This window comes from Brachypodium distachyon, chromosome 3, assembly GCF_000005505.3.
Source record: "Brachypodium distachyon strain Bd21 chromosome 3, Brachypodium_distachyon_v3.0, whole genome shotgun sequence".
Taxonomy (NCBI): Eukaryota; Viridiplantae; Streptophyta; class Magnoliopsida; order Poales; family Poaceae; genus Brachypodium; species Brachypodium distachyon.
Genome location: NC_016133.3, coordinates 46,616,824 through 46,673,121, shown reverse-complemented (window position 1 = coordinate 46,673,121; position 56,298 = coordinate 46,616,824). Strand labels below are relative to the sequence as shown.

The 56,298-nt window shown below is 44.7% G+C and overlaps 9 protein-coding genes and 1 non-coding gene across 11 annotated transcripts; 4 read left to right on the top strand and 6 right to left on the bottom strand.

Annotated features, from left to right (window-relative positions):
* Window positions 1-1,456: 1,456 nt before the first annotated feature.
* LOC100821731 (beta-fructofuranosidase, insoluble isoenzyme 1) lies at window positions 1,457-5,463 on the bottom strand. The gene is made up of 7 exons (XM_003575030.4): window positions 5,174-5,463; window positions 4,522-4,530; window positions 3,198-4,051; window positions 2,953-3,111; window positions 2,252-2,496; window positions 1,973-2,063; window positions 1,457-1,888 (listed from the first exon to the last, which is right to left on the bottom strand). Exons 1-7 carry the CDS (start codon window positions 5,358-5,360, stop codon window positions 1,703-1,705), a joined length of 1,731 nt encoding a protein of 576 aa, XP_003575078.1. The 5' UTR covers window positions 5,361-5,463; the 3' UTR covers window positions 1,457-1,702.
* Window positions 5,464-21,608: 16,145 nt separating this feature from the next.
* Window positions 21,609-22,856, top strand: LOC100840438 (protein FAF-like, chloroplastic). Its single transcript, XM_003572533.4, has one exon. The coding sequence runs from the start codon at window positions 21,947-21,949 to the stop codon at window positions 22,625-22,627; it is 681 nt and encodes a 226-aa protein (XP_003572581.3). The 5' UTR covers window positions 21,609-21,946; the 3' UTR covers window positions 22,628-22,856.
* A 363-nt stretch (window positions 22,857-23,219) lies between these two features.
* LOC100821425 (N-carbamoylputrescine amidase) lies at window positions 23,220-26,695 on the bottom strand. The gene is made up of 9 exons (XM_003575029.4): window positions 26,517-26,695; window positions 25,039-25,087; window positions 24,777-24,868; window positions 24,523-24,674; window positions 24,394-24,440; window positions 24,238-24,271; window positions 23,934-24,100; window positions 23,756-23,852; window positions 23,220-23,683 (listed from the first exon to the last, which is right to left on the bottom strand). Exons 1-9 carry the CDS (start codon window positions 26,612-26,614, stop codon window positions 23,511-23,513), a joined length of 909 nt encoding a protein of 302 aa, XP_003575077.1. The 5' UTR covers window positions 26,615-26,695; the 3' UTR covers window positions 23,220-23,510.
* A 3,245-nt stretch (window positions 26,696-29,940) lies between these two features.
* LOC100821127 (uncharacterized protein At2g27730, mitochondrial) lies at window positions 29,941-31,053 on the top strand. Its single transcript, XM_003575028.4, has 3 exons — window positions 29,941-30,304; window positions 30,397-30,492; window positions 30,651-31,053. Exons 1-3 carry the CDS (start codon window positions 30,134-30,136, stop codon window positions 30,675-30,677), a joined length of 294 nt encoding a protein of 97 aa, XP_003575076.1. The 5' UTR covers window positions 29,941-30,133; the 3' UTR covers window positions 30,678-31,053.
* Window positions 31,054-32,748: 1,695 nt separating this feature from the next.
* On the bottom strand, window positions 32,749-33,953 carry LOC104584271. The gene has a single exon (XM_010238500.3). It carries the CDS (start codon window positions 33,814-33,816, stop codon window positions 33,283-33,285), a length of 534 nt encoding a protein of 177 aa, XP_010236802.1. The 5' UTR covers window positions 33,817-33,953; the 3' UTR covers window positions 32,749-33,282.
* Window positions 33,954-34,650: 697 nt separating this feature from the next.
* On the top strand, window positions 34,651-34,722 carry TRNAC-GCA. Its single transcript has one exon. It is a non-coding gene; the product is annotated as a tRNA-Cys (tRNA).
* Window positions 34,723-34,763: 41 nt separating this feature from the next.
* On the bottom strand, window positions 34,764-39,669 carry LOC100840131 (alpha carbonic anhydrase 1, chloroplastic). The gene is made up of 6 exons (XM_010238499.3): window positions 37,911-39,669; window positions 36,791-37,002; window positions 36,455-36,561; window positions 36,266-36,368; window positions 35,469-35,651; window positions 34,764-35,369 (listed from the first exon to the last, which is right to left on the bottom strand). The coding sequence occupies exons 1-6, from the start codon at window positions 37,987-37,989 to the stop codon at window positions 35,223-35,225; spliced, it is 831 nt and encodes a 276-aa protein (XP_010236801.1). The 5' UTR covers window positions 37,990-39,669; the 3' UTR covers window positions 34,764-35,222.
* A 1,369-nt stretch (window positions 39,670-41,038) lies between these two features.
* Window positions 41,039-43,517, bottom strand: LOC100846940 (heme-binding-like protein At3g10130, chloroplastic). The gene is made up of 7 exons (XM_003575027.4): window positions 43,115-43,517; window positions 42,965-43,035; window positions 42,720-42,821; window positions 42,501-42,605; window positions 42,278-42,413; window positions 41,388-41,497; window positions 41,039-41,281 (listed from the first exon to the last, which is right to left on the bottom strand). The coding sequence occupies exons 1-7, from the start codon at window positions 43,386-43,388 to the stop codon at window positions 41,183-41,185; spliced, it is 897 nt and encodes a 298-aa protein (XP_003575075.1). The 5' UTR covers window positions 43,389-43,517; the 3' UTR covers window positions 41,039-41,182.
* Window positions 43,518-45,159: 1,642 nt separating this feature from the next.
* Window positions 45,160-51,326, top strand: LOC100846431 (uncharacterized protein At5g03900, chloroplastic). 2 transcript variants are annotated; one of them, XM_003575025.4, is made up of 13 exons: window positions 45,160-45,676; window positions 45,767-45,874; window positions 45,953-46,053; window positions 46,427-46,501; window positions 47,719-47,788; window positions 47,888-47,953; window positions 48,078-48,170; window positions 48,632-48,697; window positions 48,866-49,008; window positions 49,615-49,701; window positions 49,781-49,844; window positions 50,032-50,175; window positions 50,731-51,326. In XM_003575025.4, the coding sequence occupies exons 1-13, from the start codon at window positions 45,266-45,268 to the stop codon at window positions 50,869-50,871; spliced, it is 1,569 nt and encodes a 522-aa protein (XP_003575073.2). In that variant the 5' UTR covers window positions 45,160-45,265; the 3' UTR covers window positions 50,872-51,326. The 2 variants fall into 2 exon arrangements, with proteins under 2 accessions (XP_003575073.2, XP_010235494.1); XM_010237192.3 differs by having other exon boundaries at window positions 45,161-45,676; window positions 46,430-46,501.
* Window positions 51,327-51,615: 289 nt separating this feature from the next.
* On the bottom strand, window positions 51,616-55,171 carry LOC100846124 (glucan endo-1,3-beta-glucosidase 14). The gene is made up of 3 exons (XM_003575024.4): window positions 54,662-55,171; window positions 52,308-53,347; window positions 51,616-52,070 (listed from the first exon to the last, which is right to left on the bottom strand). Exons 1-3 carry the CDS (start codon window positions 54,750-54,752, stop codon window positions 52,011-52,013), a joined length of 1,191 nt encoding a protein of 396 aa, XP_003575072.1. The 5' UTR covers window positions 54,753-55,171; the 3' UTR covers window positions 51,616-52,010.
* Between the last annotated feature and the right edge of the window lie 1,127 nt (window positions 55,172-56,298).

The window sequence follows — 56,298 nt, the reverse complement described above, 5'->3', positions numbered from 1 at the left end:
TCTTTTACCTGCAGTGAAAAAATATCACAATGAATAGTGTTCCTTCACTACTTGACACTATTCACTTGTAAAGGAGGTTTTCATCTGATATTTTGCCTTGTTGGTATTGATAATTTCTTTTTTTTTCCTGGAAAATGCCACCTAGTTCCAGTGTTTCGATAAGGGAAAAGATAATTAAGTACACCTGACTATCGTGGTAAAAAAATGTAACAAAAGGTAGATCAACTGATCAAGGTCACCAAATTTAACAGCTGGCAAAATTACAAGGCTCATGCAAATTAAGTCACAAAGTCCATGTTGACACATTTATCTTCTCCTTGACCAGATCAGAGGTTGGTAGCAGGCATATTTTCCTTTTAGCAAATCCATATTTTTTTTCAACTGGATTGCAGAGGCTACCAATGATTTATGGCGGTGCCATATCCACGCGGTGGCAATCGCACATGCCATTGATTGCCAACGAATTGTTATTAGTCATAGGCCACACCCCCTCGACCTGGCTACATATGACTTCTTTTTTCTGATGATCAAGGTTCATTACGAAAAGGGAACCATCGCCCGCACAAGTGTGCATTTTTCTTCGCTGGTTTAAACACGATTACGCTGTTTATCCCATTATTAGTACATGCCTACCACGAACTTGTCTAGAAGATATATTCCGAGAATAATGATACTTTTCTTATAGATTCACGAGGAATATATTTGCATCGCTGCTAGTGTGAGCAGAGGCTTGTGGTACCGTGCGTCGTATCTTTTTTCTCTCACTGTTTATAAACACAAACAAATGCCAAAAGAAGCACCAAGTTTCTGTTTTCCAACGTAATGGACAAAGAAAAAGAGGTTGGTGAATCATTATTATTTTCCCATGAAGAGTCCTGTTACAACAATGATCTCCACGTCAGCCTGGAGATTTATGATTAAGCAAGACCTTGATATGGTTATCCAGATTGAAAAGAAAAAAGAATAGTCAATATCTTTTTTTCTTGAAAAAGGGCCCCTCTGTCTCTGAAATAGTCAATCTCTAAATGTCCGGATAAACAACCACTTGTTATCGGCCTTTTATTTTGTTTTGTACATGACCTTCGTAACAGGTCGTTGTCATGTAAAAATTGCTCTTTACTAATATAAAATCCACAATGCTTGGGCCTCCCAACAATATTTCGATGAAAATAAAGGATGATTTTTCTTCACTGGCTGAGGTCTTTACCTTAGCTCTCTAATTATCCCTTTGTACATAACTTTTGTTGATGAAATAGACTTACTGTCGAAACCTCCCCTACAGTTTTCGATCAAAAAAATAAAGGATGATCTTCGTGTCATCGCTGCACTCCGAAAATATTGGAAATAATGATAAAAGGTTCATATATACAATGCTCAATTAACTCCTCGGAGGTAAGTAGTCGGGATAGCATTATCTCATCCAGTGACAGGGTAACAAAGAGAAGTTCTTGGGAAATTGTAGTATAAAAAACATTGGAAGCTCTTTATTATCTTTGACAGCGTACAAAATCAGCGCTGTATTCATACAACAAGTGACCCATACCACTATCATCGTACCAGAAGAACCGTAATACATTCTCTAATAACTTAGATTAATCAAATGGGACCTCATTGAGCAATCAATTTTGTGGAATAAATCGATGTCAAATATACATTAGGGGTCATTTAAAATGGAAACCCGAAAATGGATTACTTGATACACTTAGGCACCATTCATCAACGGTTTCTTCATCTCCCATGCAGTCAGGTGTGATACCTTGATATCTGTCTCCCCATTATTGAACACGTAAAGATGTGCGTTTTGCCCTATCGCCATAGATGGGTACACTCTTGATAAGATACATGTCTTTCCTCCAGCACCAAAGCTCTCGACCACTGACCGGTCAATCTAAAAAATAAAATAAATGTTAGCGAACACAATTTCTATTGTGAAATATACTAGTCAAAATGATGTTGTAAACGGATTTTGTACCAAGCTTCTCAAAGAAATCTTCCCAGATGAAATATCAGTCTCAACAAATCCAGCGAAAGTCGGTTTGTACAGATCAGAGGTAAGAGACGACCTGGTTGGCACAATATGAAACAAAGACGAGTTAGCTGAATGCTACGAAACTATCTACTCCAATATTTAGCACTTTCTCTCGTATAAGAATTATGTATGTGCATGTGTGTGATGGGGGGTTAGCCCCCTCCATGCTTTGTAGTAGTTGAGATGATGCACGAGTGACATGAGAGGGATATTTGTTCATACTTGGTAGGATCACTGCACATAAGGACCACAGGCTTGCCGTATCCATCCTTGAATACTCTGAAGAACACTGCAGTCTTCTCCGCCAGATTGGCAGAAGCCAGCACCCACAGGCCAAAAGGCCCCACCCCACCCTTCACATCCGCGCCCTTCATTCCGCAAAGCTTTTGCGCGTCGTTGCTGAACGCTGGATCAAACGGCTCAGCTTTCTCCAGGCTAGATACCTCGAAGCTCACCTCCACGTCAGACTGCGAAAGCAACGTAAAACACCTTGACGGATTAGCTTGCACTTGCATTTGCAGTTGTCACGACTCAAGAGTCACACCACACGCAAAGAAAAACAAAAGACGAAAGTAAAGAGCAGCTTCTTTGGAAATTAAACTTAGGATCGGTGCACGGTAAAATTCCTGGCCAACCAGCATGCACCCCACGGCGTTGCGTGATAATATATAGGTGATTAAAGACCATTCAAATCTATCGGCATGATGCAAATGTCTGAAAACGAAAGTTGCAGCAGCGACGGCAAGCGAGAGAAACCCGTGGACTTGTGACTTTGCGAATCCAAAACAGAGAAGGACAAGCAGGAATTGGGCACGTAATAAGAATCGTCGCCCATAAGACATGGACCAGATTTCAGAGTGACACTGCTCATGGGGCCCGTGATGGCAAAAACGCTGGCAATACTATTTTTTGTATGCACTAACCTGATAAGACTGCAGGCCTGTGACCTCAAAATTCTGGCCAGGCTTGACGACCTTGTTAGCCACGCTGACAGGCTTGGCCCTGAGCTTCTCGACCTCCTCAACTGGCCACTGCACCAGCTGCTTGCCGCTGGGGTCGAGCCATATCTTCCTCGGAATCGCCTGCAGTTTTACATGCACAATTCAAACAATCAGTTGCCAATTTAAAATTTCAACGACTTGAATGATGAAATGAGTACAGTACATACTTGGATCCCGGCCCAGCCCTTGGCCTTGTCATGCGGCACGCTGTCGGACTCGTTGGCCCACCCGAAGAGGACACGGCGTTGCTTGGCCGGGTCGTAAAACGTCTTGGAGGCGTAGAAGTTGCCGTAGTCGTACTGGAGGCGGCGGTAGTCGCCGTTGGCGTCGTCGGGCACGTACCGGTCGGTCTTGTTGTTATAAGTCCCGACGGTGTAGTAGTCATACCGGGTGAGGTCGAGGCTGTTCTTCAGCACGTACTTGGCAGCAAACTGGGATGTTTCCAGCCCGTTCTGCACCCCGGCTTCGTGCACGGGGAAGAAGTCCGGGCACTCCCACATCCCCGTGAGCGCCGAGTGGAGCGGGTGCTTGGCCCGCTTCCAGGTCTTGAAGTCCCTGCTCCTGTACACGTGCGCCACGCCGCGCCGGCCGTCCTTGAGCCCGCCGACGAGCATCCGCCAGTGCCCGTCGATGTACCAGGCGGTGGTCGGGTCCCTGAACTGCGTCGCGTTCATGCCGGGCTCCGGCACGGCGATCGGGTTGTAGCCCGGCTTCACCCACTCGCGCAGCAGCGGGTCCGACTTGTTCTTCGCCAAGGCGATGTTTTGTATCTGGTAGTTGATGTTGGGCCGGTCGATCCCCGTGTACAGCATCGCCGGCGTGCCGTCCGGGAGGATCGTCGCCGACCCGGACCAGACGCCATACATATCGGTAGGGATGCTTGGCTTGATGGCCGGCTCTAGGGCGATCCAGTTGATGAGGTCGCGTGACACCGAGTGAGCCCAGATAATGTTGCCCCACACGGCGCCCTTGGGGTTGTATTGGTAGAACAGATGGTACCATCCCATGTAGTACAACGGTCCTGTTCCGGAAATTTTTCAAACATGTGAGCTCAAAACATTTTTGGGCTTACAAGATAATCTATTTTAGCACAGTTGCGTTGTTCTTGATTTTGTTTATCTTGTGATCGAATTAGTAAATATTTCTTAGTCAAATGTTCGCTTGCAGTTGCAAATTAGTATATTGCTTGCAAGCTGGAGCTGTTGTCGATTATTGCAGAACGCCAACACCCTATGCATTTGCGGCATGTGGAGTTGGACCATGTACAATTTGAATAGTAACTCTCCTTTCTCTCTTAGAGTCTTCTACAGAAATATATGCATGGTCTTTTTTCTCTTTGATACTCCGGTAAACCTACACTTCTACACAGGCCTGCTTCTACACAACTTGCAACGTGCGTCACAGTTTTTTTTTCCTCTGAGAAACACAGATCTTGTAAGTATGCAAGACAGGGACAAGACAACTACAAGAAATGGATTGAAGAAGTCATACCATTAGGATCTGGAATCGATGAGTTTTGCCGTCCCAGCAATCAGAAGCGGACATAAGAACAGAGAAAAAAAGTGTTGTTAGAACTTAGAACCAAGCATCACTAAACGAGCAAACACGAAACATTATCTTAATGAATAAATACAGATATGCTATACATATTATTATTATACTGGGCTTGGTGAACTGGAAGACTTCATCGTTGTCGGCTACGTACCGAGAAAACTGGACCCTGCAGCTTGACTTTTCTCAAGGAGAGAAAAACAGCTACAAGAACTCCCTAACTAACACTTCCGGCCAGCTGAAAAAAATCCATTCATTTGATACGCCCTTGTCAAGCCGCAATCTTTTGCTCTCCAAACTAACGCACTTGGCTACAAATCAACCAGAACTAAACAGCTTGTATTACCTATATATCTACTCCCTCTTAAATACTCATGTCCTTACGAGGACGAAAACACACATCTCAAATTAGCATGGGCATTGCAGATATATTCTTCCGTCCCATTTATGGCTAATGGTCTGACATGTATACTTGTAAGCTGCCTGCTTGTAGCTTTATACGTGTACATATAAGCTATAGCTAGCTTGAATTGAAGACCGAGAAGAGCTTGAGCAGGCGAAGATTCAGAAAAGTTCAGCAGCAGTATCTTACCGTTGATCCAATTCATGGGAGGCTGGAAGTGATAGCCCGTCCTGAGCAGGGGGCTGACAATGGAGGGCGGAATCGACGGCGACGCCGCCTCGGCCTCGAGACTCCGGTGGATGACATGGGACGCGCTGGCGAGCTGAAGGAGGAGCAGCACCGCGCATGGCGCGAGGACCCATTTCTGAGCCCCCATCGTGTGCAGTTAAGAGGGAGAAGACGAGCTGTGAGAGACAGGGATGGATGGCGAGAAGACCAATGGGGAGTCCAGGTCTATATATAATACTTCATGCCTCCACGGGTTAGCGCGTAGTATGAGCAATCGGATGAATTTTCTAACGAGTTTTTGTGGTTGGGGCTCCCTGCTCAGAATTTTGTACCCGGCGGCCAGTCGGCGATAATACATAACTTCAAATGCATGATGCATGGCAGATTAGTCGGGAATTTTTTTTGTGCGGAATATTAGTCGGACTTACCGAGACTTGAGAGTGTAATTAAGTGGTTTATTTACAAAAGAGATTGTTTGTTGAAGCATTAAATACGGAAATTGCTTGCATAGAGCTTGGAGCCAAAAAACCAGTTTTATTTTTCTTAAACGAAGGAAAGTCTCCGGCCTCCGCATTCTTGAATTTCTCGAATTTACACACCCAGCTTTCCATAATAAAAACTTAAAACCAAACAAAACACCTTACAAAAAATCATTGGATGCAATCTGTTTTAAACTGGCCCCACGATGGCCATCTTCTCCATAATCTACCAAAAACCAACTAGCGGGACCAAATCCAAAGGGGGGAACCATGGGATCAATACAAAGCTTTGTATTCCAAAGACAAGGCCTTCAAAGAAAGATAGTGGTCCGTATGCCGTTGTTGCCAAGTTTCAAACAAACACCTTCAACAAGGACAATAAGCATGTACATCGACAATGTTTGATGTAGCCAAGAGGATGAGATCATGGGTTTTCACCCAAAAAAAAGTGGACTTGTTGTCAAATCCTCCGTGACGCCACCCACCATCTCTAAGTGTAACCAATGCCTGCACCCAAACTTGCGTACTCGTGACACACAGGGCACATGATGTGGAGATACCCAGTCGGGCAGCCTCAAGGCGAGGATATAAGTTCATCAAGGCCGAGCCATGACCAGGCCAAGTCTTGATGTGAGTCAAGTCTAGTGGCTCGGAGGATCTCGGGTAAGCTAACCCAAGATCAGATATGGAATGAGATCTCTTTTGTTAGTAACGAATCAATCTAGGTTATGGCAACATTGTAACCAATTTAAGGTAGGTCGGTTGTCTTTATAAAACCGTCTACATAGGACCCTCGAGAGGTCGAGATCACTGTAACTCAAACCCTAACTATCGACCTCATGTGCTTGTTTGTCATTGCTAGACTCCCGATCGCACAAAGCTCCACCCTACGTGAGCCACCTACGATGACATCTGCCGTGACTTTCCCACAACAGCACCCTTGGTCAATTCGTGTCATGGGAGAAAATGTTGGAATGGAGCAATGCTATGGATGGTTGCATCCTGGTCTGAAGCACTTGTCCTCAGATCCATGCAAAGAAGAGGACATCCGCTAATGCAGTCGTCGCTCGCCTTCGGGCTGTACCCTTGTGCGGCTCCGCCAGGAAAGAGCAGTTGTCCCAACCCATGGCGTTGTCACTCAGCCAATGCTGCACCACCCACCACCCGCTCATCCGAGAAAATTGCGGCCCAGATCATGCACCAAGGCCTACCAACGCCAATTGATTGGGCATCACGAATTCGCGCCTCCATCTCTGAGGCATACCCATGAGTACCATGCCGATGACTGCGCCATCTCCCCACAAGATCATCGACAATGAGTCATCTCCTTGCGAGAAAACCACTCGATGAAATATCTTGCGGTCCCCTTGATCACCATTGGCCACACGGGCTTTGCCCAATATCCTTCTCAAGCGGCGAGGTGAAAGGAGATGGGAAGAGGGTGGCGGTGCCCGCTAGGGTTTGACTCTTCTAGGTCGCCCCTCCGGGACTACATGAGAGTCAACGTTCTCTTTCCGATCATCCGACTCATAAAAATACCGAAAATAGTAAAGGAAAAAAATCATAAGTTTACATCCACACAATGTATGCAAAGAAAAAAAATCATAAGTTCACATCTACAACCTTTTGTATCGGTATCTCATTAGCATTAAATGTGATGTTGTACAATGATAAAAATGTCAACTCTTAGCTAACTCTAAGCCAATTGCTTTAAGAGTCGAGTAAATTTCACGGAACCACACTTTTTGTGACAGTTTTCTCACAAAACCACGGTTGTTTATAATAGTCTCACAAAACTGCAACTTTTAGAACAACTGGTTTCAGAAAACCCTAATCTCAATAATTAAGCTGGTTGATGGCATTTCCGATAACCCGGGGCCACTAGTTAGATGCCATGACATCTTCCCCAATACGTTTTCGACGCAAATTTCAAAAGTCAGCCTTTGCGGATGGCCTGAAAACTTACTCTTTAATTAATCAAAGGACACCCTGCTATTGTCTGCGGTAAAATAAAATGACTACTTGTGTCCTTTGCGGATGAAGACGACACAATACATTATGTTTTCTTGTGAAATTCCGTAGCTAGGTTTGTCGTGTCACACAATTTTTTTTCATTGCTTCTGATTATGTTATACTTTTTAGAAATATATCAGAGTATGGTCCTCAGTATGACGCCATTGTAATTGGTGTGCAAAATTCACACTATGGAAGGACAATAATGTCTAGTCTATTTTTCTTTCGAGTAATTTCTAGTCTACTTGACCTCTAAAGCTGTACATTGAATTTAGAAGGGTAGGTTTAAAAAGTATAAGTGAAAAGTATGAGTGGACGTCGTTACAAATCCACACTATATGAAAGAGGAACAATATTACCTGACCGTATGATTTCAGTCTTTTTTTTGTGGGGATACGATTTCAGTCTTTTTAAACCGAGGAAATGTAGCGCAGAGAATCCGTGAAGGAAAAAGTCTTCCGTTCATTCCAAACAACCTCAAGAAAAGAAAGAAAACGTGCAGATCCAATCGTTCAAATGTATATCTTCTTTGGCCTTTTTATCGGTCAAACGTGAAGCACTTGATTTTGTTGACTTACTCATTAGATAGTAGAGGGAAAAGTGGGAAACTCGGGGTACACCAATCCTGCAATCGGAAAATAGCTTTGCAGGGTCAGTAATCGGCCCCGGTTAATTGCTCAAAATAAGGTCACGTTTTGCACGATCAACAACACCGGGCCAATTGACAGGGCATCATTGCACGCACGGGTAGGAGTACTAGGAAACCGACGAATCGAAATTCGACAGTGACTCTCGATCGTAAGTAAACAAACACTTGATTTCAAACACATGATGCTGCCTATGACGAAAAAACGGAGCGCGTTGAATTTTCTCGCCGTACCGTGTACAGTTCAATTGCGGACAGTACGCATGATTCGTAAGTCAAAGTCGTGCAGTTCAGATAAATGGCAGCTTCAATTTCAAAAGAAAAGAAAACGAAGAAGATAAACGTCAATCGTGGAGAAAAAAAGAGAGCAGCTGATGCGTGGAGCTCTTTCCGTGCGTTAACACAGAAATTTCACGAAACAGCTCCACTTTGGAAAACGGGAGGTCGTCATCCCTCGTGCTCGAATATTGCTGGCTCGTGCTGGTGCCGCGCGTGGGGGGGCGTGCTGTCAGGTGGGACGTCGTCGCGGAGACCGGGATCGATTTGCTGTTACAGAGCTAGCACAATCTCTGTTTTGTATTGTCTTCCGGTTATGGCAGTAATCGAGCCAGCAGCGCGCCCCATGCCGGGGAGATCTGTATACATCGGCCGGCCGTGCGCGCGTTGACCCGGCGGCTAAGAACAAGATCAAGATGCCGCGAAAGACGATTTGCATAATATATAATTATATAGATATTGGGAAGCAAACTCAGAGCTCGCTTTTGGCTTATGAAAATCAATGGAGGGTGTACTATCCATGTCGGCAACAACGAATGCCGTGTCAGCATATCTTACAAACCAGGACCGATTGCGAACCGAGCGCCAGTTTCGATCTTTCCATTATCAATCCCCAAAAAACCAACTTTCTCTTGAGTAGCATGCTGTAAAAAAAAAAGTCACAAGAGTAGCACCTAACTTTTGGATTTAAAATCACAACTTAGGTTTTATTGGTAGAACCAACTTAGATTCAAGACCTAATTTTAGCATGGGTGAACGTACTTATTTGAATTTATTCAGGTTTTAACAGATGATAGGTCTTTCAATGCCAGTGATATATCTATCAACAGCGACAGTTCTTCAGCCAGTTTGGGTGGTGAACTGGTGGCTAGAACGTTGGTGTTCTGTTCTATCTAATTTTTCACTTTGGGTCAGATGATTGAACTTAAAATAATATAATGGTGTGCAGAGGCCAGGCATGTTTCCTACTTTTTGAAAAATCGATCAACCGCGAGTGTACGTGTGGTGATTTCTTCAACGTCAAAATCTCCAAAAAATGGTACATGTGTTTATAAAGGTGAGTATACACACGTGTTTATGAACATCTCCGTCCGCATTGTCTTTTAAGAAAAATGGTGTAGCTATATTTTAGTTGCCTAATTTTTAAGAATAAGTCTTTAATTTCAGTTGCCGCATCAGAACCGTTAGATTAAGATTTGAGAGTCATCTCCACTCTCTCATTTCTCACGGTTACCGTTGGATTAAAATCCAACGACCACGCACATCAACTTATGTCTAATTAAAAATCAGACAACTTCTAAATAAGAAACCCGTTAAAAATAATACTGTCAGGAAGATCATCCGGCACGACCGACCGCGCCTCGGCTGGAATTGTAGATCTATTCGCCTTTTTTATTTTGAGAAAGAGTAGAATTATGACGAGCAACGGAAGCAAAGAAACACGCATCATCTGCTGAGACGTCAAAATTCACATATCACGACCGATTCGATATGCGATGCATATCGTTATCCGATCAATTACTCATCGTGTATATCGATCGTCTCATAAACTTTTTTCTAGTCTTCCTCTCTCTCCGATCAATGCGTGGCTGTTATCGCATCCAGCAGCGCATGTGACGAACGTATTTTTCTAACCGTGCGTGGCTGGCGGCTATAATAGGCTGGCACGTCGCGACGACTTGTACTGGCACGTTACACATCTCTCGAGAAGCCTAAATAGCGTGACCGTTTACGCTAGAGTCCACTCGGAGAGGGGTTTCTAACTTTCTCTAAGAACAGGGCATGAATAATAATGTATAAAAACAAAATGAACGATTAGGGAGTAGAAAACCCAAGGCGCTACGCCGGGAGGCATGACCGGAAGGCGGAAGCTTCCCAGACAGAGGCTCCCACGAGCCGATGGGTTCTTTACTTATTTTTTCCAGATATATATAAATTCGAACTACTACAGGTTTGGAACTAAATTATGAGTGGTTTCTATTGGTAGATTTCTTGCAACGAAAACTTGAGAGTTAGACCCATGTTTTAGTGAAAAAATCGTTCTTGATTACTATTATTGCACTGTCTTGTTACTCAGACATGTCATGCCTTGATCTTAGTATAGAAGTAAGAAGACACAAGTCAAGACAATACGTCAAGGATAAACTCGGCAATACTCTATCGTCTTATACTAAGTGACTCAAATTTGTCCAAATATGTATGTATCTATATCCAAAAAACATTTCGATGCATTTAATATTTTGTAACTTAATATGGGACGGATCTAGACAAGACAATTATGTACTCGCAAAAAAAAAGACAAGAAACTTATAAGATTCTTCGGATAAGATATATGCCCTGTTTGGTTGGGTTTAAAACTGTTTTTTCACTTTTGGCTTATAAGCCAAAAAACACATATTTAGGTGATTTTGGTTTTTTGCTTACACCATCATCTAACAATATCAAGTATAAAACTAAAAGGCAAAAACGAAAGCACCTAAATATGTGTCTGTGTGCCTTATAAACCAAAAGTTAAAATTGAGGTCCCAAAACGCGCCCACTTACTGGTATAAGATACAAAGACAAGACACCAGTGGCAGTGCGAAACATCACGAGATACACACGGCCGGCACCACTTGCAGGCTGCCAAGGAACTTGGTTATAAAAGCTATGAGCCCATGATAAAAAGGGCCACTGACGTTACATTTTTATTTGAGGTCGCGTCTTAGTCTTCGGAGAAGCCCAGAACGGACAATGCTAAGTTGCTAACCCTGGGCAACTTACATCAAGTTTATCTTGCGTCATAGCCCAAGAAGACTAGAAAAGGCCGGGCCCAAAAACGTGCGTGATCCTAGAGTAAGTTTGCACGAGCAAAATGTTTTTTTTCTGCGGGTAGCAACAATGCATTTTATTTAAACTAGTCCTCCGTTTCATACGATGAAATATTACATGTATCTAAACGTTTTTTGGATATAGATACATTCATGTTCTGGGACGGACCTAGCGGTATGGCAAGCCACGGAGGCCGCCACACCTAAAATTCTGTTCAGCTGTTCCATATATAAAGTATATAGTCCGTCTAACTAACTTATTGGGCATTATGGATATGTTTGGTTCATGCCAATTTGTGCCCTACCAATTTTTACTAACAATTTGCTAGCCAAACAATTGGTTAGATATTTTTTGACTCCAAGTTTGTCAAAAATTTTGCAAAAAGTTGTAAATGAAATGTAAGGCAGGTGGGCAATATTTCATGGGCAACCAATTTTATTTTATTTTGCAACAAACCAGATGGAGACCTTCGATCTTCCGCCTTTTCCATGTTTTTAATTTTAAGGTATTTTGAATGCATGTATCTTACTTTTGGATTTTTACTATGCTTGTTGAACATAGAGTAATACATATCTAGTATTTCAGTGAGCTTTTCTACAGTTGCATTGCACCACTCTATCCAAAATAAGTGTCACAATTTTGAACTTAGCCCACTACAACTTTGTACTAAACCAACAAAACTTATTATGGATCGAAGGAAGTACATTATTTTTTGTTGTGTAAATTCCGTCATAGCTTGAAATTTATCCTAAGTCCGCCACTGTTCATATTTGAGCAAATGTGAGTCACTTAATATGGGACGAAGAGAATATCATATTTCGCCTCTTTTTTTTGCTGTCGATGCTGAAGATTTGGCAGCGGAAGGTTTATGGTTGCGTCACCGTGTAATTTGCGGTATAATTTGGCCGAAATTCATATTCCCTCCGTCTAACAAATTAAGGATGTCTTAACTTTGACTAAATTTGAATGCATCTATACACTAAGTCACGTCTAGATACATTTAAATTTTGACAAACCTAAGACATCTTTTGTTGGACGGAGGGAGTATGAAAAATTGTTTGCGATTCTCGTGAATAATATGGATTTTTGGCTCCCGAGATCCAGTGCTCCCTATAGTTCAAACATCATGAAAATCATGTTTTGAAGTTTCGAAAAAATCTGAATTTTGTTTGTAGTGTTAGTACAGATTTATACTACACATCTATACATTTTTGTGTAAGATTCATTAATTTGTGGTCTGTGTAAAAATATTTTCTTCTCTCCTTTCCGCCTGGCTCCGAACAACACTCGGCGTTTTCGATATTGTCAGAGATTTCACCGTTGGATCGTCACGAAATTTCATGAGATACTAGTAGACACAATTGCACACAATCCCACCGAAGGGATCCTTCAAACATTTCTTGAGCCAGCGGGAAGCATGCGAACAAGTCAGATGTTCGTGCTGTGTCGCACAGGCGCGAGAAATCGAAACAACATTCGGTGTTTTGAAGTTTTTTAGAGATCCCACCGTTGGATCGCGATGAAATTTCATATTGTATTAGTAGGAAAAATTCCGCACAATCCCACCGAAGGGATCGGCTAACCCTTTCTTGAAGCATCGGGAAACATGCAAACAAATCGGTTGTTCGTGCTGTCCCGCACGGTCGGAAGAAATCCAAACAACACTCGGTATTTTGAATTTTTCCGGATATTCCAAATTGCACATTATGGTAGCAGACAAAATTCCGCACAGTACCACCGAAGGAATCGTTGAACATTGCTCGAATCAGTGGGAAACATGTGAACATCGTGCTATCATGCATGGCCGCAAGAAATCCGAACAACACTCGGTACTTTGGTATGGGCTGGAGATTTCACCGTTTGATCGCGACGAAATTTCACAGCGTCGTAGACATAATTCCAAACAATCTCACCGAAGGGATTGTCGAAACAGTTCTTGAGGTAGTGGGTACCTTTCTAGAGAGAAAGGAAACAGGAGGAAGAAAAGAGTAGGAGACTGGAAAGTAAGAGGAAGATGAAAGAAAAACGTGAAAAAACCATCCTACCTTCTGAGGTCTCATTTGATTCAAAGGATTTCCATAGGAATTTTGGAGGTTTAAAATTCTTAGAATTTTTTCCTATGTTGGTCGTTTGATTCGTAGGATCGAATCTTATAGCAATTTTTTCCTAAGGAATCATTTGTACTACATTTCATAGGAAAATTTACATCCACTCCAACCTATTGTAGAAATTCTTTGGTCCAATCAACTAAACTTTGGTGCAAACAAAATCTTATAGGGATCAAGTGGGCGTGACATTGCAAACCTACATTTTTCATATTCCTTTATTTTTCCAATCCCATGAATCAAATAAGCCCTCAGTTTGGAGAGGGGGGCCCTATTGAATTAGCCTTCATTAGAAATTCAAAATGGCTAGTAAAACGCGAAATAAATTCCCAGATAGGCCAGCAAATTCATTAGAAATTCAAAATGGCTAGTAAAACACGAAATAAATTTCCGGATTTAAGCCAGCAACTGTTGCCTTCGTCTGTTCTTCTCTTCATACATCTCATGTCACAAGCAGAGACTCCTCACAAGTTGCTAAAGAAAAGTTGCATGCCTTTGAGATTTCAGACGATAAGGAGCAACGGCTACCCGCAAAAAAAAAAGACGATAAGGAGCAACGGCTGCCGTCGACGGCGTCCCCCTGTCGCAGTCGGCAGTCGCTTCATCGAAGTGCTAGTCAAGCCTTGCTGCAGCGAGCAACGGTCCAAATACAGTCATAACTAAACGTCCGATCAAAAGACTTCTCTCTAATCATTTCTCCGTGTGGAAAGGAAACCGATGCTTGCTGTGTCAGTAACTAGAGGTTAGAGCGGCACATGCTCTGTTGATTGAGGCCGTTTCTGCTGTGTGAACCTACTCCCGATGAGAGAGTACCAACCAACGTTGTGTGTCCCGAACATACAATTTTCTATGCGTGATCGGATCCAACTTTGTTCGTACATGGAGTTCTAGAGGTATCTTAATGCTTAATGGGGGTTCTTCTTTACATGTAGTTTGGATCGTCAGATTCGTACGGCAAACCTACGTGACAGTTCAATTTGGGTGGAGGCAACAATTGAGGCAACTGCAAAGATTCGTAGAGTAGAGGCTACATCTATTAAACTATTAATTCAAACAAAGTTACATCGCCAAATTATAGTACAAGGATACTCTACATGACAGCTAACTACGTACGTACTTTCTCCGTTCTAAAATGTAAAAAAAGTCATACTAACTTTATTCTAAATCAAACTTGTTAAACTTTGATGAAGTTTTTTTTTCCCCGAAGAAAGGAGATATATTAATCAAACAGAGTTTACATCATGATGCAAAGGACTGCATCTAAGCCAGGAGGCAACTTGTTGGCTGGACCTAGCAAATGCTGCTAAGTCATGACTAACCCTGTTTTGTAAGCGATCAATTTTAACGACTACAATCTCCCTCCCGGAAGCAAGAAGCCTCCTAGACTCCAGAACAATGTTCCGGTACTTCGAACGATCAGTATTCGCCTGACCTAGCAGTGTCTTCACTTGGCTGCTATCCGTCTCAAGGATAATCGGCATCACGGTCTGCCTAATAGCCAGCGCAAGGCCCTCCATACAGGCAGCAAGCTCAGCTTCCAGGGCGTCGCTGCAGTGCCTCAGGCACCTCACGGCACTGAAGATAATTTTCCCTTCATGGTCATGGAGTATCATACCTGCACCAGCTTCACCCGTGTCAGCAACAAAGGAACCGTCAACATTTAGCTTGGCCCAATTTGCGGGAGGCGGCTTCCACTGCAACTCCGTGGCCGCCGTATCTCTCTTCCTGGGACATGGTGCAACAGAAGCCATGATAGTTTGCTTCCCTTTGATCACGTCCACCGTGGGATGATGCTTAATCAACGTGAGGGATTCCACATAGCTCTGCAAAAACTTCTGAGAAGCAGCAATCGGAGGAGCAGGTTTTGCATGTGTTATCTCATTGTGTGCATACCATATCCTCCATAATAGCATGAGAACCATAGTCCGGTGCAGATCATTGAGCTGAGACAGCAAGATCAGGAGCCATTCTTTCCCATCGTGCGCAACAGATTGTACAGGCGGGATGTTCCAACAGTCGACCATGGCCCCCCAGAGTGCTCGAGCATGCGGGCAGCAGCAGAAGACATGGAAGGTGTCCTCCTCACCGTTCCCGCAGATGAGGCAGGTGCCCTGCAGCTCCATCCGGCGACTCTTCTTATTTGCACGTGTATAAAGACTGTTCGACGCTAGCCTCCAGGCAAAGATACGGACTTTTTGCGGCACATTCGCTTTCCAGATCGTATCCCAACATGGCCGGCTCCCATCTGACCGATCAGACGAGGCTCCTGCACCCGGTTCCAGAGCCACAAGACGAAGCCCAAGCTTGTAAACACTTCTTACAGAAAAACACCTGAACGCTCTGGATGCCAAGCAAGGAGATCATCATCATTACGGGTGGACGGTCTATCTGCATCATGCAGTCCACATCGACAGGCAAGAACCATTGCTGAAGAAGGTCATAATTCCATGCGCCATTCTCGTCCAGGAAGTCAGAGACCCACTTCATCCGGCATCTTCCCTGCCGAGTAATAGGCCGCAAGTTCAAGTCGCGAGGTATCCAATTATCACGCCACACTCGAACCCTGCTGCCAGTGCCAATTCGCCATATCATCCCTTTCTTCAAGAGCTCGAGCCCATAGGCGATAGCTTCCCAGGTCGACGACGGCCTCCCAGTGAATACAGTGTCGATAATGTTCCCATTGGGATAATACCTAGCTTTCAGCACCTGGGCACAAAGGCTAGTAGGATTATCAATGAGACCCACGCCTGACGAGCAAGGAGGGCCTGGTTGAAGACACGCATATCACGGAAGCCAATACCACCATGCCGCTTCGGTTGGATCATCTTGTCCCACAACATCCAGTGTGTCTTCCTTTTTCCTTTCTACGTGTCATGCGAGTGAGGTCCTCACAAACAGAGAAGGGCAGCTTGAACACACCCATAACGTATGTAGGCAAAGCTTGGGCAACAGATTTAATCAGAAGCTGACAAATAATTACCCTCCCCCCCCCCCCCCCCCCCCCCCACCCCCCACTGCATTAGTCGCTTCTGAAGCTTAGATTGCAAATTCTGAAATTTGCTTCTATTCACTCGCCCTTCAGGAGTTGGAAGACCCAAGTATTTTGATTCAAAATCAGCTTCAACAACTTGCAGTGTGTTTTTCAGATCCTGTTGCACAGCAGCCGGGCAGGACTTCCAAAAAAACATTGAGCACTTTGCAGGATTAATAAGCTGTCCTGTACCTCTTCCATAGCAATGAATAATATTCAGGACTTGGGCAGCCTCGCCATTGTCAGCTTTAAAGAATAGCAACGTATCATCGGCGAAGAGGAGATGGGAAATTCCAGGAGCTTGCCGGCAGACGTGCAGAGGAGTGATACTATTCTCTTGAACCGCTCGATGAAGGAGCGCTGAAAGTCCGTCCGCAACAAATAAAAACAGGAACGGGGACAATGGATCACCTTGTCGTAACCTGCGAGATGGTGCAAACGAATCCAAGAGGGAGCCATTAAATTTAACTGAATATCTCACGGTTTTGACGCACGTCATGATCCACTTGATCCATGCGGGCGTGAATCCCATCTTTTGCATCGTGCACTCCAAATATCCCCAGTCCACGCGATCATATGCCTTGGACAAATCCAACTTGTATGCACAAAAATTGCCAGCGACTGCATTTTCTGTTTCAATAAAATGCATGCACTCAAAGGCCAAAAGTGCATTGTCTGTGATTAGCCTTCCAGGAACAAAGTCACATTGATTCGGTGATATAAGCTCGCCAAGGATAGGCCTAAGCCGGTTTACAAGGCACTTGGCTACAATCTTGTACAGAACGGAACACAAACTTATCGGGCGATAATCTTTAAGCGCCTTTGGCTGGTCCACTTTGGGGATCCACACAATAGCAGTGGTATTAACCTCAGCCGGCATGATTCCATTTTCAAAGAACAGACTCACAGCCCGTGTGACCTCCTCTCGCATAGGCTGCCAATTCCGCTGATAAAAACGAGCCGGAAACCCATCCACACCAGGAGCTTTGATCGGTCCTATTTGGAATAGAGCATTAGATATTTCCTCATCCGAGAAGGGTTTGCACAGCTGTACATTCATCTCATCTGACACTGAACCATGAATAAGATCAATAATATCAGTGTAATCAATCTCAGGATCACGAGTAAACAGTTCCTGGAAATAACTGACAGCCATTGCCTACATCTCCTTGGTCACTACTGTGGATGACCCATCCGGCCGCTGGAGCTCCTTGATTCTGTTCTTGCGTGCTCGCCACACAGCTTTGCCATGAAAAAATCTTGTATTTCTATCCCCTTCTTTGAGCCAGTTTATACGAGACCTCTGCAACCAAAGCATCTCCTCCCAATACAAGAGTTCATTCATTTTATCCGTCTCACGCCGTATCTCCTGCATATCAGCGTTCATAGCCATTAGCTCTTCCAGTCTTGACCGAGACTTCTCAATGGCATTAACCACATTACCAACTTTCTTCGCCGACTCCCATAATCCCCTTCAACGCACCATGAATTTGTCCGAGATCCTCTTTACTGCCCATACGCTCCCAAGCACTCTCAATCACCTCTGATAACAGTAACCGAGTTAAACCTCGAACAAGCAATTTCAAGCAATTTCATACTGTTGACATCGAACGCGCGGCCGATCATCAGGTTCTGCCAAAAGGCAAACAAGAATAGTACAGTGATCAGAGCAAGGGGAAACTAGGTGTTTAACAGTAACCGAGTTAAACCTCGAACGCCATGGGAAGTCAGCCACTGCTCTGTCCAGACGAACTTTCACATTATGCCGCCCACATTGCTTATTATCCCAGGTAAAGGGACGCCAGAGAAGCCCAAGTCATACAGGCCACATAGTTCCAACGTGTCCCGGGAGGCGAGCATCTGATTCTCAGGTCGCAGACATCTCGAGAAGTGTTCAAACTGCCACATCGCCTCATTGAAATCCCCTACAACAAGCCAAGGAAGATCAGAATATGCTTTCAGATTTTGCATTAAATTCCACATATTATGTCTATTCTCAGCTTTTGGTTCGCCGTAAACACAGGTAAGTCTCCACATATCATCATCGGTAGAGGACCGGATGTAAGCATCAATATGTCTTTCACTCATAGATTGGATATCCACTAGTACATGTTCATGCCAAAATAAAGCTAGGCCTCCACTACGACCATCACTGCTCACACCTTCAAAACCTTTTAAACCTAATATGTTTCTCAAACGCCTAACTTTCTCTTTTGGTTGCCTAGTTTCACACAAAAAAAACAACTCCGGGTGACTCGCCTGTGTGAGCGCGAGTAGATCACAAACTGTTCGGGGATTACCCACTCCCCGGCAGTTCCAACTTAGGCAATACATTACTCATGACGGGGCGCCACAGATGGCCCCGTCAGTTTGCCAGTAGCCACATGACCGGTTGCTTCCAATCCCGCCACACGCCCCTTTTCACTCTCCTCCATAGGTACATCATGCATCTCATCTCAGTCTGTCGGCTTCCACTTCTTTGGTGTCCCTCCTGCTATGGCCGGTTCCGAATATGGAACCAAAGGTAGTTCACCAATTAAAGTGTCATCTACCATGGCCTCCTTTTCTTCAGCTGTGCGCTTCTTTCCATGGTTCTGCACCGAAACCTCTGTGATCGAGCTATACCCTCTGCTTACATCACCATACAGCTGCTCGCGAAGTGGAGGGATCATATCCGAAGAGGTTGGCCCCTTTGAGCTAGCACCTTTACTGTTCCTTCTTGTTCTTAGGTACGGACCTAACCCCTTCTTCTTACTATCTGAAGCCTGACCACCCTCCCATTTGTTTGTCATCTCCTTCACATGGTTGAGAGGAGGAGAGTCTGTAGCTCCGTCATCGTGAACACCATCATCATAAGCACCATCATCGTGAACACTAAGGTCATTGACCTTATTCAACAGCTCCTCCTCCCCCCCTAGCACATCCACTGCCTGCTGCTTCTGACTCCTTCTACTAGAACTGGCATGGCTCCTATTTGGCGAGATAGCAGCACCAAACGGAAGCATCAACCTCCTCCGAGCAGCAGAGTCCGCGCGTATCACACCTTCCTTACGATCAGCCCTATGGACAGGAGAACAGCGCAGACGTGCATCCAGTCCGCGCGATTTAGCTCCCTATTGTTCCTTCAAGCACTCCATTTTTCCATGTCCGACAAGACCACAATGAAAGCAGAAGTTAGGCAGGCGGTCATATTGAAACTTGTAGGCCGTAAGTTTGCCCTTGATCCTGATAGAGACTTCATCTTGAAGGGGCTTACGGAGCGAGATTTCTACCCTCACCCGAAGGTATGCGCCAACTTGCCCATTAGCCATAGCATCAACTACAGCCAATGCGATCATTCTGCAGCATAGGGGGACATTGTCGATATGAATCCATATGGGCATGGTATCAACAGGAATCTCCATTAGTGGCATCATTCCATCCACCGGCGCAACAATGAGTACTTCGCCACGCAGCTGCCACGGTCCTCCACGAATTACATGCTGATAATCCCCCTCCACATCGAACGTGATCACATACAAATTGTCCTCCAGATCTTTGAATTTCATGTCAGCACGTGTTTGCTAGATACGCTTGAACTCCGGGAGAAGAGACGCAGATTTAACCTTGCGCATGGAGTAGAACTTCACGATCACGCAGCATTGTATCGCTTGTGCTTCTTCCTCAACATCGACCTCTAGATCAAGGACGGCAGCCTCCGGCACCAGACTCTCACCCTCCCCACCTACCTCCGCCTCCTCGTCGTTCTCACCTCCCATAGACAGATCGGGATCTGCCGTCGCCGCCGCCAGCCCCGCCGCCACCTGAGTCGCCGCTACCTTCGCCGCCACAACCTTCGGCACCACCGCCATGTCTAAGACCACACCCCCTCCCTGCATCGCCACGGGAACGGCGCCGCCTACCGGCTTCGGGTGGGTAGCTACCTCAACGGTTGCCCCTTGTTCACCCCCACCGTCAAGCGATGCCATCGAGCTCTACAGTTCAAGAGTAGATTGATCACCTGGATCGGCTTCGATCTTCCCTTGGCCGCGCTCTTATAGCCATGGCCCTTCCCAACCAGGACGAGATCGTCCCGAACTCTGGTCTCCATCGTTTCCTTCCCAAGATGAGATTTGCCCTGAACCGGAGCCATCAAGGACTCCAACTGCGGATCGGAGACGATCTCCATCCGAAACCACGTCGATCTAGGTTGCCGCCGCCGAGTCGCCTCAGAGCGTCAAACCTAACCGAAAACCCTCTGACGGTACCCAATCAAAACTTTGATCAAGTTGTGCGCAAATGATGCACACAGCTATTACGGTGTTACAGTTTACAACCCAAGGCTTGGTTGCAAGCCACCAGTCAGTAACACATAATAGCACAAAATAACCAAAAGGGGGAAAAGATGAGCGTGAACAAGACCAATCCATATATTAATAAGGAAACGCAATTGACTGGCTAATCGACCAGCAACCTTGCTTACCAGTAGATCCATCCTCCACTCTTCCTAAGAGCATTGGGTTACAGCTTCACATCGAGTCACCAGTTTGGCTCCTACCTGGATGGCTGGATCACCTTCATTCTTTGAACCCCGGAACCAAATAAAACCTCCCCTGCTGTCAGTTGTCATCTTAGAACTCTAATCTGTCTTTCTCTCCGGACAGCTCTCATCCACGATGGACATAAACAACAACAAAAGTCCTCCCTGACTGTTGGGAGCCTTAAAACGAGGCGCAAAACTTTAACTAGTAGCCTTTTTTTTTTGTTAAGCGCGTGCACTTAAGAGATTTCCTTTGGCTCGTTTAAAGCAAGCCAGGAGCAAATTCGGGCATCCATCAGCATGATGTTAAGTTAACTACACACACTGGTCAAATGGCAACCTGCACCAGATAGGCAGATATCTCTTCCGCGGATGCAAAACAGCCAGCCTGAAACAAGAGATGGGTATGGTGTGCAGTGGATCCGTGATATCATCAACTGCACGGTTCCGCAGCCGAAAACATGAGTCCAGCACGGATGGCGGCTTCAGAAAAGAAGGTTGAGAGTTGATACCGCACCGATCCCCGCAACCAACCCAAGCGCTGCACGCAGGCCAGGGGCGCCGGCAGCAGCAACGAAAACAGTATCTGTATCTCGCAGCCCAACACCATAGCTAGGAGGCAACAAACAATAGCATGGGCGCCTACCATATCGCCAGAGACAGAGACGCCACCGCCCTCTCAAGGACGTAACAGAAGGAGGCCACGAGTCCCGGTTCCCATATCTCCCCGCCCCTTATAATTTACGGGACCCAGAGCCAGAGCCAGAAACTCGGCAGGAAGCACGAGTCACCAGACCCAGCCTCGAAACGCAGGAAGAGAGGAGAGAGTTTCTCAGTTCCACTTCACCACGGGCATGGCCGCAACGGCTTGCGCTTACGGCGGCTATGAGAGCAGTTGCCGGCCGCCGCTGCCCGCTGCCATGGGCTCGCCCACGGCGGCGAGATCCTTGCAGGTGATGGATTTGTTTAACGACGATGGCCACGGTTCCTCCATCATCCATGGCGCCGTCGTCATGCCACCCCCACCTCCTCCTCCTCCGCCACCACTTGTCGATCTCCATTCAAGCTCCAGGAGCAACCGCTCAAGCTCCAAGGCGACGTCCCGCCACCCAGGCCTCTGCACCGAGGGCCTTGGCTCGGAGAGCTCCGAGAGCTCAGGCGACCTTGATCTCGCCAACGTGCCCGATGACACTGACAAGGAAGCAGGTGTGGACGCCGGGCAAGGACTGCAGTACTGCAAGCGGCAGTACTTTGACAACCACGATGAGGAGATGATGCCGATGCCGGCGAGGACAAGGGGCAGGAGGGTGTTCCCGCCACCGATATCGGTGATCGGCGCTGCCGGGAAGCCATGGCAGTACCTCCGGGCGCACCGTGGGGGCGGCCGGCTTGTGCTGCAGGAGGTGAGGATACCGTCCAGGGAACTGCTCCAGGCGTGCCGGGAGGACGGCCGTCTCAAGCTCCACTTCGCACACCCGGAGGAACGACAACAACTAGCTGATTATCAGTGCCATGAGCAAGATACCAAGAATTAGCAGACTGGCGATTTACATGCAAGAGCAATCGCAGGAAAATTAAGGACGAACAGAACAGGGTTTAGCTTCTTGCTCTGAGGTTTAATAAGTGCTCGTCATTGACGAGTCATACGGTGGCTTCCGTATCTTTCCCTTCCAGAGAGATGTAAATATCGCGATATTTTTTTCAGTTTTTGTATCGCTCGTCAATCTACTGCTACTCTCCCCCAAAAGGGACTGTTTTCTCCTCTTTTTTCTGTTACAGAACCGGAAGTGCAATTGAACGACTGAATTACAGTAATCAACAAAAGACAAACACGCTAACTATTGTCCTAAACAAAACAACCAAGTACGAAGTACTACATAGCAGTAATGATGCTCCCAGCTAAGGATCCGTGCATACAAGCTGCAAAGCACTCTAGATATGTAGGTTCACAAGAACCCTGAACTTAGTTGATGGAAAAGGAATAGATCACACGTGACAGTTAGTTGACACTTGACAGGTCTACGTTAGAGCCATCGCGAATGGCATTTTGGTGTCAAAGATGCTGATTCTGCCAATTATGATAGATCACATGTGACTGTACGAGCATCATCAAAGAGATTCAAAAACCAGTCAAACAGTAGTATATTGCTTTGATCTTTCATCTTTGAATTTTTTGTGTCCTCGTCAGATCATTACATGACAAGTATTTTATTATGGTATGCTACATTGGTGGAAAATCACCAAGTTGGGAACGCAGAGATGCCTTGTACAGAGGCAAAGCACTTTATTAATCTTTTAGCAGGGAATAGCTAGAAGGGAAGATCTACCATTGGGTGTAGCGGCAGTTCGCATGGACTCTGTTTTCCCAATTTTTTGGAGCTCATGTCCCTTTGAAGGCCGGATTCACAAAAATGGAGCCTAAGATGATTTCTCGCCATCTAATGTCAATAGCACTTTGTAAAGATCAATACGTCGGTCCCTGAATATGCCCCAACCATGCCTGGTAGATTTGATCTCATCCAAGTCAAACTCTGCTACCAGCACTTCCTCATCGATATCATTTGCAAGCTTCACTATTTCTCCAGTTGGTCCTGTACACATGCATGTATAATGGTTACGATCATGCACATTTCACTGTAAAATGCACACACAAGCTCAATTACCTGCAATGAATGAATTCCCGTAGAATTTTATAGTGCTATTGCCATGTTCAGTCTCAACAGTTTCCTTCCCTATCCGGTTAGAAGCAACAAGAGGAACCTGGGTATATTAAGGTGAATCATGAAATAATCAGAACTGTCCACCAACTGGTAGTATCAATTTTGGAACAAGAAATAATACCAAGTTAGCTCCAGCATGGCCTTGCATAACACGCTTCCAATGTTCACGGGAGTCCAGGTTAATATCCTGGGGTTCAGATCCAATAGCAGTGGGATAGAACAATATTTCTGCCCCCTGAAGCACCATAGCCCTTGCAGTTTCTGGGAACCACTGATCCCAGCAAATTCCTACCAGGGCATGGATGGCATGATCAGTAATAAGCAAAGCTTCAAAGGAACTGAGGTTATGCCACACTGGTTATTAGCAGTGATATCACGACGAAACTAAATAAAAACTGGTATTACTGCAAATATAAGTAACTTACCAACGCCAATAGTTGCATACTTGGTTTTGAAAGCCTGCATCAATAAAAGCAGTTTCACTAAGAAAGTTCATATACTGATAACAGAAGCCACAGCTACAATATACACATCTATTTAAACCAAAGTGACATCTCGTACAGCTATAGAATCATGTTTACCTTGAAACCGGTGTCACCCGGGTTGAAGTAAAATTTCTCTTGATAACCTGACCAAAAAAATAGTTTCTCCAGATCAGAAAAGCCACTCACAATTTATATCAGGTCAGACAAACACTATTGTAAGACTACCTGGTCCATCTGGGATGTGTGATTTGCGGTATAGGCCGAGATCGGTTCCATCAGCATCAATAATGGCCACTGAGTTGTAATGTGCATTATTTGCTTCTTCGAAAAAACTTACAGGTATTACAACATCCAACTCCTTTGCTAGCTTTTGCATTCTATAGACCATTAGAAACAAAGTGAATGCATAAATATTACAGACACCTGATGGAAATATAAGCCACCTGTCACATGCTTGAGGCATGAGCAATCAAGCTTACCTTAATATAGTTGGGTTCTCTTTATAAGGCTTAGCACGCCGAAAGAAATCCATCCTTTGGGCTTGACAGAAATAGTGCCCCTCAAAAAGCTCCTAGGAAATTCAATACATATATATGAAGTGAGGAGAATTATATCTTTATTATCCTCCTTTTGCTGTGAAATTAAAGGCACAATATACATCCATACTCATATGTCAGCCATGCAAGTACACATTTTTTCACTCGTCATTGCACATCACATTTATTTACCATAAGAATTTACCTGAATGAGGACAATGTTTGCGCCTTTCTTATGAGCTTCTCTAATCAACCTGCAAGGAATTCAGATTTAGGTCCTTATGTTTTCCAAGCGAGAGCTAAAATTACCATATCTTGTGCATAAACATGGAAAAATAATAATTCTGACAAGAGAACTGACACACATACGATCTTTTCAAATATGATTTTGTTATGATCAGTGAAAGCATTTAGCAGCTTGTTAAAGTCCCCAGAGATATGAGAATATGACTAACACACAATTACCTGACACTGATTAGCATCATGGCAACCAAACCATAGCATCTCAAGATTGGCAAATAGTCATTAGAAAATGTGAACTATGAACAATGGACTCCTTTTGTGCACTGTCGTTTTTCATACAAAGAAGTAATCCTAACATTACGGGTCAATACTCATCAAAACCATCAATACAGAGCTAGAATAGAATTGTGCGAAGTCAATGATCAAAACCATTAACTTGGTGCTAGAACAGAATTTCCCCCAAATCAAAGATCAAAACCATTAATATAGAGCTGGACAGAATTCCCCAAACTCAAGTTCTGTACAAAAGTTTTAGGATCCAGTAAAATTATTGAGACTAGGTTGCACCTTGAAATGTACGCAAACATAGCAGAATAAGTTTAAGAAACTCTGGTCTGCAGAGAATCCATAGCATGGTTATGATGTCACAACAGGAGGTAAAGCAACAGAAAGTGTAGACTGATTTAGACATTATGCTAATCATGGTCAAACACCAAATAAAATATGGAGACCCCCATTTTGTTTCTCTCTGGAATGACATGGTCATTTTGGAAAAGAGAAGTCCAGAGTCCTAGTTGAATTTTTGGTTTGTGTATCCAAAATATGTGGATGAAAATAGTTTTAAAATATAAGGTTTGAATTGGGAGAAAAGAATAATAACTACTGAAAGTGGTGAGTAGCGAAGTGGCAGACCTATTGGATGTCCTTTGTGGTGTTAGTCTACAAATCCAAAAAATTGACTGCCTAGTGCAAATGAATGATGCTGTCGCTCTGTTATGCAATCACTTTCCATCCCACTAGAGCTCAAATAGCCCACTTCCGTACCAATTAATCCCGTACGGCGTGCCCTAGCTCGAGGTGTAAGTTCTCCTCCCCTGCTCACACGTCGTTTCTGCCGCGATGCTCCATGTCTCATCCTTATCCTGAAGCTACTCCGCTCCTGTGCTTCATCCAACGCGACCGGTAAGGGAACAAGAAGCAGTGAAGGTATCAAGCCTTCCTCCTCCCATCTTCCTTCCTTCCTACCTCTCATCTCCCTCCCAGTGCATTATCCACCATCATGGTGACCCAGCGCCAGCCGTGAGCGCGGTCCCACCTCCCCGCCGTCTACCCATGTCCATCCGGACTCGACCCCGGCCGTCGATCTGGGTCGGGCAACCCTGGTCGACACGCCGACCCGCGTTCCTGACTTCTATGTTACCGGGAGGGAAAAGTCCATACCTCTCGGCAGCAGCGACGTTGTCGGATTCGGTGTCGGTGCAGGCGAACTGCACGGCGGCGACCGCCACCTTTCTCCCCGCGCCGCCGCCCCCGGCCATCTCCCTTTCCTCTCTTCACCTACCCCTTCCTGTTCCGCTTTGGCTGCTGGGTGCTGGCTGTTTTGCTTCCGCCTCCAACTGGGAAGAAACGTCAAGGATTTTAAGCACTAAAAGGATGCTGCTAGGCCCCAGATGGCATAGAGGGTGTGAGGCGGTTCTGTCTTCTGTTGACCTGTTGACCAGCGGGACCAACCACCCGAAATCGGAAATTCTACGCTTGTCATCTGCTGGGGCAAGCAGTGATCCATTAGCAAATTTTATGGAGTAAGGTCTTCTGCTCCAGCTTTATTCTGAATAAAATCTGTTGCCAGTTTGTATTACTCCCTCCAATACATATTAATTGGTAAAATATTACATATATTAAACGTTTTTTAGACATAAATACATTCATATTATATCTGACCAATTTGAGAAATTAATATGGATCGGTGGCAGTAGCATATTTTAGCTCTGTTTTCTATGGTGATGTTTGGTCACAACAGATCAATGCGAGTGTGATTTCCTCCTAACTACTTTTTCTGTCCCAAATTAATTAGCGCCGACCTTTTTGCAAAAAAAACCCTATAAATTTCCGAAATAAACCTGCAGTCCACATCTTCAATTAAACGTGGATTGCGCGTTAATTTCAAAAATTTACAAGAGGTTTTCTGCAAAAGTTCTAATAGAACGTGGACTACAGGTTTATTTCGAAAATTTACAGGAGTTTGTTTGAAAAAAAAACCGACGTCAATTAATTAGGGACGGAGGGAGTACTTGCCATATGAATTCAGCACCGCTAAAATGTCTATTCCACAACCTCATGTAAATTGTTCTGAAACACGAGCAGGGTTTCAGAAGAGTACTATCAATGTATAACTTTATTTTTGGATTCTTGTTTCAATGGTCTACCGTAAAGGCGTAAAGAGTAGAGCCAGATAAATTTTGGTAACTGCAACTGTAAAAAAAAAAGAGAGAATAAATGCATATCATTATGTCCATAATTTCGGTGATCTTCAGTTTTTTACTGAACTCGTGTCGGTTGAGGAGGTAAATCTAAACATGAACAACTGTGGTGCTACAAAAGGTGAGGGTTATCATTGAACGTGGAGAATGGTCCATTGAAAATCCAATTGAACAACTTTGATCAATGGCGATTGGTTCCTGAGCTCCTTCTTATCCAGGTGTTCGTGAATATTATGATGTTTCGATCAATGCTTATGTGTATGAGTTTGTTGATCCCTATCAACACACAAGCATGTGCAACTATGTTTAAAAATATAAACCGATGTGTTTTTTTCCAAAAAGGAGGATGTTTCTCCGGCCTCCGCATCAACCGATGCACACAGCCAGTCGCCTATGGCGATCAGATTTCAGTTATTACAACACAAAATGGCAGCAAGTAAGGAAAAAAAATCCTCCTAGCCGATAGACCTCGTGTCACCTTAGAACTCACAAAAGAGACACCCAGGAGCAGCTTCAATAGAGAGAGCTCTCTTTCCAATCAAAAGGAAACGAACCCATCAGAAAAACCAAGAACGGGCTCCCAAACCCAGAAGTCCAAAATCAACAGCCTTCTTGCGTCTCTTGCCCGACCTATCTTCATCTATATCCTTCACATTAGCATCATTGGAAGCAGCAACAGATGGTGCCACCATCAAGTGTCGTCGCATTGGCAAAAGCATCGTCAACGTTGGCTCCACCTCCATAGTTGAGGACCTCCGCATAAGCATCGACTTATTCCAAGATGATTTCATGGGCCGCACCACTAGCTCAATTAGGACCGCCACTGCCAATCTTTCGCCTCCTGTGGTGAACCACCGAGCTGGCCCCAACCATGACCACCGTTGCAGCCATTGATGAACAAACCATGACCCGCATATAGAACCACGCCAAAAACCAGTGCCATAACCTCCATGTCCAACAGCTGCATCCACACCACCATCTCCATGGGCATCTAGGCCCCAAAGACGCCCGTATGCTCCAGGCACAGGACACAACAAACCGCCACACCGCCATCTCCACCACCCATAAAACCGCATCCGCTTGACGAAGACAGCAGCACCCGTGGAGGCGGATGGAATTAAGGGGCTCCCCTTCATGCGTGAGCCGCCGGAACAACAACCTCTAGCTCAAAACAGCGCCCTGCCCTGACCACCGTCGGCAGTGGCAGCGACCAGCCCTTCCTGCATGAGCCGCCAGAGAACAACAACCTCCTACACAGCTTCCAACGGCGGCGCCCAGCCCCGACCTCCGTTGGTAGGTGCCGCGACCTGCCCATCCCAGCATGAGTCATCGGAGAAAAGCAACCTCCGGCACAACCTCCAATGGCGGTTCCTGTCCCGACCACCGTCGGCGGCGGCGGCAGCGGCGACCACCACGATATCTCCCTGGAACAGAGCTCGTCACGCGATCCAGTGCGGCTCCTCGCGCGCTAGTCAACCCTGTGCGATCCTCCAAGGCAGAAGGATCTAGGCCCTGCCGCCACCGACACCAAGCGGGCTTTGCCCGGCGACGGCGAGGGAGGGAGGCGGCTTAGGGTTTCAGGAGGACCTCGTCTTCTTTTCTGTACTTATTTTCTAGTCCTGCGTTTTGCATTATTGCCTTCCAAAGAGGGCCTCAACTCATGTGATATATACCGTCATATTCAAAACATTTGATTAACAAGGAAATGAAATCATGTACTTTTATTTTTTTAAACTCATTGCAGAGCGATGCACTACTGCACACGAGTGAGTTTTAAGTCACCCATGGGCGAAGATCGCCCTAGTTGTCGTTTTTCCTTTTAGAAAATTCCAAGTCCAGCATGAAGCCCAATTGGCAGGAGTAGCAGCGTGTTAGTACAATTTACTACTCCATACTCGAGACCAAGCCCAACGGATTAATATCCAAATCCCAAAAGAAAAGACAAAGAAAGGGCTTGTCCAAACTTGTCTTACCAAAATTTGGCAACCTATGATATTTTTGTTTTTGTTTGGTTGGTGGCCAAAATTTTGGTTTTCAAATGAATGTTGCTGACTTTCTCACTTCTTCCTTCATAAATCTTGTCCACTTTTTGGTCGACCTTGGACCAACAAATCCTTAACCAAATATTTAGCTAGTAAATTATTGACAAAAATTAATAGGTTAAGAACCAACACACCGGAAGGTCCAAATCCAACACCATTTTGGTCATCTCAAGCCCGAGGTAATGTGACGTGTCGGCAATATACAAGCGGGAAAAGAGAAGAAGAAGCTTCGCGGGTTCTGGAAACCGCTTACTTTCGCTTTATCCTGTAACTTCGAGCTCATCCTTATCTCCATATCAGGAGGTTCTGGCTGCGCCCAAGGGAAAAGAAGGATCTGGGGACCAGGTTCAGAGCACCGGCCGGACACTGACACGTCCTTGCTAGTCGTACTAGAAATAGATACGCGCCCGTCGACCAGCAGTTCACTCCGGGCCGTGAGTTATCAACAATTCAACGTTGTCATACTCTTGGGGAGCAAGAAGAAGCTCATTCGTGGTCGTGGGGACCAAGAACAAGAAGTCGAAGGTTGGCGTGAATGGCTACTATAAGAAGCGCCGCAGCGACGATCGCTCGGCCATCGTGGGCAGCGGTTGCGGGGACAAGGAGGATGGAGGGCATCGGTGGTAGACGCTACTTCGGCGACAGCGTCCGCACCGGCAGGGTGCTCAGCGAGGAGGAGCGAGCCGCCGAGAACGTCTACATACAGGTGACTGGTTAATAGTCCAAGCCTTCTTACGTTCGTCAGTTCGTGTCAGTGGAACACAAGAGCAAATGCTTCGTTTTGAATTGGTTAAGCAGAAGATGGAGAGGGAGAAGCTGGAAAAGCAGAGGAGGATGGCGGACCAGCGAAAGGCCGACGCGGCAAAGAAGGCGGCTGCCGCCGAAGGGGACAAGGTAAAAATAAATAAATTAACACACGATTTTAATTCTTCCCCAGCTTAACTAGCTCGTGGGTTTTTCTTCTTCTAAAAATGTACTCCGGAACTTACGAGTGTTTTGGGGGCGCACTCTCGACTGATAGCGTGTTGTGTTTGTGCTTTTATTAACTGCAGAAGGGTGAGGGAGCTCATCCAACCTGATTAATCAGATCAGATTCTCCGCTGGCTGAGACGCTGAGTTGCTGTTACATGCATTTGCACAAGTATGGCTTTTACAACTGTAGTATTTCCTCTCTTTTAGTACAAGTTCTGTCCGTGGTGTGCACCGCTACCCACGAGTACAGTACATGTTTTGGTGCCGAAGCTTCTCGATCTTCCAGTTGTAAATCATTGTAGTAGTAAAAATAGCAGAGGGAGTGTGGTGATCATAGTATAACTTGTGTTGTACTGAAAAGGCAGAAAATCTCGTTGTTTCAAATCTGCGTCACAGGCATATATGTATTGTGTTCCTTCTGTTCGGAAAAAAAAATCTCTCCTGTTAATACGTAGTAATGGTAGTAGTATATTCAATTATTCAGATGTACCGTGGTATTTGTATTTGTGCAAGTTCTACCGGTTAAAGTTTGTGCAAAATTGTGCAAAATTGACATGTACAAACGAAGAACAAATTAAGGAAGATATGTACATTAGAAAAGTGGCATTTTTATTTTCTTTTGTACAGTATGAGGGCCGTCTCTAGATTTTGGAGGTCCCTTTGCCAAACATAAAATGAGACCTCATGTTTGGAAAATCCTAATGATTGAAAGTGGAATTAGAAAAAAACGTTGGTGAACTGGAGTAGAGTTTGGTGTCTCCTAGATTGATTTTCGGGGGGGGGGGGGGGGGGGTGTTTGCATAGGCCAATGAGTGTGGAAAAGAAGAAATCAGATTAGAAATTTAGCAGGCGATTAGGGGACGGAAGAAAGAGCGATTAGGAAGCATATGCGTTAGTTTCCTTTAGTCGTGAGCTTGAAAGGGCTGCAAGCGCTTGGTGGGCTATATTGATTCTATCTTCACCTAATATCCAGCCTGCAAATTAATACATATACTTAACTAAATTTTGGGGGGCCCAAAAAATTAGGAGCCCTGTTCCGTCGTCCACTCTGCCCTTGCTAATATACGAGCATTGTATGGTTAAACAAGTTAATTGTGCATCAAGATCCGTGTGCACTATTATATTTAAGAAAAGTAATTTTGGTGCCTCAACTTATCGAAAACCCTTATCTTTTTTTAATACTTATTATGGTCCCTCAACTCTTGAACCCGGACACATTTGGATTTGGTCTCTCTCCCGCACGAAGTGGCTTCGGTGCCAACGTGGAGCGATTTTCTCATTCTCTCCCCCCCTCCCCACCGCCTGCCCCCCGCCCTGCGTCCCCTTCATCCCGACCCGAACCCTAGCCTAAATGTGTGAGGGAGACCAACGTGGCAGCGGCTACCCGCCCGAGAGAGAGGGAAGGGAAAGGGGGGAAACGCTCAAGCAGGGTCTGAGTGGGACACGATGGGCGCTGGAGAGCGTCGACACGTTGGAGAATGAAGGCTTGTGAGTGAGACGAACAGTGGCGGCGGATCCCACCGGGCTGAAGAAGATGGCAGCACCTGAGAGCTCCGATGGCCGATTCGTCGAAGAGGATACAATAAGGGCCGCTAGGGATCTGTCGGAGGCCACGGAGGAGCGTGGCGACGGTGAGGTCGCGCTAATGGTGGAGGACGTCGATGCGGCACCGCTCGAGGTAGCGGGAGTTCTTGGCGATCGTGGTGCCGTGCTCATGACGGTTCTCCTACGCAACGAGACGCAAGAGGCCATGGGGAGGCAGTTCGGCATAGAGGGCACTTTTCGCCGGACTTGGAGAAGAAGCGGTTGTGCCGCTGTTCAGACAGATGGCGAGCGCAGCACCGGAACTACTTAAGTAGGGTAGCCACGAGTCTCATCTGTTAAGTCAATGAAAGAGAACGTGGCATGCCAACGTGGCAAGTGGGAACGACAAAACCCTCTGTGCTGGTGCCGAAACCACTTCGGGCGGGAAGAGTTATCAAATGTGTTTGGTTTCAAGAGTTGGGAGACCATTTTTTTTTTGCGAGTAAAGATGATGGACCATAAGTATACAGAAAACAGATGATGGACGATTCATGTATTTTCCGACAAGTTGGAGACAAAAATATACCTTTTTTATATTATATTTTGATACCCTCATTCCGTATAAAATCTCTAAATTTAAAAGCACTTGTAGCATATGAAATCCTAGATTTTTTTTTGCATACATGCAAGTGAAAAGGATACGTGCATGCGTGCACTCCGAAAACACTGCACGTCACGTCAGGAGCATGACAGATAAACAATCCAAAATAAAAAAAACTCCCTCCATACCAAAATAAGTGGCATTGATTTATATAGATTATTATAGAAATCCACGTCACTTATTTCTGGACGGAGATAGTAGTACATTTGGGCTCCAGCCAAACAAATCAACTCTCAGACCATAAATTAAGGATCATCTAAAAACAGAAATTAAGGACTGCAAAAACAAAAACACTCACAAGTGGCTAAAAGATTCCTAACTAGCCGGCCAGATGTATTCAACTAGTCCTTCATGTTCAGTAGGTGCGAATTGCTATCGGTTGCCCCGCAGCCAGCACTACACTTTTGCCGCCCACCACCGTGTCCCAAACTCCCAATGCCACCCGCGGGCGCGCGCATGCTCTGCACCTCCAGTCCTCCACCGCAGCCGTCTGGTGGCGCCCTCTGCTCCATCTACACGGACGGATTCTAGCAGCAACGCACCACGGCCGCCAAGAAGCACGCCCGCCACCCGCGCCTACCCGCCTCGGCGTCCACGGGCTCCAACCCCCTCCGCGGCCGGACGCCCCCGAGGCAGGACACCTTGGGCGACGCCGGCTCCTCCTCCTCCACCACGTCCACCCTAGCGGCGGACACCTTCTCTCGGCCGATCAACGTGCACGCGCGGCGCCGCCCGTGCTCGTGCGCGGCCTTGTTGGGCAGGCCACCGATGACGACGCTGGCGACCGCCTTCGGCGCTCTCGCAGCGGCGCTTATCTTGCGCGTGGCCGCCGCCGCCGATTTGGGGTTGGAAGCGCCCCTGGTGGACTCGTCCCGCTCCAGCACGGCCCCGACGACGTCGCTCCACTCGACGTCCTCCCCGATCCGGAGAAGGAACGACTCCGCCGGGGCGTACGGGTCCGCCGGGTACTCGCCGCTGCTTCCCGCGGTGTCCTGGTAGCCGGAGAATGCCGTTCCGGGCGCGTCCTGCAGCTCGCCGGCGGTGATAAAGAGGGAGTCCATATGCCTTGTTGTTGGCTTAATTCGTTTTGGCTAGCTGCTGCGTGATGTGTGCATGCGACGGTGAGTATGAGGAGCAATTAAAGGTGGGTTTAATTTGGTCGCCAAGAGGCCATGGCGAGGAGACGCCAATGGTTTTGGAGAGCTGGAGAATTGAAAACGTAGCGGTGGTTGGGGTGTGGCGGCTAAACGTCGTTTTACAGGGGCAGACGGAGGGGATTGGTCTAGCTAGGTGCCTATAGGTCGCTCATGGAAGCTTAATTAAACCTGGTTTAACCGTTTAGCGAAGAAAAATAGACATTTTACCTCATTGTTAATCTGTTTTCCATTGTACTTCCATGACCCCAACCGTGTTCTCTTGTGCTTGTTTTGTAGCACTCGCGCGCGCTGAGTACATTTTTCTTTTCTCCCAGCCAATCAGGTTTGGCTGATAACCTGTTAGCACAAAGCCTCCTCTGGAGTAACGAAAAGACCTATGTTTAGCCGCACGTATGTGCACGAGTCTCCGAGCTGGGCTGCACATGCGCAAGCGACGACTTCTGGTGCTTGGCGCGCGTCACCAAGACACGGTCGATCGGGGATCGATGCGTGCGTGCAAGTTTCTCTGCTATGGAATGGACCATTTCAATTCTGTGCAATCTTTATCTGTTCGTCTTGGACTAGCATAATGGGAAAATGAAACAGAGTGAAACTTGCGTGCATGCATGTGCTGTGATTCGTCGTACGCAAAGCAATTATGTGGGAGGCTCGTGCCAAAAAAAAAAATACATATGTGGGTAAGGCATTGTATAATCACTATTAACTATATAATGCAAATTTTACAGATTGTAGCATCGAGGGTCCATAGCTCAGTGGTAGAGCAATTGACTGCAGATCAATAGGTCTCCGGTTCGAACCCGGATGGGCCCTTGCAGGTTTGTATGTTTTTCCTCAAAATTTTGCTTTTCTTTTATATTTATATGGTTTCATATTTTAAGAGGTTTATTTACAGAAAGGGTCAATATTTCTTCTAATAACAGATTGATAATTTCTACTCCACTTTTTACGGAAAGGAGACAAGTTTTTTTTTTGCGCCATTCAAATTTTGCATACCAATGTTCTCTGTATCCATTAGTCTGCCTCTTCCAGACTAACCAAGGAATAAAGAGACGATAAAATTAGCAGTTTTCAACAAGGATGCGATTATTCCAATGTAATTCTGTTGCTCAAGTCATTTTCGGTGATCTGTGGTATCCAATGAAGCAGCAACACAAAGAAGAATCTATAAGGATAGTGACTGCAATTTCTAATGTCAAATAAAGATTAACCCATGAACTAGATTTTATTGCAGTTGATTGTGTCAACACTTTCTTGGACGTTCAGGAACGGCACCAAATTGCAGTGCTCTGCAGAGATGAAACTTCAATAGGCTACAGCACCTTGTGGCTTTTCCGTGTTCTGTCGTAGAGCTGCACGGTGCGGCCATTCAGTCGTTGCGTTGGCCTGCAGTTGTGCTTGTAACTTCCCTGCAAAGGAGCCATCAAAGCAGCAGCCTGCTCCTTGCTCATTTCTCTTATCTGCAAGACGTCTCAAAGGATACATAAATTCCACTGCACAAACATCATACGAAATTAAAAAGAAAATCACACAGTTTTCTATATTTACAAGGGGAATACCTCTCCAAGAATGTTCCAGATCACATTCTCCGTGCATGGAGGTGCGGTGAGAGATCCGATATATCTGAAATACCCTTGTGCACCCTGCCTTAGTTCCCTCATATTCACCACCCCGGCAGGGAAAGGGTCACCTTTCTCAGCTTTGCAGCCCTCCGCGTATAATTCGGCCAACTCATCCTTTATCTGTGAGTGCAATACAAAGAAAAATAGAAAATTGACATGCATTTCAACGTGTGTTCAAGAAAATGATAGAGAAACAAAGCAACATAGTCAAAATTAATACATGCAGACCAACCATGCGACAGTACTGGCAGTGTCCTGATGATCTAGTTCAAGTCCAGTATGTATTGATAAAATTACAAGCCGTGGACATGTTATTCAGTGCTTGAACAGGTCAAATGCCTTTTGGCTATTCACAGAAAACTGAGCCTGTGTATTAAATAAATATGCAATATACTAAATTGACTAATTAAAGCTTATTGTTCAATGGCTATGTGCATCAGTCGATGCAAAGGCCGGGGGTTATCCTTCTTTTGAGAAAAAAAAAGCTTAGTGCTCAATTTGTTAACTGTAGCATCATATTTGATGCCAATCCGTTATAGTTCAGATCCGTAGTCTATTGCGATCAAAATGCGAAACAGAAAGCATGACTTGATACAACAAGAAAAGCACAAGAGAACACGGTTTTTATGAATCAGGTTATATGAATCAGCATGATGGAAGATAACAAGATGTGGTGTTCTACAATGCAATAACGATGGTATACACAGTTCTCTTGTATTCTCATAACGATTTACCTGGAAAAGGAAATGATCTGGTTTCCCGTACCGATAAAGGATTGACACAACAGTAATGTTGCCATCATCAGTGTTGTGAACCATATGGAGCTCCACTGGAAATCTATCAGGGTAAGACAACGGTGCATGCAGTGAGTACAACATAGAATGCAGGCTTCCTAACTCACAAATTAAGGTGTACATGCAGACCTTTGGCCATTGATGGTGTGCTCTGAAGGAGAGTGCCAATGCAATTGCTTCAGTTTATACTTCTTGCCGTCCACGTTGACAGTCCCAGCAGTGTTATTGTATCGCAGCTACATTAGTCAATTAACCCAATGGTTATCTAATTCCAACTACTTGGGATCAATACAGATTACATGTACAAAATGAGCCAGCCTTTATATTTTTTTAACAACCAATCATTATAGTTATACCACCTTAGTATGGAGGAGAGTAGAAAAATAGTAACATACTATTCTTGTATTTATGCATTTTCTGTTTGTTGATATGAATAACTGCTTGGTTGAGAGGCTCGGAACAAACCGCAATGTTGAAGACGTTGTCAACGATTGTAGCCTTTGTAGCAGTATAATCCCCTTTTAGGGGCTCCAATTTTGGGTTGTAGACCGCATCATCTCTCACAATGTTAATTGGAGACTGGTAGAATCCTTTTGAGCAAAGTGTGAAATTAGGACTTAAGCTCCCCCAATGCTTCGGGCCAGTCCTCCCACTGTAGCCAAATCTCACGCCAGTGTCTTTGAGTGAGAAAGGGTAGGTCAGAAATCCTATATGCACCAGGAATTTCGTGCAAACTATATATGAATAATAGGTAAAAAGTTTGCTCTCTCATTCTTCTGTTTTCCCAAGTTCTGTGACATGCTTGGTCCGTTTTCACTTTATGAAAAACCACTGATGAGTGATGGCACCATTCTTATTCTCAAAGTTTCTCACTATTTGGTTCTCGTCCTCCCTCCGAATATATTTAATTTATAATAATTTTGGAAGAAACCGGGAAACATTCTAGCTTGATGTACATTTTTAACATTTAAGCTCTGCTCCTCCATTCAACAATAATATCAAAAGAGTACCCTTTTGGCAATGCGAAGGAATAACTGATAAGCAAAAGAAAAGAACCCAGAAATATGGCAATGACCTTTATAGATTTTCAGTTTTAGCATAGATGATTGGCAAATGATCGTTCGACTAAATTAGAAAAGGACCACCATAAAAGCAGCTGAACGACAAAGTAGCTTAAGAGACAAAGGGAGCGTAATTAAAAGGTTAAAAGCGTATGCGATCAAGAATGGATGGGCTCCCACTGTCAGGCGAATTGCAAACTGGTGAAAAACTGTAGTGCTGCTGGCTTTGTCTGTAATGCTATGATTCTCTGTGTGTCCTGTGAGGATAGTTTTCCTTTTCTACTGTTGGACTACTTGTTAAGTCGTTTTGTTTTCTGTTTTGTTTTGAACTCTGTAGAACAGTTGGCGGTTTCTTTAAATGAAATCGGTGGGATGGCCCACTGGGTAAAAAAATAATTAAAAGGTTAAAAAGTTTGGGAGAATGGAAGACAAAAGTTGTGCTACTGCACATGGATGACAGTAATCAACTACTACTGTGCAACATCAATGATGCATTACAGAATGCAGTACCATAGAACACATACCAGAATCACATGCATGGGTCACAAGCAAGCACATATACAGAAGTGCAACAAAGATTGAACTTTCCTCCGAAGTTGCCATCTATCGGTTCGTCCTCCAACCTATAGAAGAAGGGAAATATAAAAGGAATTGGATTCAAACTATAAGCAGAATTGCAGAAGGCAGATGTACATATAGGCCAATTCGTTAATATTGATGTTTTGGCCCCAACATGGTGTCCTTGTTCTTGACGTAGCTAAAAATTAAAAGGTCATCTCTGTAGCATCACTGGATGGTTACATTGATTTCTCAGACTAGTACAGTGCCAGCTTGATCAAATAGATGGCATCTGCACAAGATGTTAAATAACACAAACATCTCTTAGGGCTATAAATGAGTCATAAATTGTCAGAACGGTGCGGTTACAATTTGCCTCTTAAGAAGAAATTGATCTCATAGAATGATGATAACAGCATCTGCAAAAGAATATTATGCTTCCATACAATAAAATTGGCCTCACATCCATAAGAGAACAATAGGAAATCACGCCAGGAAAAACATCTTATGCACAGTCATGCACATGAGCACATGACGGGTGATGGTAAGTTGCATGACCTTTTGCCACCGTGCTTCAGAACCAGTTCTTGGCACATCTTGCTCGACACAAAATAATAAGGAACAAAAAAGAAGGACACACAAGTCTTAGCACATCTTGCCCAACATGCAGTTCTGAACAATAAGAAATAAGAAAAGGACACACGAAGTTTGCTTCGGTGCAGAATCTTAAAGCAAAAACGGTTTACATTAAGGAGGGCAAACATGTACTTACTGTAATTATTATTTTCTTTCTCGGTCAGATCTAAAAATTACTGACTTTGCGCGCTTGTTTGAAACCCTAATTCAAAGATCAGCTTGTTTTGGCATGTAGATGGAAACTCTAGTACTTCCTGCGGTCGGAATTACTTGTCACTGATTCAGTAAAACTTTGTACAGAATCAGTGACAAGTAATATGGGTCAGAGGGAGTAGTATGACTAGGTGGACCCACAATGTAAACATGCATCCAGATTCTTAATCCTTACAGACATTGATTTCCTTTATAATGGATACACGTAACATCCATCAGTTTCACTAGAGGATAAAAGTGTGGTGTTAATCCAATTCGAGGGGAGAGTAAATTAAAGAATTTGATCAAGTGAAAAAATTCAGAATTGCCCCTACACACTACCGGTTCTTAGGCTGGACTAGTCATCATCAGCGCACGTGCGACGTTCCTTCCTGAAGACTTTGCCTAGGTGTCTTTTCATTTTCAACATGTACCATAGGGTTAGTGATAGGTCGGTGGAGTTGTTCTTCTTCTTTTGGTCGACTTTGCTGCCCGGATTTAATAATACATGGAGGCCGAGGATTATCCTCCTTCTAAAAAACATTAATAACCACTTTTGCTTGAAGATCCGTAATTTATTACGAGGGAGGTGCCGACCTTCACATGCATAAATCCAAACTTCTATAGAAGTTCAATCAGTCAGTGTGTTTAAGTATATACTGTCCGGGCATCAAAAGGTTAAACCCAAGGGACAAAATTACAAGGTTTAACTTACTAGGATACATTCATCCCGTCGGTCATAGAGGGGTTGTGTAGGCAATATTAGCCCCCAAAATGAGCCAACTTCCCATTCCGTTTTCTCACTAAAGGCTAGCATGTGACGTCACAACTATGAATACAAACAGTAGATATAGAAAGATAATTTGATTAAGCACAAATAGCAAGGTGATATGAAATGTTATTTTTGCTATGAATAGGAAACCATTAAACATCTATTTTTTTATTGTGTAATGGCACGAGTTGTTGGTCTGTTGTTCATTTGTCTTTGAACATCACCACTTCAGTCGGTGGCTCATATTTTTGGCTCTTGGCTTTTGGAAGGGGACAAGTCCATATGTGCCCTTATTTTGGTTGGAGCAGCAACAGTTTTTTGGCGTAATAATATCGTGTTCGAAAAGAAATGGTTTTATGCGCGCATGCAAGCGTTACTCTCATGTACCGGCTGTGGCACTTGTAGTCTTTGTTACAACGGGCGCAACCAAAGGAATTGATAGAGTATGGCGTCAAGAAGCTGTAGTGAATTACAAATTTATGTCCTGATTTGATTGGCATGCTAACTCTAAACTCATAATTAAGGGTGTAGCTTTGTTGTTCTCTTGACTACTCTTGTGTTTTTTTGTCCCTTTTTGCGAATATAATAAAACTTTGTAATAAACATGGATGCATCTTCTGTGCAGAGGCCAGGATATAAAGTTTTCATCATCTAAAAAAAGACGATTTGTAAATAATGATATTTTCTCTTTTTTGCTTAAAAGAATGGTATCTTCTTCTTGGATAAAAGCAATTGTGGTAGATCCTTTCATGCTGGAAATACAACCTAAACCAAGGTAATAATCATCCAAAATGCTTTATCTAGTCCACAATGCAAATGTTTGGCAACTAATAAGTTTGTAACTGTAAGTGACAAGACAAGCAATTAAATATAAAAATATCCTTCGCCCATACTACTGCGTGAAGACCACGACCTTACAAGTTCCAGTGTCCAGAAGAAAAAAATGCACACGCCTTGAAAAAGCTCCATACTCATAATTCACAAGTGAACATGCCCCCATTTACTGGTTCATAGTGGGTGAAGAAATAACCCGCCAATGTCAAAAACATGAATGGTATATAAGAATAGGGCAGCCGAAAGTTTGCTGGACCAGTGCCAACAGTAACACTTTTGGGTATAGATTTTAAAAAAATAATTAAAAAAACGCCTTAACTTGAGCTTTGAGACATAAATCTTAAGACAGGCCAGCCTTCGAAACGATGCTATCATACATTCATACCATAAATTATCCTATCATATTAATTTACCCTTTACTAATGTTACTGCTACGTACTTCCTCCGTTTCACAAAGACTGACGTATTTTGTTTCGTTAAGACAAGACTTTAACCAATGAAAACTCTATTGATATGTGTTTTTTCATACATGAAATTTATATTAATGGATTCGTCTTTAAAAGTTCTTACTAATGATCATGGTTTCGTATCATATAACTTACATATTAATGAGTAATTTTTGGTCAAAGGCTTGTTTTAACGAAACAAAATACGTCAACCTTTGTGAAATGGAGGGAGTATTTGAGAAATGAGATACCTACATATAATTTTATATACTATACATACTGCACCGGTAACAAAGAGAGTCTATGCATATACATTAGGGACAATGCACATTTATGCACACACTGAAGTTTTAACAACTTATTCGTTAATCTTGGACATGGAGGCTCTATCAAGCCGCTCAACTTCCAATGCTACTTCATTACGCCTTGTGAAAGGAAGTGTGAAAGGGGGATTATACTGCGGATTCAGGAAAACCAGGATCAGGCTATGATCAGAATTCACTAATCTATACATCAAAATACGGATGAATCTTTGTTCATTTAGGACATCAAAACTAGCTTACCTGTGCAACTTCCACCACTGAATCCTCTTTGACTCGATATTGAGTATCTTTTTGGAGAGCTTGCCGCAATCTGGATTCTCTCTGACTTATGTCATCATCTGTAACCAAACCTGTTCTAAAGAAGACTGTCTTAGTCTGGTGCATGAAGATTGCAGTATGGATAGGGGTACATAACTAGGCATACCCATATGAAATACAAAATCAATAAAGAATGAAGGTAGGTCATTTCTGCAACTTTGAGAAAATAATAACTTCCAAAACAGAGTTTAAAAAATCACACATCAATTCAGTAGAGTGATGGTGTGAACTTTTTATGTTCACAACACAAGAAGATAAAACTGTTAGTACTGCTACCGAAATTTCTCTATGGAGAGGAAGTTGAAAGTAATTCGGGGTAACTATACAGAAGTTATGTTTTCTTTTATACAACGATGTGCTAAGATGGAAGCGAAACTGGGTGGACCTTGTTATGATCTGACTTCTGACTAATTCACACAGCTTGGAGGTTTCTCTCGATCCGACACAGGGGATTTCATTTGTGATATCATGGAAGTAAGCCCACACATATTAGAAATCAGATCATGTTGTTGATAGTACGTGGTACGGATTCAGGAAGCAGCTACAATTCAGATCTTTCTAAATTATTTTCACGATGAGTGTAGCACAAGGAATATTTCATCCTTTTCCATTACCAAATTCTCCAGAAAAGGAACATGAGGATAGATAGGACACGGAATTTAAATGGACTAATGTCACAAATGGGAAAAAGATGGTGCCAATAAGCCACCAATTTGCTTAAAAAAATAGACTGTTGTTCAATCAAATACATCCTTCAGCATTGCAATAAATATTGAAAAATGGAAATGAAGTAAAGAGGTTAACAGATGGACCTGGAAAGGCCACAACTGCTACAATTTTCCTGGGCACCTCCTTGATGGTCACAGATGGGTCTTTTGCCTTAGGCAAGTCTGGACCATATTTTGATGGCATCACAAAGGACATCTTCCACTTATTTTCATCAGCTGACTGCCAGTGACGACATATGGATTAACAAGTGTGATAATTTTCAGTATACTTCCAAAGCTGATGAAAAAAAAGTCATATAGCACGTGCCTTTTTTGTTATAACTGGGGTGGTCATGTCCATCTTTTCACTGCCAATTTCAGCCTTCCGGGTGAGAACAGGGGTTGTCATTTCCATTTGCTCGGACCTCGTGTTCTGAAATTAAGCATACCACCATAAAATTTCCCTTTTCCCTTCAGTTTAAGCATTTAATTACACAGTGGAAGACCAAAATTAATTTCTGGCACGAGGAGAATACATATCAATTACCTCACCGAATAAGTAAGACGCTAGTACGTTGAACGACCGAGAAGATCCACCGAAATCAAATCCAGTTCTTCCAGGCATCGTCGTCTCAGCAATATAGTACGACTGGCAAGAATTTAGTCAATTTACGACAGAACAGTATATCACTCATAAAGAATGAATCCAGAATCCAAACTGAGCTCACTTGTACAAAAGCACAATACGTACTAAAGAAGAGCAAATTCGTTGAATAAGAACAAGGTGATCACCTCCACTTCTCTGATCTCGTAATCCTCCTCGCGCTTCAGGACGCGGAACTGCACCGTCTCGAGATCGGGAACTGCGGAAGCACGGAAATCTCAGTAAGCAAAGAAAAGCGTTCGGGTAACCGGGCAGAGGGCTACAAAACCAACACTGACCGGACATGAGGGCCTCCTCAAGGGTCCGTGGATCGAAGCGGCTAGACGGCAGGGCATACTTGGTGGCCTCGGTGACGAGGTCGACGGCGCGGCGCTGCGAGGCGGCGAGGGCCTGCGAGGCGAGCGCTAGCACGAGCTTTGCACGGACCTCGGAGCCGCTGACCCGGGTGACAGCGGCCACGACCGTCAGCGCGGGGCCGCGGCCAAGCGGGCGCCCGCCTCGGGCTCGGAGGGCGCGCGGGGGCCGCACTGGGGCGGAGCACGGGAACGCCATTTGATTCGTTTTCGGCGCTTTGTCCTCGAGCTGAGGTGTCCTGGGAGGCTGTGGTGGTGAGCCAGAATCCTGGCCTCCTGGGAGCCGGGAGCGGTGGCTTCGCGGAATCGCGGCGCATGCTCTGCCGCAGCGGGTTTTCACGGCGTGAGGCGAGAGAGCGGTCCAGCAATACTCTGCTCTTTGATTTTCTTTTCTTTATCTCCGCCACGTTTTGTTTCGTGAGGTGCGTGTAAACAAGTCAACCGACTCACCTGGTAATGACTTTGTGTTGAGTAAAAAAAAAAGTTTGACCAACCTTATGAAAAAATATATCAATATTTAGAACCAAATAAGTACAATATGTAAAATATATATCATTATAAATCTAATAGAACTAATTTGAAATTGTAAATGTTGGTAATTTTTCAATAAATTTTGTCGAAATTTAAGAAATTTAACTTATGACAAATCTAAAACTTCTTACGTCTAGGAACAGAAGGAGTATTTGTTATTTGACACCACTATTAGACCTATGCCAAACGTAAATAAAATGAAACCGGAGCAAACATGTGTTCCAAACTTCCAATGCTATGAAATCGATAACTGATCATCTCCCACTGATAGTCGCCATGGCACGGAACCGGCAGAGATCGAGAAAAATGTAACGACCCCGGAAAGTTGTGTAGAATTAAGGAGAGATGGAGACACAACGGCGAGCTTATGGCAGCGCCCCTTTCTCTCTCTCTCCCCCCATCTCCCTCAAGCTGTGGCGGCGGTCGCTGGGATTTGTTGGCGCTGTTGAATGTGTTGGGGAGGAGTCGTTGGGGCGCAAGCACCGATGCGGCGTGGGACGGAGGCAGCGATGACACTCGAAGCATTGGACGAAGGTGGTGCATACGCCACTTTTCATGTACCTATGTGATTTTTACCTAGAAACTTTTTGTATATCAATGAGAACAAATGTTGTTCTCATCGGTTTGCAGGAGGCATTTTGTGAACATCAAGTATAATATAGACGCAGACCATATAAAAGAGCCCCCTAGTAAGAATCTTACGTGCCAATGTGGTGACGAGCCTCCCCTATAATAACGCAGCAAAGTATCTAATATGACTCGCGACATCATCAGGAGAAACAGAGCAGAAAGAGAAACCCATAAACCATCCGGCTCCCCATAATCTTTGGCGATTTTGCAATAAAATTTCTGAAAACCCTAACTACAACCTGCGATCCATGCCTTGTTCTGATGTGCCGTCCACATGTCCACTTTATCTCCAGAACTATTTTAGACTATTATTGTATTAGTAGTACTCCCTCCGTCTAACAAAAGATGTCTTAAGTTTGTCAAAATTTAAATGTATCCAGACATTATTTATTGTATAAATACATTTAAATTTAGTCAAAGTTGAGAAATCATTTGTTGGACGAAGGAAATACTTGTTTTTTGACTTTATGGGTAAGTTTTTTTTAGTTCATGAGCGAAACCGTTCATTTACTCCGAGTTATAATTTTTATGTTTTTCAATCCTCTGTTTTGCATATTACTGTGTTATTACTGTGTTTTTCCTATTCTTATGTTTTTATTGTGTTTTTCTTATGATATTACTGTGTTTTTTCTATTCCCACATTTTCAAAATCCTACGAATCAAAGAGCCCTGAGTTTTTTAGATCACGAGCGAAACCGTCCATTTAGTCCGAGTTATAAACAGCGTATTTTACTTTGAGGCACTTTTGGTTTTGGGCCAGCCGACCTCGGTCGGACTCGGGCGCATCGATGAAATCCGATCTCGTGGCCACGGCCAGTACACCGCCACCGGTTTCTCCTCATCTTCCTCCCACAGCCACTCCTCTCCTGCAAGATGCCCACCAACGCCCCGCCGTCCTCCGCCTAAACCCCAGCCATGCCACCCATGGCCGTCGCTGCCTCCCTCTCACTCCACCTGCGCCTCCGACCGGCTCCGTACGCCCGCCGCACGCCCCCTCGCCACGCCCCATTCCTCATATCCCCTTCTCCGTCCACCCCTCCGTCTCCCCAACACCTCCGCGTCGCCCATGGCTCGTTCCCTCGTCCGTGGCGCCCCTCCGTGAGGGCGCGGGCAGGCACCGTCGAGGCGCCATCCCTCGCGCGGCCCGGCGGCGCCGTGGAGACCGACCGCCTCCCCTCCGACGTGCGCGACCGCGCCATGGACGCCGTCGACCACTTTGGCGGCCGCGTCACCATCGGCGACGTCGCCTCCCGTGCCGGTCTGCAGGTCGACCAGGCGGAGCGCGCTCTCCAGGCTCTCGCCGCGGACACCGGCGGCTTCCTGGAGGTGCTCCTCTCTTAGTTCTCCTTTGCCTCCTTTGTGACTAGTCTTCCTGCCCTCCGCGATTTGAGCGTGAAACTGTTGTGACTTGCGCAGGTCTCTGGGGAAGGGGAGGTGCTGTACGTCTTTCCCAAAGACTATAGGGCGAAGCTCGCTGGCAAGTCATTCAGAATGCGGGTCGAGCCGCTGGTCAACAAAGCTAAGGTGTTCTGAGATATGCAACCGACTTTATTAATTCATGTGAGCCGGTGCTGATTTTGCTTATGTTTTGCTTCTTTGCAGGAAGTGGGTGCATATGTGGTCCGGGTGTCTTTTGGGACGGCACTAGTTGCCTCCATTGTGCTTGTATACACTACGATCATTGCCATTATCTCAAGCTCGAGGTATGTATCCTATTACAAGATACCTATTACAAGATATGTGTGCAAGTTACTCTTTGTTGTACCACCCAAAGTGATTCACACAAAATGCCATAGTCTTTTCCAGCATGCAACTCCCTGATGCGATTCTTATCATCTTCTGTAAATGAAAACATATGAAAACTGTAAAAGTGACTTGATCAATATGGCCTCTGTAGATTGGTGGGTCTTAATCTCTTTGTATGGAAGTGACCCTTGCGAATTCCGTGACAATAGAATGAACAATAGCGTTCATTCTACTCATAGTTTCAAAGATCCTGTCTGTGTAGGAACTTTTAGCAAGATTGTCATTTATCCCATTTTCCCCTTCCAGTGATAGCAATTCTTCTTCTAATAGCAGTGATGAAGATAATCGTGGCAGGCGGCGCAGATCCTATGGCTCTACAATATTCCTCCCGACAGATTTGTTTTGGTAAGTCTCCCCTTTAATTTTTGGAAGTCCATTAAACATTTGGAAGCTGAACATTGCATATAGTTTGCATGTTAAGACTCATGGTAGAACTTCTCGAATTTAACCTCCCACGAAAAAGAAGCCCTGAAAAGAGGAATACATTAAGTTGAATTGGAATATTATCTTTATGTAGCTGTATACGTGTTGACAGCCAGAGACAATCACTTAATTAGATTAACGGCCAAGCCTAATGGCATCTGATTCCTATGTGGTGCAAGCAAACAAAGAAAACAAGCAGCCTGCTGCCCATCCTATATCTTCTGAAACCCTAGGAGGCTAGGATAAAATCAGTACAATTGTCTAAGCGACCGTCCTATCGACCATCACATCGCCTCCCTCTATATTAGATTAGATCAAGTTATCGAGCCATCTGCCCATCTCACCAGCGGCCGGCACCTGCAGCTTGCTGTACTAGGCACGCATCACGTACGCTGACAAGATATCAAAACGCTGCGGTCTGCCGCTGCACTCCTGTCTTGGTGCTGTGCCATCAAACCTGTCTGATAACCGTATGTATTTATTTCTGATCGTGTTCTCAATTCTATAAACATGCATGTAAGTCAAGGAATTTACCATTGACAATTAGAATGCCTTTTAAAAAAATAAAAAAGTAATGGCGTAAACCTCAAGGATGAAAAGGAAGACACCATCGGTACATTCTTTTTAAAATCCATTGCTTAGCCGAAGTGTTAAGTTTAATATGATAGCTAGAAATGCAGTTTTATTTGGTATTACAAAACCTTTGTTGATATATCTCAATATTATATTGAGGCTTCATACTTTATGATATTCTATCTTGATCATGATCATTAATTTTTTCACCCCCTTCATCTTCAAATCCTGGCTCCGCCCTATGCAATCTATATAATGGATCAGCGTATGATGATATTTCTGAGTGAGGTATTCATCAATTCATGAAGACATCTATAACTACATAGCTATTAAGCTACCCAACAATTTAACTATTCTGGAATCTTTACTGTGGCATTTGAAAGTCTGGATGTTGCACATCACACCACTTACATAGAAAGTCGATTACACTATCACAACAAAATGGTGTGCCTAACTTTTGTTCATAGGCCTCATACAATTTTGGAAATATAAATTTGTATGTGAACATAAATAAATTATGTGCACATTCTTATCATTTACATTACTGTCTCCTCTCTCCTGTACAGGTACTTGGATGCAGGTTCCTCCAGGAGGCGGCGGGTAGAAAACGAAAATGGGATGAACTTTATTGAATCTGTAATTTAAAGGGTTTGACTTGATTATTCACTTTATTGTGTAATGCAAATCTGCGCAGGTCGGCTAAAAATGTATGTTGTTCAAATCAATGTTGTGCAGGTCTTTTCATTTGTATTTGGAGATGGTGATCCAAATGATGGGCTTGAAGAAAGAAGGTGGAAGATGGTAAAGGCTTTTTGATAAGAGTCATAGAGCATGTAGTTATTGCTATTTAAACTTTATCATGGCCAGTTACTATTTTTTAGTTCTTCTCGTGGCAAATTTCAAGCTTCTTGAATAAACTTCGCAGATTGGGCAGTATATTTCATCAAATGGTGGGGTTGTTACGGCAGAAGAACTGGCACCTTATCTTGATGTACCAGCACCTTCAGAGCTGTCCAAGGTATACATAACCTATCTTCAGAAGAGAAAATAAGTGTTTGCCTTTGTTAGACCTGATTAAGTTTTTCACTTGTCCTTTGAATAGTATTTTAATTAATTGTATAAGTAGTCAATCCCTCGGGTTCGTAATTTAAGTCCTTTTGGACATTTACGCCGTTACGTGTCTTCACGATATATCTAGTATGCTATTGAAATATGTTGACGCACATAAGAATAGTTATACAATGTGAAAGTATATTTCACGATATATCTAGTATACTATTATTGATGTTGTGGGATACTAGTAATTATTTCTTTATAGATGATCCAACTTAGAATTCAACTGGTACAGATTCTAAAAGCCTTATATTGTGAACCAGATGGAGTAATTGATTATCAAGATACAGCTAGCTTTAGGAATTTGTTATGGAGTTATGGATTGAGTTGAGTCTCATCATATCCATTTTATCTCTTGCATCACAGGATGATGAATCCTTTATTCTTCCAGTTCTTTTACGCTTCCAAGGACATCCAGAAGTTGATGAGCAGGTCCACCTTTTCCCTGTCATATATTTTAGGTTTTTATTAGAGAACTGCCGCTTCTCAATTTTGACTCCTTTAACCTCCCTACTCACTGAGCATGACATGCTCAACTTGCTTGAATTCATCAAGTTTGAAATGCCAGTTATGTTAAAAAAATTCCTTTTTCTTATGTAGGGAAACATTCTTTACCGATTCCCCTCGCTGCAACGTACTGCCTCATCGAAAGGAGGTGGGAGTAGGGAATATGTTGGTACAAAATGGTCTGCAATGTTCAGTGGCGTTGAAAAATTTATGGAAGAGAAACCATGGGAATTCAGGTTGGTCTGCTTTTCTTACTGTCAGCACCGTCAACAGCTATATATCGGAATTACTGACTCTTGGGCGCCACATAGGATGAAAACAACTTTTGGACGGCCGAGGGGGTAAAGTGAGTTTTGAAAGTTCAGGGTTCGTTTTAGATGGTTTTAAGTTTTTGGGATGGAATATGGACTTGGGGCAAAGTTAGGGTCCTAAAATGTTTACTATTTACTCAGTTTAAGCATTATTACCTGAGTTAAATTTTAGTTACTATTTCCCCAAAAACTTGATACTGTAAATATTATTAGCATATCTGGATCGCAAAGTTTACCTTGTAATGTGGTGTCTAACATTACATAATGAACTGCAATGGAGTCGAACTCCAGAGGTTAATAATTAGTTGTGTTTGTGTTTGATACATTGAAGGGTATTTGTCATCAGCTCTAAATTTGCTACTCCCTCCGTCCAACAAAGGATGTTTGAAGTTTCTCAAAATTTGAATGTATCTAGACTTGACTTAGTGTATAGATACATTCAAATTTAGTTAAAGTTGAGACATCTTTTGTTGGACGGAGGGAGTACTTGAAATCTGAACTATGTCCTGTGCCAACCTGGTGATTTTACAGTAAAGCAAATGCATCAGAGAGGGCAATGGTTGCTGGTTTGGGAGGACTCAATCTTTTTGGCGTCATCATTCTCGGAAACTTATTGAAGTAAGAATTATAGTAATTGTTTCCAAACATCATTTCATTTCATTGAAATCTCTTCTACTAAAGTAATATCATTGTGAAGGCAAATGACAGTGACACCTGGTGGGCTTATCTCATTTGCTGCACAGTTATTTCCCTTGCTTCAGGTATAGCTTCGCTTACCATTCCTGTTTATTTGTTTATAAAATGGATTGGTCTTAATCCTTTCAGTACTCATTTTGCAAGGCATATGGCTGAAAGAAAGCACGGACCCCTTTTATTTTCTGACTTGTGTGTGTTCAACATAAGATAACTATTATTATTGATAATACTGATACCATAAGTTCATTGTAGATATATGCTGGTTCCTTTTTTGCAATACCATTATTTAGATGGTTTTTGCTTCGCAAAACCAATGATGATATTTCAAGGAGGAACAAGGCCAGAGAAGAGAGAGCCCAGGAACTTGTTTTGCCAGAACCTTCTCTCAGAAGAAAGGTAAGAACGATAGAAAGTGCTATAACTTTTTGTTCGAACTTAACATTCAGTGGAAACTGAAAATTTCTGAAGACAAGCAAACTTGAGCTTAACAAACCTTATATAGTTGCTGCTTGCACACCCATAGACCTGTTTGGAGAAAGCCGGGTATAGTTCGGAGCATTTCGCGTAAACCTGATAGGCCCAAACTTGAATGTGGTCATTTATTTACTCCATAGTTCACATGCATCATATGATTCTAAAAAAGAGCCACTTTTGGCAGGCTTAACCTACAAATCAAGTGGAATCATTATGCAACTTGATAATCTCTTGTCAGCAGCCACAGGCTGCAGCAATGAGTGTCTATGGGTATAAACTGAGAATATATGGCAAGCATGATAATTATTGTTGTGCACATTTTACTTTTTGCATGCTTCAGTGTTAGTTATCTATTTGAGTTCGTTGTCACCAGCTTGCTTTGCTAGGTTTTCTTTACAGATTTCTAGCCAACTTAAACTCTTGTTTTCTTTCTTTCTATTTATAGTAGTATTTAGCTAGTGTTTTCTGCCTTTTCAGTTGCTCAGTGCACGTGACATGGCTCAACGGAAGGTGATTACACCAGAGGAGATTGTGTACACAACCGAAAAGGATGTATTGGATCAGGAATACGAAGTCAAGGAGTGGGAAAGGAGATTTAAGAAGCTCGAGTCAGACTGATAGTAGTGATTGGTATACTTGACATTCATATTTTGTCCGGCTGGTCTTTTGGTCTGGCTGGATTATCATTTTTTGGACGGGACCTAGATTCGACCGAACCATTCAACCAAGTGGGCAAAAATGCCTAGATGATGCACTGGATGGTTCTGAGGCCCACTGATATGCTGTGAAAGTTTCGCTGAAGTGGATGGTTTAATTCCAGGGATCAAGGTCTGCTGCTGCTGCTGCTGCTGTATATATCTGTAACATTTAGTCTGCTTACTTGTATACGTAGTTGTAGTTCAATGCACAGGATTAGCGAGTCAAAGTTCAGAATTCGACATGGTTACCAGGGACGATATACTCCCAGTGCAGGGCTAGCAGGACATGTAAAAGGATATACCAACTGTGTGGCCTCAGTTGAGCGAGCATTCTGGAATCAATATTGATGGCACTTCACTAGTTTTCATGTCAAATTCCATATTTTATACATAGGCATTTGTTATAACTTTCAGGGAATCAAATCATGATTGGAGGTAGGAATCTATAGTAGTAACACGAACATGTTTATTGCAATACTGTACTATACAAGTGATCAAATTTCATACTCCCTTCCTCCAATAAAAGATGTCTCAAGTTTGTCAAAATTTGAATGTATGTAGGCATAACTTAGTGTATAGATACATTCAAATTTAGTCAAAGTTGAGACATTTTTTGTTGGAAGAGGGAGTATAAAGAGTTAGAGTTGCGTTCAAACTTGCATCATAATGAAACAATTAAATTTGCTAATCACAAATGAAATGTGCTGATCATTTGCTATCTATAATTGGCAAATAAACAATTCTTGTCCGTGCGACCTTCACGGGTTAAAAATAAGGGTGAAGTTCTGATTGAGGTAATCATTTCCAAGCTTCAGTTAGATCTAATCTAATCTGCATGCGAAGCAGCTTTCATGTCCCGAAGGCCATCAGAATACATCCAGATTGCAATAAATGTGCTGCTACAAATACACTAGTTCTATGACCCGAGAAAACAGACATACTGTCTTCTTTCCGAGAGGCTTTTGCCAAAAATCAGCACATATGTTAGTCACTTCGGCTCTGGTCAATCGCATCCAGTTCTCTTCACCATCGGTATTCATCAGCACCCGATGGATGCTGTCAGGACAAGGCGAAAGCGACCGACGCGATGGAGAGAAGAAGCGCAAGCAAATGAAACACCTGCGGGAACACAAATTCTTGTCAAGGTCTTGCAAGCAAATAAAAGCATGGGTGCACAAAGAGAAAGTACGTGCAAGAACACAGTTTTGAGACGAGGAGTAGTGTTTGATGATGCATTTGTCAATTGCAAACGTTGTATGGGGTCATGGACCTATATATGTGGGTGATGGTGCAGGAAATGTGCAAAATACTTGCGTGTCGATCGAGCAAGTGACGTGAAACATGAAGAAATCGTACCTGTCGCCGTGCTCCATTATCTGATGATTCGACCGGCGGGAGGTAGCCGCGCAGACCGACATTGTAAACAGGCGTGCCGTCGGGGTAGAACAGCCCGTAGTTCCGCTCCGACGCCGGCCCGGGCTTGAGGTTCTCGTTGAAGAGCGCGAACACGTAGACGTCGATGGGCACCGCGGGCCTTAGCGGGGTGCCCTGCTTCATCTCGATCCTCTGCAGCAGGTTCCGGATGTACGTCCCGGCGTGCTCCGGCGTGGCGCCGATCTCGTCGGGGTCGCCCCGGGACGGCCACCCGGTCTCAGAAACCTTGACATGAATATCCGTGTGGCCCAGCGCCTGGATGGCCGCGTACACGGCATCCACCTGCGCGTACAGCATGTTGTCGTAGTTGAGCCCCGTGTTGGGGTCGGTAACGCCCGCGTTGGGCTGGAACAGCACGTACTCCAGCGGCACCCGCGCCGGGTCGTCCTTGTAGGCGAAGAACGGGTAGCAGTTGATGAGGAACGGCGCCCCGGTCTGCGACAGGAAGCTGAGGTACGGCTGCAGGTGCGACACGGCGCCCGGGTGGAACGCTCCCGCGGAAGGAGGGTAGGAGACGCCCATGATGTCCAGCGAGTGCGCCGTGGTGACGTTGACGCGGCCCTGCAGCCCCAGCGCGGCCAGCGCCTGGTGCACGGACCGCATGGCCGGCAGGAGGGCCGCCTGCAGGGCCGTGTCGTTGCCCTTGAACACCTCGTTGCCCACGGTGATGCAGGTGATGCGCGCGCCGGCGCGGAGGTGCGGCGCCACGTGCTGCTGGAGCCACGCGTGCGCCGCGGCGGGGCTCACCATGGACGGGACGTGCTCGTTGCCGATGCCCACCACGAACTCCACGCCCGTGCCCAGGAACGCGCGCAGGACGTGCGGGTCGGCGTCGTAGAGCTTCACCTTGCTGATCTTGATCGACTGGAGCAGCCACGACACACGCCCCGGCGATGGGAGGTTGTTCGCGATCTGCCCGTAGTTGACGCCGATGGACAGGGCCGAGCACACCACCACCTGCTCTGCAGATTGAATTTTGTGTACCTCCCATTAGTATGATGTCAAATTCATGCTTCTGTTGCATTTTGTTGATGATTTGATTGTCACGAAGCATCGCAAGAGTGGGCAGTCAGCAAGTGTGTAGCCGCTTGCCGGCACGAACTCGTAGTTTAGTTCATCAGTGCAACACGATCGGGACAAGAGAAAAGTAATATGGGCAGTAGAATACAAGCATCCAGTTGCATTTTTTCGACGAGACGTACAGTTAGATTCGTATCATCATATTGAGATGAACGAGCGCGTGATCCAACGGAAGCAGGATCTCACTGGACCACATGGGCAAGTGATGTCTGAGCCACTGAGGCGTCCCACCATGAACTAATAATAAAATAAAACAATCCAATTATTCCGCTACAAGGTCGACTGCCGGCGAGTCCTTTAATTTCGATATTGCCAAGTTGCAGCACACGAAATTTTAATTAGCTTACCCGCAAAAAAATGAATTTTTAATTAGCTGCAGACTGGAATAAGAAATGATAGAGAAAATGTCTTTCCAGAGAAACTTTGTGGACAAAGCAACCACTGCTCAGAATCAGATCAGATGCGCGAAAATGGAGAGAAAACAATGGAGCGGATCAGAGGCCAACATGGGCTTTTTCGGTTTGCAAAGAACCACTAAAAGTTGATATGATTTAATTTCTAAAATGCGCAAAAGTTCAGCGTATCATTAAAAGTTGATACGTTCGTTCAGTTTTGTCGCTACAGTGGGCAGTGTCTTCCTTACGCGCCATGGAGGACCTAGATGAGGAATAATGCTATCTGCTGAGTATTAGCCAAAAACACCAACACCTAGATAAGGTCAATCTGAGCAGATGCACCTGCTTATTAATGTAAGATGATTCCAGCAAATGCAACTACTACTAGTTAATATAAGATGATACCAGCAAATGCAACCACTGATCACAAACTGGCACAACTTTGAAATAGCTCCTGATGAAATGCTCTTCGTAAGCATTGTAAATAGGGAACACAAGTACTCCCTCCGACCTAAATTCTTGTCTTTGAACTAAAACAACAACAAGAATCTAGAATCGGAGGACGGAGGGAGTAATAAATCAACCAAGGCTCGCAGTGAAGAAGCCAAAGGGACGAGACGCTCGCAGTTAGAACTCCAGGATTGGCGATGCAAAAGGTACCGCACGAAGGAGTAACAGGCAAATGGATAACCATATACCCTTCCTAGAATTTGGCAACAGGCGCGCGAACTGTACGTATTGGCACGGAGAGAGATATAGCTTCGTCTTATGGGATTGTGGATGCAGATTGATGAAACTCACCTGTCAGCAGGATGGAGAGGAGCAGCAGAACTCCGGCAGCCGCAGCAACGGAAGGAGCTGCTCTGGACGGCGCCTCACGAGCTGCTGCCATCTACCCGGTCGATCTCCGGCCGCACTAGCAGAGAAGAAATAGCTAGAGAGCAAAAAGAGCAGTGGCTCTGTGTCTGTGTAAGCCTCACTGCTCTTCTCCCGATCGCCACAGAGACGACGTACTTTGCTGTATGCGCACGTCCGTTGCCTGTTGTTTTTCTTGGATCACGCGCGCGATTTAATGGCGTACGATTGACTATAACGGCCTATTTAAGCAGCGGGCGGAGAGCTAGGTTGCTGCAAATGTTAACATCCGAGTGGTTAATTAGCAGACAAGGTGGAGAGAGGTGGTGGTCTGGTTCGATTTGTGCGTGGCCGGTGGGGGAAGCACGGAGGAAGGAAGCCGAGTAGAGCAGACCGACAGAGAGATACTGGCACTTGGTCACCCATCCGCGTCGGCTGCCACTCGGTCTCTGACCGTTCCATCTCTTCCAGGTTTTGAGGGTTTTCAAGCAGCAGGTGGACGGAAGCTGACTGCAGGCGGCACCGGCACGATCGATGACACCGATCAGCATGACATCACGTCCTCTCCGTCTTATAGGTATTGCTGTCTGGCATGGCATGTACCCCCTGCTCACATAATCACAAGGTCCTATCTGTATCCGTGGGAGTAAGATCGTTAAGCTGCCCCAGCATGCGAGCATATGAGTTACCGGATCTAAAAGATGCTAAATTTTGAACTCAAATTTGCCGAAACATAGATGTATCTATTCTTAAAAAACGTCTAGATACGTGTAATATTTCGACAACAATTTAGTATCGGAGGGAGTAAAAAAAAGCGTTTAAACCCTACACGACGAGAGTAAATTAACGATAAAACCAAGTTAACTTTCGGGAGGAGAATATATCGTTTCCTTTTGAAAGAAATAAAAAAGCAGGAGAAAAGTACTACTCCGTATAAGAGTGAACAAATTTGCGGCTTGAGCCTGCCAACGAAGGGTGTGACGGGTACAAAGAGTCTTCCCTCCGGAGTCCGGAAACAACACCAGCGACCGGGCCTGGAGCGAGGCTTCGATTCGGTTGGTGCCGTAGCTTCGATTCGCCCCCGGCCGGCCCCTACGATGCAGAGGCGGGCGTGACGCTGATCCGAGTCACCACCCGCCGTCCGACTCGGCGGCACGTGTGTGAGCTGCCTCCTGAGAAACCCACTGAAAATGGAACGACTAGTCATGTCGAGAAAAGGAAGGAAAATGGAAAGAGCCGGACGTGGGACCTGCAGCTCCAAGATCGCAGATCCGAATCCTGCACGCATTTCGCGTGGTCCTGCCTGCCGTCCTACGGTTGCCGCATAAATCTGGCACACACAGAAGCATCCGTCGCCCTGATCTCCTCGTTACGCCGACAGGTAGGAAGGAGCGCCCGTCGTCGGTGATTGACTCGGTGTCCTTCCTGCTTGTCTCCAAACAAACGTGATTTACTCTTGCAAGGACAATGCTGCTAGCATACTCTCCAGTGTCAAAACAACGCGACCGATGAACGAAACCGGCCATGGATGAGAATACATCTTTCGTGAAATCTGATGTACCTAGTGGCATGCATCTCAACCA

Coding starts and splice junctions, on each gene's coding strand:
- LOC100821731 (XM_003575030.4), bottom strand. CDS start 5,360: ATGGGGGCTCAGAAATGGGTCCTCGCGCCATGCGCGGTGCTGCTCCTC. Junction 3,112..3,197: donor AGGGCTGGGCCGGGATCCAA/GTATGTACTGTA, acceptor GTAAAACTGCAG/GCGATTCCGAGGAAGATATG. Junction 2,497..2,952: donor CAGGCCTGCAGTCTTATCAG/GTTAGTGCATAC, acceptor TTGCTTTCGCAG/TCTGACGTGGAGGTGAGCTT.
- LOC100840438 (XM_003572533.4), top strand. CDS start 21,947: ATGGCCGCAACGGCTTGCGCTTACGGCGGCTATGAGAGCAGTTGCCGG.
- LOC100821425 (XM_003575029.4), bottom strand. CDS start 26,614: ATGGCCGGGGGCGGCGGCGCGGGGAGAAAGGTGGCGGTCGCCGCCGTG. Junction 24,101..24,237: donor GTATGCAACTATTGGCGTTG/GTAAGTTACTTA, acceptor ATGCCCTGGTAG/GAATTTGCTGGGATCAGTGG. Junction 23,853..23,933: donor GCCATGCTGGAGCTAACTTG/GTATTATTTCTT, acceptor TAATATACCCAG/GTTCCTCTTGTTGCTTCTAA.
- LOC100821127 (XM_003575028.4), top strand. CDS start 30,134: ATGGCTACTATAAGAAGCGCCGCAGCGACGATCGCTCGGCCATCGTGG. Junction 30,305..30,396: donor CCGAGAACGTCTACATACAG/GTGACTGGTTAA, acceptor TTGGTTAAGCAG/AAGATGGAGAGGGAGAAGCT. Junction 30,493..30,650: donor CTGCCGCCGAAGGGGACAAG/GTAAAAATAAAT, acceptor TATTAACTGCAG/AAGGGTGAGGGAGCTCATCC.
- LOC104584271 (XM_010238500.3), bottom strand. CDS start 33,816: ATGGACTCCCTCTTTATCACCGCCGGCGAGCTGCAGGACGCGCCCGGA.
- LOC100840131 (XM_010238499.3), bottom strand. CDS start 37,989: ATGGCAACTTCGGAGGAAAGTTCAATCTTTGTTGCACTTCTGTATATG. Junction 37,003..37,910: donor GACCCATGCATGTGATTCTG/GTATGTGTTCTA, acceptor TCTCACTCAAAG/ACACTGGCGTGAGATTTGGC. Junction 35,370..35,468: donor TCTGGAACATTCTTGGAGAG/GTATTCCCCTTG, acceptor GACGTCTTGCAG/ATAAGAGAAATGAGCAAGGA.
- LOC100846940 (XM_003575027.4), bottom strand. CDS start 43,388: ATGGCGTTCCCGTGCTCCGCCCCAGTGCGGCCCCCGCGCGCCCTCCGA. Junction 43,036..43,114: donor TGAGGAGGCCCTCATGTCCG/GTCAGTGTTGGT, acceptor GTGCTTCCGCAG/TTCCCGATCTCGAGACGGTG. Junction 42,414..42,500: donor CCCCAGTTATAACAAAAAAG/GCACGTGCTATA, acceptor CGTCACTGGCAG/TCAGCTGATGAAAATAAGTG.
- LOC100846431 (XM_003575025.4), top strand. CDS start 45,266: ATGCCACCCATGGCCGTCGCTGCCTCCCTCTCACTCCACCTGCGCCTC. Junction 46,502..47,718: donor CTCCCGACAGATTTGTTTTG/GTAAGTCTCCCC, acceptor TCTCCTGTACAG/GTACTTGGATGCAGGTTCCT. Junction 48,698..48,865: donor ATCCAGAAGTTGATGAGCAG/GTCCACCTTTTC, acceptor TTTCTTATGTAG/GGAAACATTCTTTACCGATT.
- LOC100846124 (XM_003575024.4), bottom strand. CDS start 54,752: ATGGCAGCAGCTCGTGAGGCGCCGTCCAGAGCAGCTCCTTCCGTTGCT. Junction 53,348..54,661: donor CCTCTCCATCCTGCTGACAG/GTGAGTTTCATC, acceptor TTCAATCTGCAG/AGCAGGTGGTGGTGTGCTCG. Junction 52,071..52,307: donor ATAATGGAGCACGGCGACAG/GTACGATTTCTT, acceptor GTGTTCCCGCAG/GTGTTTCATTTGCTTGCGCT.